The 71,918-nt window shown below is 47.5% G+C and overlaps 1 long non-coding RNA gene across 1 annotated transcript; it reads right to left on the bottom strand.

Moving 5' to 3' along the window:
• Positions 1-22,524: 22,524 nt before the first annotated feature.
• On the bottom strand, positions 22,525-56,277 carry LOC133767806 (uncharacterized). The gene is made up of 3 exons (XR_009866912.1): positions 56,229-56,277; positions 37,232-37,292; positions 22,525-22,803 (listed from the first exon to the last, which is right to left on the bottom strand). It is a non-coding gene; the product is annotated as an uncharacterized LOC133767806 (long non-coding RNA).
• Between the last annotated feature and the right edge of the window lie 15,641 nt (positions 56,278-71,918).

Here is a 71,918-nt window from a genome sequence, read left to right as displayed (position 1 = left end):
TAAAACCCTTTCTAACCTCTTCACCAAAACTGTCATAATCAATATTCAAATCCACACTGCCTGTGACTGTGAACCTTCCCATCCGCCCCACCCCCCATCATCCAGCTGCATGGCCATCCACAAGGGCTCTGGTTCTTTCCAGAGGATTCCACGAGCACCCCAGCACAGGGCCTAGGTTAACAGCTCCCATCAAGGGCATTAGGCCCAATGCTTTGGAGCATCCACACTTCCAGCCTCTGATCTCGTGGTTCCTACACAAGGATCTTCAATCACTAGGAACACACCACTTTGCAAAGAATCTCTATGTTCACTACAGAGTTCAGAAAAACACATTTGCTGGCTTCTTGAAGCTCCCATCTCTTGGCAAAGTTGCAATGCTTTTGTCTAGTGGACCCAGAAAGCAGAACAGCTCAGCGATGACTTGGGTAGTCAGCAGAACTGTGTTGGAGTCCTTAGCACTTTATTAATTAACCTTAGACACATCCACATCCCTTAATTTATCTGCTCCTTTGCTTCCTCATCTGTGAGATGGGAATAACATCTTTGTTTATCATCTCGTGCTGGGGATTAAGGGAGGTGTTGGGTGTAGTTATCCCCAGTGTCCAGTTCACAGCATGGGCTTAATGAGGCTGGACATTCGCCCCGCCTGGCTGGGTGTCCCACGCTTCCTCCCACCTCGCTGCAGGCTGCACAAGTGGTGACCCCTCCCTAGTGCAACCCAGTTTCCTCGAAGTGTGCTCCTCTCGATTGGCAGCGTGTGTATTTGAACCTCACCCTGTGGATGGGATCTCCACAGGTAACGCACTCAGATCTGTACAGGGGAGATGCATGGTTACTCACGCAGTTGATAATCTTGCCAAGTTTTAGAGAGCCACACAGAACCTTCAACTTACAAAGCTCTTGCAAAGAAAGAAGCTGTCAGGTGCTTCCATCAGTGCCAGGAGCTTTGCTAAATCATTGCGTCTCAGGCCTGCATTCACTGTTCCCACTGGAATCCAGAACAGGGACTGGAACTCTGTTTCAGGATTTCCCTCTGAAAATCCTCTGCAGACTCCTCCATACTTAGAATAGAAACTCACGCTTAGAAATTGTGTCACCTGCTCAGCAGCAGGGATTCCTGGGGAAACCTACAAATGCCTCACCTTTCCAAGGTCACTATTCATTAAGTGTGCACAGTCGTCCGCTGGTGGTCAAGCCCATTGTACATACTTGCCTCTCTCCTTCCAGGCTGTGAGTTGCACAAGGAATCTCGCTCTCCCTTGCAGCTCACCATGCCCAGATGACCAGCAAATATTTCCCAAATCTAGGTGCACCTGTGATGCACTCACTCCCTTTTCCTGGTGGGAAAAGTCCAAGGTGATGGACATTGAGTCAAAATCCTTGGGCTGTTTAGCCCTCAGCAGCCTACACAATTTTCTCTGATAGCTGTGATCTTTGGCTCTGGTTGGTGGCTTTCAGGGTTTTTTAAAATAGCTTTATTGAGATATATTTCACTTCACATAAAATTGGCCCATTTACACTGTACAAAGTTCCTTCCAAAAGTTTATGGACAGGCCGGCGCTGCAGCTCACTTGTCTAATCCTCTGCCTGCGGCCCCGGCACCCCAGGTTCTAGTCCCGGTTGGGGCACCGAGTTCTGTCCCCGTTGCTCCTCTTCCAGTCCAGCTCTCTGCTGTGGCCCAGGAAGGCAGTGGAGGATGGCCCAAGTGCTTGGGCCCTGCACCCACATTGGGAGACCAGGAAGAAGCACTTGGTTCCTGGCTTCAGATCTGCGCATCACGCCGGCTGTAGCAGCCATTTAGGGGGTGAACCAACGGAAAGGAAGACCTTTCTCTCTGTCTCTCTCTCTCTCTCTCTCTCACTGTCTAGCTCTGCCTGTCAAAAAAAATTTTTTTTTAATTTTTAAAAAGTTTATGGACAGAAGAATGGAAAGGTTAAGTTTACGTCAGGTGTGTGGTACAGTGGGTTCAGCCGTTGCTTCCACAACCAGCACTGGTTTGAGTCCTGGTTGCTTCTCTTCCAAATCAGCTTCCTGCTAATTTCATATTTTTTTCTTTACAAAAAGGTCAGCTTATTTTGACACCAAAAAATCTGAAATCCATGCATACAGAGGGGCTTCAAAAAATTTACAGAAAATGTGGATGGTGAAAACACAATGTATGAATTTCAACACCTTTTGCACCTAAATAAACTTCTCTTTAAAGCTCATTTTCTATTAACTTTTTAAAAACTATTTTATTTATGGGCCGGCACCGTGGTTCACTTGGTTAATCCTCTGCCTGCGGTACCAGCATCCCATATGGGCACCGGGTTCTAGTCCTGGCTGCTCCTCTTCCAGTCCAGCTCTCTGCTGTGGCCCGGGAAGGCAGTGGAGGATGGCCCAAGTGCTTGGGCCCCTGCACCCGCATGGGAGACCAGGAAGAAGCACCTGGCTCCTGGCTTCGGATAGGCGTAGCTCCAGCCATAGCGGCCATTTGGGGGGTGAACCAACGGAAGGAAGACCTTTCTCTCTGTCTCGTTCTCTCTCACTGTCTAACTCTATCTGTCAAATAAATAAATTTTTAAAAATTATTTACTTATTTATTTATTATTTATTTGAAAGTCAGACTTACAGAGAGAGGAGGAGGGAGATCTTCCATCTACTGGTTTATTCCCTCAAATGGCTGCAACAGCTAGGCCAGGTGGAAGCCAGGAGCCAAGAACTTCATTCTGCTCTCTCTACCACGTGGGTGGCAGGGGCCCAAGCTTTGGGCAGTCTTCTGCTGTCTTCCCAGGCACAGGAGCAGGGAGCTGGATAGGAAACCTGATAGGGGATGCCAGCATTGCAAGTCAAGACTAACCCTGCTGCACCACAACCCTGCCCCCACCCCACCAAATATCTCCTCAGGCTATTTAGGGATTGTAGCATTTTCACTGACTTGTGCAGCCATCACCTCCATCTAATTCTAGAACATTCGTATTACCCCTGAAAGAAACTCTGTACCCGTTAACAGCCACTGATATTCTCACCACCACCACCCCCCATCCCAAGCCCCTGGTCACCGCTCGATTTGTGTGCTTTGGACACTGTGTATGAATGTCAGGTTTGCAGGAGTCACCCAGTTGCAGTATCAGTCAGAGCTTTGGTCCACTGCACTGCTGTGTAAGATTCCCCAGTATGGAGATGCCACAGCTCGTTACCTCATTCATCGGCGGAAGGTTTCTCCTTTTCCAGGCAACCATGCTGGGGGCCATGTGGATGGAGTCTGAGGCTCACAGAAAGGGTGATTTTTCTCCGCGAGCACATCAAACACACAGAGGAACATCACAGGCTAGGCAGGGTCTTCGCACATGCGTCACACCATAGCCTTGTCCTGGCGTGCAGGTCCCGGTCATGTAGTGGCAATTTCTTCTCCTCTTCATCATAGTCTTCAGATTCCTGAAGCATCAATATTCAATGTCCTATGGGCACAGTTTGCCTTCTGATAGTGCTGATCAATCCTAAACATTTTGGTAATTTGACAGGTAGATTCACAGACAGAGAGAGGAAGAGACAGAGAGAGAGGTCTTCCATCCACTGGTTCATTTCCAAATGGTTGCAACAGCCGGAGCTGAGCTGATCTGAAGCCAGGAGCCAGGAGCTTCCTCCAGGTCTCCAACACAGGTGCTGGGGCCTAAGCACTTGGGCCATCTTCTACTGCTTTCCCAGGCCACAGGAGAGAGCTGGATCGGAAGAGGAGCAGCCAGGACTAGAACCTGCACCCAAATGGGATGCCGGTGCTGCAGGTGGAGGACCAACCTACCGTGCCACAGCCCAGCCCCTTGGCAATGTCTTTGAGGGCCTTTATTCAGTGGTGAAAGCCTCTATTTTTCTGGCATTTTCCATCACTGCAGATCAAAAGCAGTGTTGTGTGCGCCACAATGGATTCATCCTTATGTGACCCCAAGACACTGAAGAAAAATCTCAATAGATTTATGTTCTCAAATATATCCAACTTCTCCCCAGAAACACATGCAATTTCCATGCAGTCTCCTTCCAGCGTGGGAAACAAGGCAATCTCCTTGAAAACACCATTTGGGACAGGTGTTTCCCACCGCAGTTAAGACCCCAGAGGAGACACCCATAACCTCTATCAGCGTGCCTCAGATCAGGTCCCGGCTTTACCCCTGACTCCAGCTTCCTGCTAATGGGCATCCCATTAGTCCAGGGACTTGGGTCTCCCTGCCGGCCATGTGGGAGACCTGGAATGAATGTTCCCAGCTTCAGCCCGGCGCAGTCCTGGGCATTACAGGCATTTGGGGAGTGAATCAGCAGAGAGGGCAGCTCATCCTCTTTTTTTCTTACAGTCTCTCAAATAACTAAAAATAAAATAAAATTAAATTAAAATAAAATAAAGCAAACATGTTTTTGGAAAACCTGGTCATGGTTTTGATAATATTAGTTCTGACCTTATCTGTATTGGGTTTGAACCCATTAGGTTAAAAACCCACGCATAACCTTGACTGAAGAAATGTGAGGTTTGCTGGTGAACTTTGTCATTCAAATACAGACTGTATTCAGACTCAAAGTTCCCCGGGCCTCTTCTGCTGAAGCTTTGCCTTAGTCTATGTGGCTCTAGACGTATCTTTATTTATTTGAAGCATAATTATCTTGGTAGTCTGCAAAGTACAACCATATAGGAGGAGTCTTCAGAATATTCCTGGAAACTGGTTATTATGAAAAATCAGTGCACAAATTTCCAAATCTTTTTATAACAGAATAAACTTACCTTTTCAATTCCATTTTCCCACAAACTATTTATTTATTTATTTATGAGGCAGAGTTACAGAGAGCAGGAGAGACAAAAAGATCTTCCATCTGCTGGTTCACTCCGCAGTTGGCCTCAATGGCCAGAGCTGGGATGATCTGAAGCCAGGAACCAGGAGCTTCCTCCAGGTCTCCCACGTGGGTACAGGGGCCCCAAGACTTGGGCCATCTTCCACTGCTTTCTCAGGCCATAGCAGAGAGCTGGATTGGAAGAGGTACAACCAGGACTCCAACCGGCGCCCTTATGGGATACCAGTGCTGCAGGCAGTCTTAGCCCACTACACCACAGCACCGACCCCACCACCAACTTTTTGAAGTATCCTTGTTTACACACACACACACACACAATGGGAATTCTGCAGTTGTGACCACACGGATGAGCCTGAGTGAAATCACCTTGGCACAGAAAGACAAACGCCGTGTGATGGCACTTACACTTGCAATGTAAGAAAGTTCACTTTACTTAGTGGAGGGTTAAGCTTCTGATTATGAAATAAACTGAAAGGATGTCCTTGTAAATGTTAAAAGCAAGAATAAGAAAGGAAGAAGGAGGGATGGAGAGTAGGGTGAAAGGGTCCCTGTGCCCCGAAATCTGCATATATGAAATACATGGAACTTGTTCACCTTATATAAGCTTGAAAAAAAAAGTTCTCTGATTTTTCTAATTATAACTATTTACAAGAGCCAAATATTTCCACCTTTTACTTTATGCACATTATTTCTTCTGTTCTGCAGCAGGAACCATTTTTAAAATAATTCGACTTTTTTTAGAATAGCATATATATAACATCCCCCATCACCCTGATGTATATTTGTGCCATCCACTTTGTTTCATTAAAGTCATCTTATTGGGTCCTTTTCTGGGGGTGAGAAGTGGAGGTGACGGATCAGCAGAGAAGCCTGCAAGAGTCTCGGAATACTTTTCTACACCTGTAGAAGTCTCTGTTATGTTCTCTCAACACAGTGATGAATATTGACTTAGCTTGGGAAAAAACTAATTTAAAAATGTTGTGGGAAATGCAGACGTGCTTGATTTCAACAGCTGAAGGCATTATTCTCCTGTCATATAAACTACCTATGGAGTGTGGAAGTTCTTTGAATCAATTATGGTTTCTAGAAACCAAACAAAAGATGATCTGACTCTTGTCCCCAAAATGCTAAAACGAAGGGCTGGTGAAGGAATATTCCACATCACGGTGCAAAATCTGGCTTTGTAAGGTTTTTATGCTTTTAAAAAAATTATTTTTTTAGATCACTAAACTACAGCTAGGGGCAAGTACTGTGTCACAGAGGGTTAAGCTGCCACCTGCAATGCCAGAATTCCATATGGGAGCGCTGGTTCGAGTCCCCACTGTTCCACTTCCCATCCAGCTCCCTGCTAATGCACCTGGGAAAGCAGCAGAGGATGACCCAAGTTCCTGGGCCCTTGTAATCCACGTGGAGACTCGGATGGAGTTTCTGGCTCCTAGCTGCAGCCTGACCCAGACCCAATCACTTTGTTCACTGGAGACAGATAGAAGATCTCTTTTTCTCTGTCACTCTGCCTTTCAGACACATAAAAAAAATCTTTAAAAAAAAAAACCTACTAGCTAAAAATAGTATTTTAATTAGTGGTGATTATCTAAAATTCACAAGATAGGGTTTTTTTTTTTTTCCTCTTCTTTTAAATCACCCCTCCCTCCTGCATCCATCCAGAATTTCCTTTTGGAGGTTTGACAAACAGAACGCTAGGCTCCCCAGGCCTTTCAGCAACCTCCATAGGGTTTGTGCCTGAGTTCCACTGGAGTAAATCCTACTTCGACGGCTGTAGATTTCAGCGGGGCCTTTTGCAATGACTGGGCCAAGGTCAGTTTTATATTCTACTGAAATCATAAAGTGACACTTGAGATAAACAGAATGTTTACTCTCTCCATGTGAGCCCAGGCTGATATGTAAATGTATCCTTATTCTTCCATCAAATTTGCATTCACTCTCTTAACCAAACACGACAGGGCTCCAAATCAAACAGTTTTAGCGATGGTCAACTCTTTACGACCAATGGCCATATCAGAGCCAGAGAAACAGCGATTTAGATTAAAATGAAAAGCACAGTAGGCCACAGGCCCGCTCTCTAGGTTAGTGGTAATTGGATGAACTTTCCATAAAGATGTGTTTTGATGCTTCACTGCTTAACCGTAATTACCACGGTCTTCCGGCTTTGTGTGTGCCGGCCATGCCCCCTTTATCTGCTACAGACACACCGTACTCACCTATCAACATTAGTTCTTTTCCCGGTCAAAGAACCCAAGGACCTCTAAACAGATTCTTGACGTTGAAAAGGGAACAAAGAAGAGCACTCTTGCCAGGATCCAACTGAGAAGTCGAAGATACAGGACCACGGGGTGGGGGTGGAGGGACGGTGCGGACGGGTGTGTCACAGCTCTGCGCTTTGTAGGCTAACTTCCTCCCTCTGAGGGGATGCTGTTTCCAAGGTGTGTCTCAGCAGTGGGTGGCTCCCTGGGGCGAGGGTGTGTGTCACTCACCCACTCTCTGGACCAGTTGCCTTCTCCTTAGCTAAGAAGCCCAGGGTATCTAAATAGCCCCAGGATCCGTGAAAAGCCACTACAGAGAAGGAGGCTTAAGTCTCTCTGATGCAGTTAAAACAAGGGAGCCTCCCCAAGGGTAAAAATTAGTACCTGTGTTTGCTTTCCATTCTTTAGAACAAAGGGAGCTCTTTCTGTGTTAGGAGCTTGCAGAGCACAGAGGGGATTAAGCCAGAGGGGACCACACAACTTCTTCCTCTGGGAGCTGATGCCTGGGTTAAAGCCCAGGGCTGGGATTGGGGGTTGGGGACTGGGTGGGGGTGGGGAAGCAGAAGAGTTAGAGCCCACTGGGGGGTTATTATTATTATTATTATTTATTATTTCCTCCAGAAACTTGGGCCCTTTGGGCTTTGCTCCGGGTGCGTGGGGGTGGAGAGAGAAGATGGGGGCTGGGGTGGAACATGGAGCTGATGCTGGCCGCACGGCCTCTGCTTGCCTTAGGTTTGGTGCGGGTGCCAAAGGCAACATTAGCAAGAAGACAAGGAGAGAGGCATTCTTTCGGGGACTCGCGGATTCTGCTCCCCGGAAGGAATAAAACAGGAAGCCGGTGCGCGCTCGGCCTTGCTAGGTTACTGGCGCTCTCGCATTTGGAATGTCAGAGCACAGCCGCGAACTGGCCTGATGCGGCAGCCCCAGACCTCGCACCGCGGACACAAAACCGGGCGGAGGAGGAAAAAGCAGAGAACGCCGCAGAGGCAGCGGCGAGGCGCGCGGCGCGGGGCAGAGAGCCGAGGACACAGTTTCCTTTTCAGTGTGACTGTCAAATGGCGCTCTAATTGTGGCCAGGCTGCGGGAGAGCAGATAGCTTTTCTGAAGCCGCCTGTCTTTCTGCCATTCACAGGGCCAGAGGACGCCACACACACAGTCTGTTTGTTCAACATAAGCAAACAGATTGTAAACTGGCTGATAATTTTTGTACCGACAATGTCATTTACAGCTGTCAGCCTTCCGTCTGCCTTGTTTGCTTTATTCAAATATGAACCAAGTGGACCTCCCTTCTAGCGCTTTCTTCTGCATTAAAATCACATCCATTGCCTTCCAAGCTGTCTTATCTAAAATTCATTGGAGGCCAATCAGTTGGTTGAATGCTTTCTTGTTTCCATGGAGGCAAGAAGTCCACCGTACACTTTGGGGGGGATTAGGAAGTTTCAGGCTCACAGCATCCAAGCGCACGTCTTTCGAGTTGGCTTCTTGGGGGATCGCCCAGGAAATAAACGTAAAGATAACTGTTTCGTTGCATCTTGGGAAGCGATGCTTTGAAAAGCGTCATCGTGCCGCTGTGCACCTCCGTTGCGTCCAGGCTCAGCCTTAGTTGTGCTGGTTGTGAGGTCCCTGGAATGGGCCACCTGCCTGCGCCGCGGGGGTGGGCGGGCACCGTCCTGGGGTCACCGCAGCTCCTCCGCGGGCGCGGGCTGGCACTGCTGAGCCACGTGGGTTTCGATCCTGCGCCCTGGCCAGGGTGTCGCCTGCAACTCTTGATGCTTCCGCTATTGTTAACAGAGTTTGCAGTCTTTTCTGTTCAATAATTCACATCAGACTGGCTGGCTGGCAGCGGGAAGACATCTATAGATACTGCCATCTGCTTCAGGCATGGGCATCCTAAAAGCACTAAGGTTGCTAAGGTTGAGGCCCCGCGTCCTGAAGCAATGGGTTAAACCACTGTCTGCGGCGTCAGCATCCCACATTAGCACCAGTTCGAGTCCCAGCTGCTCCATTTCTGATCCAGCTCCATGCTGAGGCACTGAGGAAAGCAACACAAGATGGCCCAAGTGCTTGGGCACCCATGTGGGAGACCTGGATGGAGTTCCAGGCTCCTGGCTTCAGCCTGTTTCAGCCCTGGTCATTGTAGCCACTTGGCAAGTGAACCAATGGATAAAAGATCTCTCTGTCTCTCCCTCTCTCGCTGTAACTCTGCCTTTCAAATAAATAAATAACCTTGAAAAAAAAAAAAAAAAAAAAAACAAGGCAACGGACCCCTTGCCTATCTTGCTGCGCCTGGTGCTAACAATCTTCTCTTGCAGAATATTCTCGATTCCAGGGTGCACTCAGCTCTCAGAGATTCAGCCTCCTATTTTCAGGTCAACATCAACCCAGAGGCTTCTGTTCCCAAAAGGAAAACCTGACCCCTGTCTTGGGCAACAACTGCTGCTTTGGAAAACCTGTGTTTCCCACCTCTCGGTGCAGCAAAAAATATCCTAAATGCTGTCTGCTATGCATTGTGCAATTCATTGCGTCAACTGGAACCTTTAATTCAGAGCATCATTGCCTGATGTGCTCTGACTTGAATTAGGAAAGTGGCAATTTATTTAAACTCATTCTCTCAATCCTTAACATAGGTGTAATGTGAATTGACCCAAGAAGTGAATATTGGGAAGAAGCTAAATGTAACAATGAATTAATCCTTGGAATACTTACCAGGTTCCATTCCCAGCTCAAAGGTTCCATTTTTCCTTCAGATTTATTGCAACCAGCCTCAAGTATTTATTTGGCACCAATTCATAGCTTAGGAAACATGGTTAGTAGAAGCACCCAGTGAATAACGCTCAGGAAGTCATTTGAGATGAGAAAAGCGGGAGATAGTGGACAGAATCTGGTATGAAATACAGCACGGGGCCGGTGCTGTGGCATAGCAGGTAAAACTGCCACCTGTAGTGCTGCCATCCCATATGGGCACCGGTTCAAGTCCCAGGCGCTCCACTTCTGATCCAGCTCTCTGCTATGACCTGGGAAAGCAGTGGAAGATGGCGCAAGTCCTTGGGCCCCTGCACCCGCATGGGAGACCTGGAAGAAGCTCCTGGCTCCTGGCTTCGGCTTGGCGCAGCTCCGGCCTTTGCGGCCATCTGGGGAGTGAACCAGAGAAAGGAAGACCTCCCTCTCTCTCTCTGCCGCTCCTTCTCACTCTATGTATCTCTGACTTTCAAATAAATAAATAAATAAAATCTTTAACAACAACAACAAAAAAAGAAATACAGCACAATTAACGTTTCAGAAAACAGGGTTCTCATGAGAGAGGCTGCCCAATGCAGCAATGTGCATTCTGTGTATTTAGTGATCCTATGAAGTATAAAAAACATTAAGGAAGCTGGAGATTTTAAGTGATAACCAACCACCGTGCTATTAGGGAACAGACTTAGCCATTGACTGTTACATGGCCTAATCTGTTGTAAGGATGCTGATCTGGTCCCTGTCTGTTTGTAAGTGTAGAATCTTGTTAGCAGTCTCCAGTCCCGTGGTTACCACGTGCCCTGCCGTCTTCTTTGACGTCCATTGCAACTGAGTCCTTGATTCTTTGTGGTTTCAAAGAAGCCCTTCCTGTTGAGAGAAAACTAGTCTTTGTTTATCTTTAAGAAGTTAATTCGGGGCCAGCGCTGTGGCATAGCAGATAAAGCTGCTGCCTGCAGTGCCGGCATCCCCTGTGGACACCTATTCAAGTAGCGGCAGCTCCACTTCCCATCCAGCTCTCTGCTATGGCCTGGAAAAGCAGTAGAAGATGGCCCAAGTGCTTGGACCCCTGCACCAGCTTGGGAGACCTGAAAGAAGGTCCTGGCTCCTGGCTTCGGACTGGCGCAGCTCCGGCAATTGCAGCCAATTGGGGACTGAATCAGTAGATGGAAGACCTCTCTCTCTCTCTCTCTCTCTCTCTGCCTCTCCTACTCTCTCTCTCTCTCTGTGTAACTCTTTCAAATAAATAAATAAATCTTTAAAAAAAAAGTTAATTCTACTCCGATGTGTTTGTGTGTGTGTGTTTGTGTAGGGGTGAGATGTAGTTATTTAGCTTTGAACATCCAGTTATTTTAAGTATAATTCCCATTAATTTCATTTTTACTACTGTTAAAATCAGTCCAGTCAATTTACTAAGTTATTGGCATGATTAAGAGGCTATGCAGTTGGCCAATGACTAAGGAAAGCTTCCATCCAAAGCCCGTTTTCTAAGCAGATCTGAATACTGAAATTTTGACACCAAAGTTCAGTGAGAGGCTACACCCCATGCAAACGGAACTCAGACTATGTAAAGTCTTTGTTTATTCTGCTTGCATCTTCTGCAGAAATATTTGTGTTTGATTATGGGCTTGCTCCCCTAGTCCCTACTGGGGATGCTCTTAAACACGTGTAGTCCTCATGCTTACCTTTCAAAATTCTGGATTCTAAAACACATTTGGGCGCCCATAGTTTTGACCAACGTAGTGCATCCCTGTCTAAGGTGTGTTCCTTGGCGACTCTGTGGGGAGTAGGTTAACATTCATGCAAACAATTAAAAAAGGCAACTGCCAGAACTCTGCAGTGACCAAGGCAAGGAGAGAAATTGGAATCAGAAAATACAGAAGGTGCTGTATTTAGACACAAGAATACAGGCAGGAGTTGAAGCAATAAGTTGTAAGCATAGGGCCAGGCCAGTGGGTGTTTAGCAACTGCCAGGTGGGGAAAAGACAAAGAGGATGATCAAATAAATGGGATCAAATAGGAACTAACCTGCATCTGAATGAGAGACACAGCACCGGACAGGCATTGCCATTCTCCTGTAAGTTTGAAGTGACACTGAAACAATTTTTCAAAGGCCAACAAAACCCTAAAGGGAGGGGCACATTCATCGAAAGAAACAAGGCTCTTGTTCAATCTCTCCTCTCTCCCTTTGCTGCCAGGTGACTGAAGCCCAAATGAAGGAGGCGGAAGTGCAACAGGAAGGGGAAACTGGAGAAGATGGAGGAAGAGAAGAGGGAGGGAAATAGCATCTGAAAATCTTGCTTTAATGTTATCTAAGTTTTTTTTATAAAGATTTATTTATTTGTTTGGAAGTCAGAGTTACACAGAGAGAGAATGAGAGACAGAGAGAGAGAGAGAGAAAGAGAGAGGTCTTCCACCCGCTGATTCACTCCCCAATTGGCTGCAATGGGAGGAGCTGTGCCAATCCGAAGCCAGGAGCCAAGAGCTTCCTCCAGGTATCCCACATGGGCCATCTTCTACTGCTTTCCCAGGACATAGCAGAGAGCTGGAAGAGGAGCAGCTGGGACTCAAATCAATGCCATTATGGGATGCCGGCACTGCAGGCGGCAGCTTTACCCGCTACGCCACAGAACTGGCCCGATTATCTAAGTTTTTGAGAGTAGACTACTACACCTTCCCCGACTGTGGGGCCCTGAGCATTTCTCATGCTGTCTCTACTCAGTTTCTTTACCTGTAATAGGGTCATTGTAGAACACACTTCCTGGGGTTGCCTTGAAGTGTAAGCCCACAGAAGATTCCAGAATACAGTTGGCATGGGGTAGGGGCAGTCTGATCAGTCCTCAGCAGACATTCGCCATGTTGATTATGGTGAGGTTCACGGCTGTGATGAGTGCTTAGTGCCCCTACTTCTGTGCCATACATTTCCCGGGCAGGTGCTTCTTTTCACTATAATGACTGTGTCAGGTAAGCTACAGGTGCTGTTCCCACTTCACAGACAGGGAAACTAAGGCTTAGAGCGATTGCCATGGGGCAAATATGTAAGGGCTTGGCTAGAATGAGAACCCGGCTAGGATTACAGTGATGAAGGAACAGGGTCTGAGGGGAGCTCCTGCCATGATAACCGCAGGGGAGACTGCAGTGGAGAACAGTGGGTAAAGCAACACATCAAGTTTGGTGGTACACTGTAGGTGGGCGAGCTGCTCAGCCCCTCCCTTCATCTCCCGCTCCCAGCATCCCCCATGGGACCTTTGCTCACATCCAGAGGTGTTCTGGTAACTTTCCAACAACTGCACTCTGGGAAAAAAAAGTATTTGTGTGTCTATATATTTTCTATAGATACCTAGAGGAAAGAGCTCCTTGACATTGGTCTTGGCAATGATTATTTTTTTGGATATGACTACCAAAGCACAGAAAACAAACAGAAAAATAAATAAGCAGAACTACATCAAACAAGAGCCCCATGCACGGCAGAGAAAACAATCCACAAACTGACGAGGAATTTATAGAACGGGAGAAAATATTTGCAAACCATATAACTGATAAGGGGTTAACATCCAAAGTATTTAAGGAACTTACACAACTCAACAGCCCAAGAACAAAGAACTTGATTCTGAAAATGAGCAAAGGACCAAATAGACATTTTCCCAAAGATGACTTATACATGACAAACAGGTAAATGAAAAGGTGCTCACCATTGCCCATCGCCACGGAAATCAAAGTCCGAATCCCAATGGGATATCAACGTGCACCTTGTAGGATGTTGCCATGCAAAAGGTGAGAACTAATGAGTGCTGGTAAGAGTGGGAAGAAGAGAGAACCTGTGTCGGGGCCAGTGCTGCAGTGTAGCAGGTAAAGCCTCTGCCTGCAGTGCTGGCATCCCATATGGGCGCCGGTTTGAATCCCAGCTGCTCTACTTCCTATCCAGCTCTCTGCTACGGCCTGGGAAAGCAGTAGAAGATGGCCCAAGTCCTTGGGCCCCAGCACCTGCGTGGAAGACCTGGAAGAAGCTCCTGCTCCTAGGTTTGGATCGGCACAGCTCCAGCCATTGCTGCCAATTGGGGAGTGAACCAGCAGATGGAAGACATCTCCTCTCTTTCTCTCTCTCTCTCTGCCTCTCCTCCCTCTGTGTAACTCTTTCAAATAAATAAATAACTCTTTTTTTTTTTTAAAGAGGGAATCTGTGGACACTGAAGATGGAGAAATAAATTGGTACAGCCATTGTAGAAAACCATATGGAGTTTCCTCAAAAACTTAAGCAAGGAATCACCATATAATCCAGCAATCCCATTTTGGGAATTTACCCAAAGGAAATTAGATCATAATCCCATCGAGAGCCACGTCCCTGGGTTCATTGCAAAATCACTGGCAATAAGCAAGATACAGAAAGAATCTAAGTGTCCATTGTGACAAATGAATAGACAAAGAAAACATGATCTAGATGGTATTTGTGTATTTATATTTTTCATATAATGTGATACATATATAATAAATATATGCACAGATCTGGATATACACACACAAAAGAGTACTTCAAAAACTTCATGGAGGGTGGATGTTTTCCTTTGTGATGAAGATACTGGTGATGGTGCTTGCAACCCACATCAGAGTACCTGCTTTGGACTCCTGGCTTTGGCCCCTGAGTCCAGATTCCTGTTAATGTGGGCCCAAGGGGGGAAACAGGTTTAGGTAGCTAGCCACCCATGTAGGAGATACGGATTTAGTTCCTAGCTCTTGACTTCGACTTGGCCTAGTCTGTGTTTATCAGCATTTGGGAACTGAACCAGTGGATGGGAGAGTTTCTTTCTCCCTCTCTTCTCTCTCTCTCTCTTCCTGTCAAATAAATAAATGAAAATTTTTTATAAAGTTAGTAGAAAATGGAATTAAAAAGATACGCTTATTTTAATACCAAAAAAATTTGAAATCCATGAATACCAGAGCCATTTAAAAAGTTTACTGAAAGTGTATACTATGAAAAATCCAAGCATGGATTTCAAAAAATTTTGTGGGCAAGAGCTGTGGCATAGCAGATAAAGCCTCTGCCTGCAGTGCCAGCATCCCTTATGGACACCAGTACGAGTCCTAGCTGCTCCACTTCTGATCCACTTCCCTGCTCATGGCCTGGGAAAGCAGTAGAAGATGGCCCAAGTGCTTGGGGCCTACACCCACATGGGAGACCCGGAAGAAGCTCCTGGATCTTGAATCCTGGCTTCGGATTGACTCAGCTCTGGCCATTAAGTCCATTTGGGGAGTGAACCAGCTGGTGGAAGATCTTTCTCTCTGTGTCTCCCTCTGTCTGTAACTCTACCTCTCAAATAAATAAATAAAATCTGGAAAAAAATTGCACCAGAATATTTTTTTCTTTAATTTCATTTCTCTACACTCTTTTTGAAGTGGTATATATGCTATGTGTGTGTGTGTGTATATATATATATATATATATATATATATATATAAAACAATTGTTCAACCATCAAAAAGAAAAATATTCTGCCATTTGTGACAACATAGATGTGTCTAAAGAACATTAGTACTAAATGAAATAAACAAAATGCAGAAAGACAAATACTGAGCATCTGGCTCAGCAGTTAAAACTCCACCAGGGGCCAGCGCTGTGGCATAGCAGGTAAAGCTACCACCTGCAGTACCGGCATCTCATATTGGCGCTGATTCGAATCTTGCATGCTCCTCTTCTAATCCAGCTCTCTGCTATGGCCCGGAAAAGCAGTAGAGGATGACCCAAATGCTTGGGTCCCTGCACCTGCGTGGGAGACCCAGAAGAAGCTCCTGGCTTCAGATCGGCACAGTCTGGCTGTTGCGGCCATTTTGGGAATGAACCAGTGGACGGAAGACTCTCTCTGTCTGTCTGCCTCTGCCTCTCTTTAACTCTGCCTTTCAAAAAAATTAAATAAATCTGCACCCCATATGGAAGTGCCTGAGTTCAAGTCCAGACTCTGCTTCCAATTCCAGCTCCCTGCTAGTGCACAGCCCGGGAAGCACCAGATGACCGCTCAAGTACTCAGCTCCCTGCTCCTCACATAGCAGACCTGGATGGAGTTCCGGTTTCAGCTGTTGAAAGCATTTGTAATGTCAAGAAGAACATAGGAAATTGTGCCCCCACCCTGCCTTTTAATAAAATAAAATAATTTTTAAACAGAAAGACAAGTTCTAAATGATCAAACTTATATGCAGAATCTGAAAAAACTTGATCTTCCAAAAACACATTATTTCCGACTGGGTAGGACATGAGAAAAATGAGGGGATGATTGTCGAAGAGTATGAACTTTCAATGGTAATTGAATCAACTTGGAGGATCTAGTGTATAATATGGTGACTGCAGTTGCTAATAATGTCTTTTTTTTTTTTGGACAGGCAGAGTTAGACAGTGAGAGAGAGAGAGACAGAGAGAAAGATCTTCCTTCTATTGGTTCACACCCCTAATGGCCGCTATGGCCAGCGCTGTGCCGATCTGAAGCAAGGAGCCAGGTGCTTCCTCCTGGTCTCCCACACAGGTGCAGGGTCCAAGCACTTGGGCCATCCTCCACTGCCTTCCCGGGCCACAACAGAGAGCTGGATTGGAAGAGGAGCAACTGGGACAGAATCCGGTGCCCCAACTGGGACTAGAACCTGGGGTGCCGGCGCCACAGGTGGAGGATTAGCCAAGTGAGCTGCGGCACCGGCCAATAATGTCTTGTTTACTCAAAATATAGTAAAAGAGTAGATTTTAAATGCCCTCACTATAAACACTTAATAAATATAAACCCCCAAATGGTTAACTATGGGCAGTCATGGGTGTGGCCAATAATTTGACTGCAGTAATTAATATACAATGTATACATTTATCAAATCATGATATCCTAAAATCCTTCGTATATAAAATTTTTATTTGTCCATTTTTCCCCCCAAAATACTACTTGTTCTAAATACCATATAACAAACCGATTCTAGAAGAATGCTTTTGCTGAATTTTGGGATTGAGAACTAATCAATGGTTGTGATTCTACTGTGCTTTTTCCAGGATCGTGTGCAAATCAATTCCCAATTACTATGAGCTCCAGCAAAGAATCCGCTTGCTTCATTGCCCAACAGAGTCGTTGCTTCATTGCCCAACAGAGTCGTAACTTCATTTGTCATCAACAGCTTCTGTTCTGAATGGGAGCTGGCTTCTTGTTCACTAATTTTAATGCACCCGTGCTTTGGCTTAAGCTGTATCACATAAGGTCACGTGTAGAAGCTTTCATTTTTGGCATTACATCAGCGCTTTAAAAGTTTCTGAGTGGGGAGCATTGCAGATCGAGGATGATCACTTAGGGGTGTTCAAACTGTAGGTAGTTGTGAAGTCACGTGGAGAATTTCACAGTGTTCTTAATCCAGATCACGGCTCTAACAGTCACCTTTCCCCCTGTCCTGTCCTTACACTGCTGCCTTCAATCTTTGTCCACACTCCCTCTTCAACGTGTCAATCATACAGATTCTACTAAATGCACTATGGAATCTCTTAGTTAAACAGTGCTGCCGAGAAGTCCACCCGGGGAACATCTTGGGGAATTTTTTTTTATTGAAATGCTTCTTTTTTTCTCATTAGAGAGCAATTGGGAAGAGTCATGGTGAGCCACGGGAACTTTTGCTGAAGTCTACTCATAGCTAAGCACGCCCTCGTCGGAGCACAGCGCATGACCAGGGATGAAAAGTCCTGAGCTGCAGGATGACAAGATGTCCACACACAGCCCCATCAATCCTTACAGGCCTCTCCGCTATTCACTGCAGTGGGCTGGCCATAGGTGGAGTGGGGGTGGGGGTGGGGGTGGGGGAACGAGGGATCCCTTACGCTAGGCAGGAAAAAGCTCCACTGGTTTTACTCTGAAGCCCCTGGGAAACAGCCCACCCATCCTTGCCCTTAGCACTTTGTGCTCTTCTCCTTCCTTGAAATCAACGAGACAATGACTTGGTCATGGCAACTGTTGCCAGGCCTATTTGTGCCCATCCAGTGTTCTGAGTCTGGCTGACCGGGGAGGAACACTGGGGGAGGGAGACGTCAGGTGTCCCAGTCTGATGCAGTAGTTTGATCTGCCGGACCCTAATGTCTACCTTGAACTGGAGTGCACGCAACACGCCCTTGACTGTCCCATTGTGTTTAGATCCAAGGGCTGAACTCTTGAAGACCACCTGTTAGATAATCCCCCTCTTCACAAAGAGATTTCTGTTCTGTAAAAATTGTATCTAGGCCCGGCAGTGTGGCGCAGTAGGTTAATCCTCTGCCTGCAGTGCCAGCATCCCATATGGGTGCCAGTTCGAATCCTAGCTGCTCCACTTCTGATCAGGCTCTCTGCTATGGCCTGGGAAAGCAGTAGAAGATGGCTCAAATCCTTGGGCCCCTGCACCCACATGGGAGACCCAGAAGAAGCACCTGGCTCCTGGTTCGGATTGGTGCAGCTCCAGCCATTGCGGCCATCTGGGGAGTGAACCAACAGAAAGAAGACCTTTCTCTCTGTCTCTCCCTCTGTCTGTAACTCTACCTCTCAAATAAATAAATAAAATTTTAAAAAAATTGTATCAAAGTTTAACAGACAGAAAAGTGAATATATCATGAAGATACTAGCCAGTGGCTTCTTACGAACCAAGAACATTCAGTAGCCAACGCTCAGATGGAAAGACAGAACACTGTCAGCTCCTGGGATCACTTCACTGTCCTCAGGGGTCTCCTCCAAGCATCAGCACAGATTAGTTCTTGAACTCTAGGTAAGTGGAATCACATTGCATTTACTCTGTGGTACATGGCTCCTTCTACTCAACTTTATAAGGTCCAACTATATTTATATCCATGTATTCATTATATATATGGACCTGCCTCTTTTTCACTCCTGAATACTATTCCTTTGTGTGAACACACCACTATCAACCCATGCTTTTACTTTCAAAATATCTGGTAGAGGAGTTCTGACCTCACACCAACACATGCAGACTTCCAACACTATTTTTTAAAGGTTTATTCAATTTGTTTGAAAGGCAGACTTACAAAGAAAGAAAGAGAATGATAAAGAGAGATCTTCCATCCCCTGCTTCACACCCATATGGCCGCAATGGCTAAGGCTGGACCAGGCTGAAACCTGGAGCCAGGAGGTTCTTCCAGGTCTCCCACATGGGTGCAGGGGCCAAGCACTTGGGCCATCTTCTGCTGTTATCCCAGGCCATAGCAGAGAGCTGGATTGGAAGAGGGGCAGCTGGGACTTGAACTGGTGCCCATGCACCAGGATGGCACCACTGCAGCCAGAGGCTTTACCCACCATGCCACAGCGTCAGTCCCAGGGCTACACCTCTCCTACACAGCAGGGAGCCGGATCAGAAGTGGAGCAGCCAGGACTCGAACCAGCGCTTTTATGGGCTGCCAGCATCACAGGCAGTGGGTTTAATCCATTAATGCCACAACACTGGCCCCTCCAACACTACTTTCGAATCCTCTTTTTATTGTTTTTGCCTTCTCCTAAATCCAACTACTCTCATAAATTTCCAATGATTTCATGGATTCACCTTCCTGCCATCAGATTCACCTTACAAACATCACTGAGAACAGCCTTCTGCCTTCAAATGCGTTCCTGCTATAACCTCACCAGGGCACACAGGGTCCTCCATCACTTGGTCCTTTCTCAACTCTGCTCTGCTCTGAGAGCTCATGACTTCCTGGACATCAGGAGCTCTATCAGCCTTTCCCGGCCTCTGGGCACCTGGGTAAGGGTTCCCTCAGCAGGCAGTCACTTTTCCTCCATATACAACTGTCAGAAGCTGCTCATCCACCCTCTTGAGTTTTGTTTTGTTTGTTTGTTTGTTTTTTTAAGATTTTATTTATTTGAGAGAGGGGGGGGTTTCCATCTGATGGTTCATTCCCCAAGTGGCTGCAATGGACGGAGCTGTGCTGATCTGAAGCCAGAAGCCAGGAGCTTCTTCCAAGTCTCCCAGGCAGGTGCAGGGGTCCAAGCACTTGGGCCATCTTCTACTGCTTTGCCAGGCCATAGCAGAGAGCTGGATGGGAAGTGGAGCAGCCGGGACTCGAACCGGCACCCATATGGGATGCCGGCACTGCAGGTAGAGGCTTAACCTGCTACACCACAGTGCTGTCCCCCTCACTCATGCTTGAAGACCCAGTTCATTTGATGCCCAGCTCTGATCCCAAGGTTGTCAATGTCCACTCTGTGAGGATCAGACGCTCCCAGTTGACCGTGAGCTACTGAGACCTGTGGCTTTTGTTCAAGTCTCTTCTCAATGCCAGTAGCCTGGGTGCCCTGGACCCCAGCTGCCTGCTCCTTTCCCCGTTCCCTGGTTATTCGAGAGGCTGTCTTCCACAGCAAGCATGGAGCTCCTTTCAAGAGCTGTAGAGGGGCCGGTGCTGTGGCATAGCTGTAAAGCCGCTGCCTGCAGAATGGGAAAGCGAGTGTGTTTGGAGGTGCAAAGGAAAATATCCAACCTAGATTCTCTTTTTTTTCTTGATAGGGCTAACTGCACGCACCTGCGCGTGAACATAATGTAGAACATTCCAGCCCAGTGGGGTTTTCGTCTACTCTTTTGTGAGTTATGTCCACCCTTAGCCATTTACCATCATGGCCCTGCTGGCTGCGGTCTGAGTTGCTTGGGCTCTCTCAAGGCAGTAGAGGCCAAGAAGAAGGTGAAAGAGCAAGAGATTTGGGGCTGGGATTGTGGTGTGATGGGGAAAGGCATGGCCCCAAAACTGGGTGTCTCCTAACAAAGATTCCACAGGACAGGATTAGTTCGAACAGAAGGAGTGGGGCTGGTGCTGTGGTGTAATGGGTAAAGCCATCTGCAGTGCTGGCATCTCATTTGGGCACCAGTTCAAGTCCCAGCTGCTCCACTTCCAGTTCAGCTCTCTACTATGGCCTGGGAAAGCAGTAGAAGATGGCCCAAGTCCTTGGGCCCCTGCACCCACATGGGAGACCTGTAAGAAACTTCTGGCTCCAGGCAGGCTTCGGATCAGCTCAGCTCCAACCATTACGACCAATTGAGGAGTAAATCAACAGATAGAAGACCTCTCTCTCTCTTTCTCTCTCTCTACCTCTCCTTCTTTCTCTGTGTAACTCTGACTTTGAAATAAATAAATAAATCTTTAAAAAAAAAAAAAAACAGAGGGAGTCTTCCACATTCTGTAACTCCAAAAACTAAAAAGGAAAGTGTCTTCATTTCTTACCTTAGGAAATTTTCTGAGATGTTCTCACTTCTTCAATGCCAATCCCGAGTTTCAAGCTAGGCAAACGAGGAGTCAGGAAGACGAAGGGCCCATGTCTGTGTGACTGATGATAACTCACAGCACCGTGATGAATGGGTCTCTAAACCAAACACATCAATACCTGATGGGTGTGAGAAGGACGGTGCTTGTTACCTTCTGCGAGGTTAAATCCCTTTTCTCGCAGACATCACGTAACAACAGCCCGCATAGTTACAGTCTGATCCCAAGACAAAGAAATAAAGGTCAATGACGGAAGCCAATTCTTTACCATCAAATTAAGACGCGATCAATTTGTCTATTCTTCCCTGGCCATATTTTGCTTCTTCTGCAAAACCAAGACTATAATGAAAGAAAAAAAAAAAGACTAAGCTTTTCAAAAATTTCCTACTGCAATTCTTGGCTTGCTTCTGTCTGTTACTGTGGATAGTCTCTGTAACTGTTTTCAATGTAATAAGACATTGCAGCATTTAAAAAAAATACACACAACAGCATGGTTAGTGTGCTTATCTATCAGTTAGCTTAGCAGAAAGCCATGGTTCTCTATACTGGATTGTAAGCAACGGGGTATTTAAAGTCACTCTCTGAGAGATGAAATGTTCCCTCCTACCCCAACACACACGGTGGATACAGGATCACGAGAGCTCCTATTATAACTCCAACTGTCATCAAGAATGTTTCTTGCTCTTGACTGCTGGTAGTTTCTTGTGCTTTCTTATGGCCTAAAATATGCTCACAATAAAATGGTTATCTGTGGCTCCTGAGACTTGAGCAGCTAACATAATAGTAGCACATTTAAAGGACCAAGAGTACATGTTGTAGGGCCCTTGAGGGAAGTTCTTCAATCTTATCTTTGTAACCTAAGCAGGGGCATGCAGTCAAAACTCAATATATGACCTGTGGGTGAGTGAATGAGTCCATGAAATTACGTGACCCAGAGAGATCCAGTGACTTTTCCAAGGCTACTGAGAACAGAAACCAACATAACTCCATGAGCCTCTGTTAAACAGTATTTAAATTAGTTATTCCTTCCTGTCCATAGATTACTGCTGAGACTGAACCAAAGCAGCTTAACTGCTTGTTTCAGGAATACCTTTTTCTGAAAAATCATACCATAAACCAATAAGAAATTAAATTATGAAGATTAATAGTGTCCTCCTAAGACAGGTATCAAGAGCCTTGCCTGGTTCTGCCCATAGATCCTAAGCTATGATGTCATAAACTCTGTGTAATCCAAACTAGATTCCCCACTCAGTAAGAACCACCTTAAAAATCACCCATCCTAGGTCCTGGGGTGCTGTTGACACTCCACGCTTAATCTTCACCATCAGCTACTATCGAATGTCATCCAAGAAATGTGCTCCCTCACTATATCAGGTCTTAGATACATAGTTTCACTTGATAAATAGATATTTTCAGCGATCTTCCGGGAAGTCAACAACCAATACAGCACAGCCAATGTGTGGTTATTTTATTTTCTTTTCTCAAGCATGATGACACATTTCTTAGAATGTACAGAAATCCCCTAAGCACAGAAGTATGACGTCACTGGTTAGCTTGCAGACATCAAAGCAGGAATTAAAGAAGTTGTTGGCTTTGTGGAAGGAACAAAATAACTGGCCTAGGCGTCATTTTAAAAACCTTCCCAGTGCTAGGATTTGAGTTTCGGCGAATCTATGGAAGTGCTCATCCGATTCTGTTTTCAGCAAAGGTCTTCATTGTTTGCCACTGTGCTGAATACAGACGAAGTCCAGCACCGTCTCGAGTCTGAAAGAGAGCGTAGCTGTTAGCGCTTGGCAAAAAATCTGGGAAGGCGCCATGGCCCATCAAATGCCGAGTTTAATTTCTCAGCTATGCACAAAAAATGCACAGCTCTGGACTTGCAGTAAAGTATCTGTCAGGAGAGTCCTTTTAGCCCAAATGACTCTGAGAAACGGCTGTCACTTCCAGACGTTTTCGACTGCCTGGGACAACAGCTACCACATGTCATACAATGCACCACACACAATGTAAACATACCATTCACGCCCACAACTCAGATATTTACGGCATTTTCCAGTGTTGCCATGTCAACCCAGCCAGTCACCGGGCCATTCAATCATGCTCTCAGCAGGCCAAGACAGTAACACTGCACACAAATTCCAGTGGCTGACATGCAACATTACATTTATCATTTCAAGACTGTGTTTTTATCCAGCTGCCTTTTCCTTTAGGCTTTTCTTTGCGTTTGAGCGAGTCCTTCAGGGTCCAAGGAGAATACAAATGAGCTATTTAGAATGCAATAGAAATCCCGACCAACTTCAGATCACTTTTATTTTTATAGAACTTATTTTTTTTAGGGTGAGAGTTTGGAGGTCACACATCATGAGAAGAAGGGGTGGATTCTAACTGACAGTTGATTGATAGAAGTTAGTCAACTTTTAACTTCCTAATAGGAAGTTTTCTGGCCTCTGCATGAAATTGTTTTCAAAAAAAAAAATCCCCTAGATTTTGAGTGGGTTCTTTTTAATTTCTTCTAAATCTAGCCTGGGAGCCTGTTCTTGATTTTTTTTTTCCCCAGGGCCATGGAGAAAGTCTCAAGCTATGAGACACTAATTCTGTAATGGGGAACAATATGATGAAGTTTAGACTTTGTGAGAACATAGGATCACATTCATTCCAGAAGAGATTATTTATTGAAAGTATGACTTGATATAATACAAATAATGCAGCATTATAGTACTTTTCACATACATTCACATCTTGGAAAAGAAATCGGTATTCGGTCGCATTAAGTGCTTGGGATGTCAGAAAATCAGGTTAAGTGTGATATATTTGAAGGTAAACAGTGATAGCATGCTCCGACCAAGAACCATTGCACAGAAACAGAACCAGGAGGATCCAAATGTGCTCTTCTGGTTTCAATCTGCCTCCTCTCCTATGTATTTTCTTCCTGTTAGCCACCTCCAGGCACATTCAGTTCATATGATTATTTTAAAGATTGGCTTATTTTTTGGAAAGGCAGAATGAGAGAGAGAGAGAGAATCCCATAGGATGGTTCACTCACCAAACAGCTGCAAACAGCCAGGGGTAGCTGCTGAAGCAGAGCACGGAGCTCCATCTGGGTCTCCCACCTGTGTGGCAGGGACCCAAGCACTTCGGTCACCTGCTGCTGCTTTCCCAAGTGCATTGGCAGGGAGCTGGATCACAATAAAAGAGCAGCCGGGACTCGAACAGGCACTAAGATGTGAGATGCCAGCGTCCCAGGAGGCAGCTGAACCCACTGCGCCATGATGCTGGCCCCTAGTTTGTAGGATTCTGGGTAGTTAAGAGCATTTTGGCTGCTCCTGTGTACAGGGTTGTGTGAAGAACGATGCTCAGACAGTACAGTGAGTGAGAGTTTTCACAAAGAACAAGCCTGGCCATGCGTCTTCTCTAAGGGTCATCAAAACAGCTCTCTACTCCCCACCACTCCCTCTAGGATCTACAGTTATTTTTTTAAAGATTTATTTTTTTATTTTAAAAACAGAGTTACAGAGAGGCAGAGGCAGAGAGAGAGAGGTCTTCAATCTGCTGGTTTACTCCTCAGATGGCTACAACAGCCAGAGCTGTGCTGATCTGAAGCCAGGAGCCAGGAGCTTCTTCTGGGTCTCCCATGTGGGTGCAGGGACCCAAGGACTTGGGCCATCATCTACTGCTTTCCCAGGCCATAGCAGAGAGCTGGATCGGAAGTAGAGCTTCTGGGTCTTGAACCGGTGCCCATATGGGATGCCGGCACTGCAGGTAGAGGCTTAACCTGCTACACCACAGCGCTGGCCCCTGGATCTGAGGTTAACAGATGGGATTCTCTGGTTGATCTATGCATTTCCTCCTCACACATTCTATGGATCCACTCATATTTACAAAATAGGGCTATGATTTCAGAGTTTTGGAAAACCTCTCATACCATAATCTCTGGGATCAAATTATGAACTTGGGATCTAAGGACCTGTTGAGAAAGTAGAATGCCTCCAGAGGACTGGATTCAGCTGGCCACAAATGTGCACATACCCTCACACACAGGCACTATGGATGAGAGACACTTTTCCAGATAATTCTTAGTATTTGTTGATGAAAAGAGGGAAACCACTAAAGCCACTCACATTTCCAGTTTGGGTCATTTGTCAATGGTGGCTAAAAAAAAAAAACAAACAAGAAAGAGGGGCCAGTGCTGTTGCATGGTAGGTAAAGCCATTGCCCACAGTGCCAGCATCCCATATGGGCTCTGGTTTGAGTCCCGGCTGCTCCACTTCTGATCCAACTCCCTGCTAATGGGCCTGGGAAAGCAGTGGAAGATGATCCAGGTTCTTGGACCCCTGTACCCATGTGGGAGATTGGGAAGAAGCTCCTGGTTCCTGGCTTTGGATCAGCCCAGCTCCAGTCACTGCAGCCATTTGGAGAGTGAACCATAGATGGAAGATCTCTCTCTCTCTCTCTCTCTCTCTCTCTCTCTCTCTGCCTCTGCTTCTCAAATAAATAAATAAATAAATCTTGAAAAAAAAAAACAGAGAAGAAGGATAACACAGGGTTGAGATGGTGTGGACATCAGACATGAGTGAAGTTCAAGATGTAAGTCAAAATATTTGACCTGGAGACACATGACAATTCTGGTGGGAAGTCTCACATTTTCCTGACATCAGTCCTATGAACTGGAATTTAGCTCAACATTTAGTTTGCTGAACACACATACACACACAGATGCACATATAAATAAAGCCCACAGTTCAACATAGGCAACCTACCAAAGATGAAAGTTAATTAAGGGAAACAAGACCCGATATAGGCATGTTTATCTGTGTGTCTGTGTATGTGCGTGTCTTGTGAACAAAATGTCATTTTTAAGTGAATCTTTCTCAAAAAGGCTGTTCTTTTTCTTTTTTTTTTTTTATTTTGTGATCAGTAAAATTCAGTTGCAGATTTTCCAATCATTTTTTATTTGTTCTAATGCTTGCCCAGTGCCTAGGGATTATATCTGGGAATCTGTGGGTTTCCTCCAGAATGCACCATGTGCCTCTAAGTCAAATAGTTTGACTTATTTTTTAAAGACTTATTTTATATTTGAAAGACAGAATGACATAGCAGAGAGGGAGACACAGAGAGATCTTCCATCTGCTGATTCACTCTCCAAATGTCCACAACGGCTGGGTCTGGCCAGGCCAAAGCCAGGAGTCTGGAACTCCATCCAGGTTTCCCACATGGGTGGCAGGGGCCTAAGCACTTGGACTGTCTTATGTTCCTTTTGCAGGTGCAATAGCAGGGAGTTGGATTGGAAGTGGAGCAGCCGGTACTCGAACCTTCGCTCATTCGGAATGACATCTCAGATGGTGCCTTAACCCACTGTGCCACAACAACAGCCCTTGACCTACATTCTTGAGCTTTATCCATGTCTGGTGTTCACACTATCTCAACCCGGTCTTCCCCTTGTCAATTTTTGCACCACCACTGACAAATAGTGGAAATCTTTGATGATCTCTCTCCCTTATCAACAATACTAACAATCACGTTGGAAAGTATATCAGAAGTGTTCCCTTCTCTCTGTCCCTGGTGCTTGTCTGTGCCCTCCCTCAGGCTTGGGAGAGAATCTCTTCCTCATTCCCCACCCTTCCGGCCTCACACACCCTCCTTGTCTTTCTGAAGGGCACAGCTAATCTTTCCAATGCCTGCTCCTGCATGTACTATCAGAGGCCTCTTTCCTCACCTCCTCCAGGAAGACCTCCCCAGCTGTTGAGCATGGGGCAGGAGGAAGTCCTCCAAACCCCTCTCAGCCCCCAACCTCCATTCTTGCTCAACGCCGCATGACTGTCTGCTGCTTTCACGTATTTGCACTTCTACCTCGTGTCTCTCCCTTGCTGGGACGGGACCTTCTGAGGCTTTAAGTCTTAGCTCAACAATCACATCTTCAGAGGCCTCCGTATTGACGTCAGGACAAGCTGATCTGTATCTCCTGGGCTGCTGCCGCACACCTTATGGGTGCGGTACACGCTTACCTATGTCTCTCTTTCCTCAGGGAAAGGTATGCTCCCCGAGCGGGGGCCGCCTATGGAACTGAGTCTACTGATTAGCCTGTGTTTTCCTGCTTCCCAGCAGATGGTAGGTGTCCCCAATATATGTATTGATGGAGTAAATGAACGAATCTCCACATCTCCTTAAAATAAGTGTCAACCCTTTAGTCACTCTGCAGTGTACCTTAAAGCAACCGACAGGGTAGCTTTAGTGAATTACTTTTCACACGTCTTAACGTGTCTATGACATATGTTATGAATTTCCTGAGGACAGGGCCAGCCTGGAATAAATTAGGATGCAGGGGAAGCTCTGTTCCACTCAATCCCTAAGACTCTCTTGCAATTCACATCCCTGGGCTCACCGTTGCCCAGGTCCTCTGCAGACACCCAGGTAGCCACACATGCCTGCACATGGATGCATGCACGTGGAGACACACATACCTGGACACACACCTGTGTGCTGGACATTTATGTATGTGTGTGTGCATATGCTTGTGCACTTATGCCACTACGTATGCATGCCTGCTTGCACACCTATGTGAGAGGTGCCTTACATACATGCATTAATGGAGCACTTCATGTCTGCTAAGCTAACTGCCTCACATACAATATTAAATTGGAGGGGCCGGCACTATGGCATAGTGGGCAAAGCCACTGCCTATAGTGCTGGAATCCTGTATGGGCGCTGGTTTAAGTCCCACCTTCTTCACTTCCGATCCAGCTCTCTGTTATGGCCTGGGAAAGCAGTGGAAGACATCCCAAGTACTTGGGCCCCTGTACCCATGTGGAAGACAGGGAAGAAACTCCTGGCTCCTGGCTTTGGATCAGCTCAGCTCCAGAAATTATATTCATTTGGGGAGTGAGCCTATGGATAGAAGATCTCTCTCTCTCTCTTTCTCTCCCTCTCTCTCTCCCTCCCTCCCTCTCTCTCTCTCTCCCTCTCTTTGTCTGTAACTCTACCTCTCAAATAAATGAAATAAAATCTTTAAAAAAAATAATGAAAAATCTTGGCCACAGTCAAACAGCAAAAAGGGGTGGTGCTGGATTTTTGCTGATATCCCAACTCTGCAACTCATTCTCTCCCCATTCCTGTTTCTGCACACCCCCACCCTTCATAGCGTCTGTCTGCTGTGTTCCTGGTAACCCACACAAATTACCCTCTTTGAGGTTTATGTCTGAAGCAACAGGTCTACCCTTTGGGGAGAAGTAACTAGCAAAATGATGACAAGCCAGCCAAACAGAAGCTGTCTTTTGGAACAGGGTTCACAAGACATTCTAAAGGGAGAAAGCAAATTTGCATCATTATCAGGGTTATGCTGCAACCGCCAGGTCTGTGTTAGGACAAAGCCAGGAGCCAGGAACTCCATCCAGGTCTCTGACATGGGTAGAAAGGGCTCAAGTGCTTGGATCGCTTTCCACTGCCTTCCCACGTGCAATGGCAGGAAGGTAGATCAGAAGCGGAGCAGCCAGGACTGGAACCAGTGCTCTGACGTAGGATGCCAGCATCACAGGCAGTGGTTTAACCCACTGGGCCACCAGGCCAGTGCACCAAAGTGAACTTATCTTTGAATCTTGTTATTCCATGGTTGCAGTGAAGCCCTCTATTGTTTGCACACCAGCTATTTTTTCCTTATCAGTACTCCCACATCCAGCCCCAAATTATTTTTTCTAAAAAAAAAAAAAAATTGGCCTAATTTCCCACCAAATTCAAGAAAAGCCTTTTCTCATGATATAGATCAAATGTGACTTCCTTCTGTGAAGACCACCGACTGTTCCCACCGCAGCAGATCAGAGACACAACGCAAGGAGGCTGCTTCACTAACGCAGCAGGGCGGTCCCCAACTCGCTGAGGTCACAACTTTGTACCTTAATGAGGGGCACAGCAACCCTGCAGCCACGGGGAAGGAGGAAAACTCTAGAATCCACGTCTCCACTTACAAAAGGAACAAATGCTGGTGAGCTAAGCGATGCAAAAGCAGAACCTGGGAGAAGCTGAAGAAGACGGAAGGGGACCCTGGGTCTGAAACGTTCATGAGTTAATCACTGAGGAGCTGAGCCGCTCCAGTTTTTGTGAATGGCCCCAGAACCCTCCCTCAGGGCCAGGGCAGCCCCGCCTCTCCAGCCCACCTCCTAATACCATCTCCAATGATAGCAGAGAGGGCTGGGGAGCCTGTAGGTTATGGAGGTGAAAAACAGAAGAAATCAGGACTCTTGCCCACAGGAGAAGAGGTGCTCACAGCAAGCCCTCTGTTCCCAGCATTTCGGGTTTTTGTTCTGTATCCCGACCTGCTACCTGTGTGCAGAGAAACCATTTCGGTCGTTGTCTTTGTCCTGAAGTCACAAGATGGGGAGTGACAGGGAGCCCTGGGTTCCAGCTCCATCGGGGAGAGATCAGATTTGGGACTGCACTACACACATCTCCTCCTCTCAGTTATGGGGTGAACTAGATGACAGAATAGCACCCACGCCCACCCCATCGGCTGTAAAAGTTTCACTCTCTGCTGCCCCTCCCCCACCCCCTTGGTTGTACCATGAGTAAAGAACTGAAACTCTTGTTGACTTGAACCCAGAACCGTAAGAGATAAATGTCTTTTCTTTATAAATGACTGAGTCTCAGGTAACCAGTTATACTGGGGTGGAGAGCGTCCCACCTGTGGGCCATGGACAAGTCCTGCAAACCATTTGGTCTGCCCTCCCCACCAAGGCTGCTGCAGGCAAGACCCAACATTGTCAATGAGTCTACAGCAGGCTAATTTGTAAGCTGACCATTTTGAGTGGCCCAGAGATGATGTGATAAACATCCATGGGGCAGGCACTGTGGCGTAGTGGGTAAAGCCGCTGCCTGCAGCGCCTGCATCCCATACAGGTGCCAGTTCAAGTCCTGGCTGTTCCTCTTCCGATCCAGCTCTCTGCTATGGCCTGGAAAAGCCCTAGAAGATGGCCCAAGTCCTTGGGCCCCTGGACCCATGTGGGAGACCCTGAGGAGGCTCCTGGCTCCTGGCTTCTGATCAGTGCACTTCTGGCCATTGCGGCCAATTGGGAAGTGAACTAGTGGATGGAAGACCTCTTTCTCTTTCTGCCCCTCCTTCTCTCTCTGTGTAGCTCTGACTTTCAAATAAATAAATAAATCTTAAAAAAAAAAAAAATCCACACGGCCCTTGGCAGAAAAAAGCTTCCCCACCCCTAAGACTAGCAACGGAAAATGAACTCAGTTTTCCCTCCAGTAGGGTGTTCATTAAGGAGAGGTTTGGGGGCCCACACATGCAGGAAGGATCCACAGTGCTTGTTCCTGGGCCAGCTGAAATGGGATGCTCTGGTCCTGAGTGGAGCTGAGATGCTGGGCCTTTGTGCCCACGCACCTGTCACTCATTGGATGCCCCATGTAAAGGGGTGTGAACTGGGCTCTCAGACAGCTCTTGGGACCTGACCCATCCTTGCAAGAGCTGCCAGTGCAGCCTGTGCAGCTAATGACATCCTCAAAAGCCCTCTTTTAAAAAAAAAAATGATTTATTTTTTTTTTATTTGAAAGACAGAGTTACAGAGAGGCAGAGGCAGAGAGAGAGAAAGGTCTTCCATCTGCTAGTTCACTTCCCAGATGGCCGCAGTGGCCAGAGCTGCGCCGATCTAAAGCTAGGAGCCAGGAGCTTTTTCATATCTCCCACATGGGTGCAGGGGCCCAAGCACTTGGGCCATCTTCTACTGCTTTCCCAGGCCATAGCGGAGAGCTGAACTGGAAGTGGAGCAACTGGGTCTTGAACTGATGCCCAGACAGGATGCCAGCACTGCAGGTGCCGCCTTTACCCGCTGTACCACAGCGCTGGCCCCCCCTCAAAAGCCCTCTTCAAAGAGGGTGTGGGCGATGATACATCACAGAGGAGTTGTTGCTGTTGAATCATATTCTGATTCAATAGCTCTGGGGTCAGGCCTGGGTGATTCACAGTCCCATCCAGGTCCCTTTGCACTGGCCTGGAGTTCTGAGCCCCTCCTCCAGAGCAATCAGGTTGCCCGGATTCTGTTTCTGAAGACCTGGCCTTGAGACAAGTAGCAGAAAGGATGGCCGTCAGCAGATCGGGATGCCTCAAAAGTGGCAAAAGAGAGCCCCTGGGTTGCTTGGGAGTCCCCAAGTTCATCAGCAGGTAGTCTGAGCCAGGACACGGCCACTCCCACAGCAAAGTGAGCAGGCGGGGCCCCGGTTCTCGCCTCCTGCTTTTGGCAGGCTCCAGCCGGCCTCGTCCCGGGAGCACCCGCTCTATTGGCTCAGTGCCCTACCCAAGAAAACAGCCACACTATAAACGCAGAACTGGAGTGGGGAGGAAGCTGGGAGGGAGCCAGTGGGAGGAGGGGGGTGGGGATGGCGGTGCCCTGGGGGGCGGGGGGAGGCGGTTCAGGCCCTTGCCCTGTCCATCTTGCAAAATTGACTTTTCTGTAAATGAGAACACAGCTCTGCTTCTACTCCTCCTGTGTGCTTTGGCAGTTCCAGCCGTGGCTGTAAAATTTATCCAAGGAAAACTGGCATTTATCTTGGGTTCACCCACACCCGGCAAAACTGATAAACAGATTGGGGGGGCGGAGGGGGACGGCCAGGCCATGGCTAATTTGGTTAGCTCTTTACAAAATTCTAATGTCACCCTTTTTTTTTCTGCTGGGATGAGGATAGTCCACACCATCTCTAGAATCTGCTTTCTCATTTTTGTGGGGGCGTTAGCCCTCGTGATCTGCGATGGGGGAACTCAGTGGAAAGGGCTTGCTGATATTATTGGCAGTAAATAAAATAAAATAATAAAATAGAAGCATCCCGGCTGAGTTTGTGTATGCACACACAGGACATGGATCTGTAATGGTTGTGGGAAGAAAAGCGAGAGAAGAAAGAAAGAAATCCACAAGATCTGATGGAGTAACTTGCAAAGGGAGATCAGAATTCAGACCAGATGTCCCAGCGGAGTGTCTCCCGAGTTTTCTTTCTTTTGTGTCCCAGCTAAAGGCACTGCGAGGATCAGAGAGCTCATCCCAGCTCTATTTACTTAGGGAACAATCGGCGATGTATGAATAATAATGCCTCCCTCTGACCATGACTAATTGAATTGCAGCAGGCAGAGGGGTGGGGGGAAGAGGTTAGGGTTTGCTGATCCCCTGCATCCCTGCAGTTCGGGCGGCAACGGATGCTGCCCAGCCAGCGTCACTGAGCACCTGAAAGCCGGCGAATGAACCTACAGTTCACATTTCTGGTACCCAGGGCCTCCCAAGCGGCAAGAGTCAAGAACCAGGTTGGTTCTGCAAGGCGAGAGGGAAGACAGACGGTTCCTCCCACCCCCTCATCTGGATTTAAGTGAGTGTTGTCCAAGGAAGAGGTTGGGGGCCCAGGACAGCAGGTTAAGCGGCCACCTGCAACGCTGGCGTCCCGTGTGGGTGCTGGTTCAAGTCCTGGCTGCTCCACTTCCAATCCAACTCCCTGCTAATAGATCTGGGAAGCAGCAGAGGAGTGATGGCCCAAGTACTTGGGCTCCTGTCACTGGTGGGAGAGGAGATCCAGCTAGAGTTCTTGGCTCCTGGCTGGCTTCTGCCTGACCCAGTCCTGGTTGTTGCAACCATTTGGGGAGTGAACCAGACATGGAAGATCTCTCTCTCTCTCTCTCTCTCATTCTGGCTTTCAAATAAATAAATAAATGCATAAATAAATAGATAGATAAATCTATAAACAGGGGGACAGCAGCATTGTGATACAGTGGGTTAAGCCTCTGTCTGCGACACCAGCATCTCATACGGGCATGGATTTGTGCTCCAGCTTTTTCACTTTCGATTCAGCTCCCTGCTAATCCACCTGGGAAAGCAGTGGAAAATGGCCCAAGTCCTTGGGCCCCTGCACCCATATAGGAGACCCAGATGGAGCTCCTGACTCCTGGCTATGGCCGGCCCAAGTCCGGCCATTGCAGCCAGGGAGTGAACCAGTGGTTGGAAGACCTCTCTCTCTCTGTCTCTCCTTCTCTCTGTCTCTAACTCTACCTCTCAATTAAATAAATAAATCTTTAGAATAAAAAACAAATAAGTAAAAAAAATAAATAAATAAAAAGAAGGGGATACTGTGGGAATCCTGGGTTTTGAAGCAAAAAACAAACAAACAAACAAAAAAAACCCGGGTAAAACAGCCAAAGCTGTATCCTATGAGAGATTGTTTAGAAACCAACAGGGGAGGTGGAGGGAGAGAGGAGAGCTGTACGGAGCAGTTGGAACCAGAGTGGGTGACCACATCCCAGATCTGACAATGGAGCACACGAAGATCTGAACACGTGGCTGTGCCAGCTCTCTGCGCTGTGTTTACACAGCAGAACCACGCAGCTGGGACCCCGGGCTCAGGGGGACTTTGTTCTCCCAGCATGAAACTGATCCTGGGTGAATGGAGATCAATGAGGCCACGCTGTTCCCCCCGCCTCCCTCCCTGTCTGTGGTGGGCTGGACGCAGTGCACATGGGCCAGCAAACAGACAGGACCATTGCTTCCACCTCGGTTGGATCTGGTGTGGCGCGAGCCCTGCTGGCCCCTTTTCCTGTGAGCCCTGCCTGCCACCTTTGTCTATTTTTGGTCACAGAGGCTGGTTGCAAGTCCAGGAGGATTTTTCCAGGCAGATGCTGGCTTGAGAGGAGTTTGTGTCGCCTGCCCTGCCACTTGGCTGGTGTCCCAAACTTCAATGTACCCAATCCCTCAACATGGGTTCTTACTAATTTGCTCATCAGCTTACTATGTTTTAAAAATCACTCACAGAGGCCAGCATTGTGGTGCAGCAGGTTAAGCCACCACTTGTGATGCTAGCATTCTGTGTTGGAGCTCTGGTTCAAGTCCCAGCTGTGCCACTTTCCATCTGGTTTTCTGCCAATGCACTTGGGAGAGCAGTGAAAGATGGCCCTAGTGCTTGGGCCCCTGCCCCCAACATGGGAGACCCAGTGGAACTCCAGGCCCCTGGCTTTGGTCTGGCCCAGCCCAAGCCGTGTAGCCATTTGGGGACTAGAACAGCAGATGGACGATCTCTTCCTCTCTGTGTGTCTCCCTCTTTCTCTGTCAATCTGCCTTGCAAATAAAATAACAAAATGAAACAATAAAAATTATCTCTAGGTGTCAGTACCAGTAGTCATGTTACTACATGCACGTTTCTGAGTTCTGTTTTCCCATGTAAGAGTGAGATAAAATTTGTTAAATATCTTCACGGAGAGGCATGAGTGTTTAGCCTAGCAGTTAAGACATCAGCATCTCCTATCAGAGTGTGTGCATTTGACTCCTGGCTCCGGCTCCTCACTCCAGCTTCCTGTTAATACAGAGCTGGGCGGGGTGGGAGGGCAGGGGGAGACAGCAGATGATGGTTCAAGCCGCTGGGTTCCAGCCTGTGCACATGGGAGACCCAGTCTGAGTTCCCAGCTTCGCCCTTGAACTGGCCTCGTCACAGCTGTTGCAGGCATTTGGGAGGTGAATCAGTATCTCCTTCTGTCTCTAATTATTTCTCTCTGCCTCTACATAAATAAATACAGAACATTTAAAAAAGAATGAGTTGTTCTTTGCCCATTCTGAGCTTTATAGAGTCACTGGAGCATCTTCTCATTTTAAATAAGCTTTTATAAAAAAATTACCTAAAATGTCTATTTTATCTGTCATCTTTCTGCTTATCATCTACCATTGCAATTTATCTACCTATCAATTATCTTTCAATCTATCATTTCGCTGCCTATTTATTTATCTATCATCTTCATTGATCTACATGCCTATCCATCATTTATCTATGTGTCTTTCTATTTATCAGTTATTATTACTATCTACTTTATCTATGCATGTATTTCTCTATCTCTACCTCTCTATGTTGGTGAATAAATAAAACTGAGAGAGAAAGGGGCCACCATAAAGAAGCAGTCCCTCCCCCAGCAGGAGTGGGGTGCAAGGTGTTAACCGGGCTGCTGCAAGTCCCCTGATTTTCTGCACAAAAGTGGTCTCTCCGCTATATCCTGCTTCCTAACCCCACTTGACCAAATGGGTGAGAAGATATTCGAGGAAAATAGCAGTTTCCTGGTGGTTATACTGGCCGTGAAATATTTTCAATCCCTCAAATCCAGGCTGTTATAGCATTTTAGTCCCTGGTTTTCAATCCCCAGCCCAAACTACTAAACAAACAGTGTGACCACCCTGGCGTAGGCCACACTCCTGGGGTTAAGATATTCCACCTAAAATCCTTTTGCTCTTTCTTAGCTGATATTCATGGCCACCATTCTTGTGCTTTGAATACCAAACAAAGGCAGACAGGGCTGGCTTAGCGGCTGCACAGGCAAGCAGGAAGAGATGGGTGAGCAGAAGCATTTGTATTTCTCAAATAATAAATATTCCAAACCCTCACCCGGGAGCCCGGTTCTTCCCTCTGTAATGAAGCAGCCGCATTTATTAATAAAAGGAAGCAAAAACCAATCTCGTTTCTAGAAAGACTGCAGAAGGCAGCCTGTCTGGGTTCAGACCCTAGTAACTGCTCGGTTTGGTCGGGATGCCAGGAGGCAGGGTTGCGTTGGGATGGAGATCCAATGGTGCCACACATGGCATCTGGACAGCACCCGTGCACCACATCTCCCACTGCACTGAAATAAACCCCAAGGGGGTAGAAAATGAGCAGGGGAACGTGTGCTACAGGGAAGAAGGATGGGGTCTCCCAAGGGAGCCCATGGGAGTCAAAGGGACACCTCTGGGGTGACCGTTTAGCACCATGGTTAAGAGGCTTGAGACATTCGCTTCTAGTATCAGAGGGCCTGGGTTCAAGTCCCCCCTCTGCTCCTGATTCCAGATTCCTGCTGATGCACGTGCTAGGAGGCAGCAGGTGTTGGCTCAGTAGCTGGACCCCTGCTGCCCGTGTGGACCTCTCTCTCTCTCTCTCTCTCTCTTTTAAGATTTTATTTTTATTTATTTGAGAGGTAGATTTACAGACAGTGAGAGGGAAAGATAGAGAGAGAGGTCTGCCATCCACTGGTTCACTCCCCAGAGGGCCACAACGGCTGGAGCTGTGCCGATCCAGAGCCAGGAGCTTTTTCCAGGTCTCCCACGTGTGTGCAGGGACCCAAGGACCTGGGCCATTTTCTACTACTGTCCCAGACCATAGCAGAGAGCTGGATTGGAAGAGGAACAGCCAGGACTCGAACTGGCACCCATATGGGATGCCGGCGCTGCAGGTGGCAGCTTTACCCGCTATACCACAGCACCGGCCCCCACGTCTTGTTATTTAACCAAGCATAAAAACTCATAGAACAATGCTACATGTTGGTCAATGGATGCAATGAGAAGACCAGAGACTGGCAGGAACCTAACCCTGTACTTCCCTGACAACAAGGGTTCAGTGTTCACAGCAACTTTATACAACATCATCAGGGCAGGAGTTTATCACAGTGGTTAAGATGCCACTCGGGATGCGTGCAGCCTACATCAGAGTGCTGGGCTTTCAGTGCTGGCTCCACTTTCAAGTTCAACTTCCTGCTCACATGCACCCCGAGATGGAGTAAGATGATGGCTCAAGTGATTGGGTCCTTGTCGTCCACATGGGGGACCTGGGTGGAGTTCCCAGCTCCTGGCTGCAGCCTGGCCCAGCTCCAGCTGTTGTGGGTGTTTAGAAAGTAAACCAGTGAGTGGAGGATCTCTGTCTATCTGTGTCTGTATCTTTGCCTTTCAAATGAAAGAGGAAAGAGAAGGAAAGAAGGGAGGGAGGGAGGGAAAAAAAGGGGGAGGGAGGGAGGACCAAAGGCAGGCCAGAGGAGGCTGCTGAGAGCACCAGATGGACCAATGCCAGAGGCCATGTTGCATCATATAGGGAGAGCTGGAAGTGGGAGGCATCTACGCAAACCCACTACCAGTGGAGCAAAGCCCATGTCCTGGCTCTTAAGCATAGCACCAGGCCTGAGGTTGTCCCGAGCATTAAGGAGAAGGTATCTGGGGCCCCGGGCTGACTCTCCTGGGACACTGTCATATCTGCCCCGAGGGGCGTCCCCTGCAAACATGGGGACACCTAAGAAAAGGGTGAGCTGGGAGCACCCTCAGGGAGTGATTGTGACCACTGCAGAGTGAGAGGAAGAAAGGTTCTGACTGCCTAGGAGGGCTCCCTGTGGGCGGTGTTTGCAGCCTAACTTGGCAGCTGGCACATCACATGCGAGCAAGGTGACTCTACTCACTTGGTGACCTCCACTTGGAGAACTCAGGCATTGCTCTGGCCACACCAGCCCTTGGGGCAACCTGTTTGAAAGCAGTAAAATCAAATTAGCATGCAAATGAGCATCCCCTTCCGAAGTTCCAAGTGCTCTCCAGCTGGTTCAGTGGGAGGAGTTTGGAGTTGCACTGTGCATGAACCAGGGCAAGTGCACACTACTCACATCCTAATGCAGTATCAATCTACTCCTCTCCCACAATGGACATTCATGCAAGGCACTTCCAAAAGTCCACGGCAAAGGGAATTAAAAGATAAACTTATTTGGCTGCAACCACATTCCGGAATCATATACATGAGGAGGTCTTTAAAATGCCCATGGAAAATGCATGCTTTGAAAAAACCATGGGTGTCAACATTTTATGCATCCAAATACGCTTATCGTTTAATTCCAGCTCTCCACCAACATTTTGGAGTACCTCCCTCCTACGTCAATTTGGATACAAATTATGTAAATTTACATAGAATTGCTATTATTCATATGCTGCATTAAAACTCAAATAACTTAATACTAATTAAATGAAAATAGCTGCGACTAAGTGGAAATTCAAATTTTATCTCCTGTTTCTGGTGAAAGGTTCCAACAGCCATCTCCTTGCTTAAACTGTTAACTGCCCTCACTGGCTGAATCTCAATGCTTTCTCCAGCCTCCAGGGCCTCTGAGGGAAGCCCAGTCTCTCTCTAGACAGATCCCTCTGCTGTATCCCCAACTAATCAGACCCAGTGGGGGAGTGGTGACAGCCTATGTGGGATGCCTCCAGGCACAAATCACCTTAGCCTCTGCATGGGGACCCCTCTGCTTCCCACGGTCCCTGGCCTCAGGTCTCACCCTGTCCCACCCTGCCCCAGAGCCTGGTGGTTGTGGGTAGCAAACAATCTTGGGCATCTTGCTTGACTGAGGACCACCCTAAAGGATCCTCCCAGTATTTGCCTGTATTTATATGGTTCGGTTATTTTTTTTCTCCTCTCAATATCTTGCAAAATAGCCATTTCAATCCCCTGGGGATGAGGAGGAGCTGAGTTTTCATGGTTTCTTTCTCACCCATAGGATAAGTCTTGTATGATAAATTCCTGACCGTTTCCTTCAGAAAGCCAGCAGCTCTTTCTGTGGGGGGATACAGCCAACAAGAGTTTATGGCCCTTGGTCGGATGATTGAATCACCCATCCACTTCCAGAAAGTACATTTGTCTTAATGAATTTCTTTGAATCCTTCTTATGTGATTTCTCTAGAAATTCACCAGCTTGTCTGACCTGAACTTGGAAGGCAAATGTGAACTATGCTCCACAAAGGCACTTGAAAAGGTTCATAGAGGGGCTGGTGCTGCGGTGGAGTAGGTTAAGCCTCGGCCTGCGGCACCAGCATTCCATATGGGCACCAGTTTGAGTCCCAGCTGCTCCACTTCTGATCCAGCTCTCTGCTATGGCCTGGGAAAGCAGTGGAAGATGGTCCAAATGCTTGGGCCCCTGCACCCACGTGGGAGACCCAGAAGAAGCTCCTGGCTTCAGCCTGACCCAGTCCTGGCCATTGTGGACATTTGGGGAGTGGACCAGCAGATGGAAGATCTCTCTTTTCCTCCCTCTCTCTGTAACTTGGCCTCTCAAATAAATAAATAAATCTTAGAAAAAAAGAAAAAGAAAATATTCATAGAAAATGGAATCAAAAGATAGGTTTATTTGGATGTAAAAATTTTGAAATTCATGAGTAATTTTTTTCTAACATGCATTTTTCTGTATGTACTTTGTAATATTCTGGATTCCAAACAATTTGGGGCCAAATTAAACATCTTTATTTTTTCATCTTTTGCGATAAATTTTATAATAGCTTAACATTGTGTGTGAGCATTTTTAACACATTTCTACACTTGCTTTTCTGTTTTAAAAAGAAATCTGTGGCCGGCGCCGTGGCTCAATAGGCTAATCCTCTGCCTGCAGCGCCGGCACACCGGGTTCTAGTCCCGGTCAGAGCGCCGGATTCTGTCCTGGTTGCCCCTCTTCCAGGCCAGCTCTTTGTTATGGCCCGGGAGTGCAGTGGAGGATGGCCCAAGTGCTTGGGCCCTGCACTCACATGGGAGACCAGGAGAAGCACCTGGCTCCTGGCTTCGGATCAGCGCTATGCGCAGGCCGCAGCTCGCCAGCCGCAGCGGCCACTGTGGGGTGAACCAAGGGCAAAGGAAGACCTTTCTTTCTGTCTCTCTCTTTCTCACTGTCCACTTTGCCTGCAAAAAAAAAAAAAAAAAAAAAAAAAAAAAATCTGTATTTGAAGGACAGAGTTACAGAGAGAGAGAGGTCTTCCATCTGTTGGTTCACTACCCAAATGGCTGCAAAGGCCAGAGCTGGTCCAGGCTGAAGCCAGGAGCCAGGAGCTTCTTCTGGGTCTCCCAAGTGGGTGTAAGGGCCTGAGGACTTAGACCATCTCCTGCTGCTTTCCCAGTTGCATTAGCAGGGAGCTGGATCGGAAGTGTTGCCACCAGATCTTGAACCGGTGCCCATACAGGACGTCAGCGTCGCAGACAGGGGCTTAACCTGCTGTGCCACAATGCCAGCCCTTTACATTTCACTAGATTTCAATATCAGCTATCTTTCTACAGGATGAGTTTTCCATAATAACATAAAAGAATGTTTATCATACAAATAAGTAACACCTGATGGATTATTAATGATGAATAGATAATGCTTCACATCGTGATGAGGGTAATTGGCAATTTAAACTGGAGGCCTGGCAATTTTATCTTGGTGCCTTAGATCAAGTGACATGAGTGTCAATAGAATATTAAATATTGGCACCGTGCCATAACTGATAAGGTATCTTAAATGTTTTGCAATTAAAGATCCTTGCCTATGAGTTCATTAGTCACAGAATCTATTTAGGAGCCCAGAGTATTTTAGGATGTCATTAGATAGGCCGGCGCCGCAGCTCAATAGGCTAATCATCCGCCTGCGGTGCTGGCACACCGGGTTCTAGTCTCGGTCGGGGTGCCGGATTCTGTCCTGGTTGCCCCTCTTCCAGGCCAGCTCTCTGCTGTGGCCCGGGAGTGCAGTGGAGGATGGCCCAAGTGCTTGGGCCCTGCACCCCATGGGAGACCAGGAGAAGCACCTGGCTCCTGTCTTTGGATCGGTGCAGTGCACCAGCCGTAGCGCAACAGCCACGGCAGCCATTGGAGGGTGAACCAATGGCAAAGGAAGACCCTTTCTCTCTGTCTCTCTCTGTCTCTCTCTCTCACTATCCACTCAGCCTGTAAAAAAAAAAAAATGTCATTAGATAAAAAAGATTATTTGATTTATTGTACTAATTCCTTAACTTAGAAAGTAAAGGGGTTGGCATTGCTGACACAACAGATTAATCTGTCACCCACCGGTTTGAGTCCCGGCTGCTCCACTTCCCATCCAGCTCACTGCTAATGCACCTGGGAAGGCAGCAGAAGATGACCTGAGTGCTTGGGCCCCTGCACCCACATGAGAGACCCGGATGGAGTTCCTAACTCCTGGCTTCAGGCTGGCCCAGCCCCCACTGTTGCAGCCAATGGGGTTATGAACCAGTAGAGGGAAGAAGAACTCTTTTCCTCTCTGTCACTATGCCTTCCAAATACATAAAATGAATCTTTAAAAAATTTTTAAAAGAAATAAAAAATTGCTTTAGTTCTATCCTCAGCATTGTTGCCGTGTACTGACCTAACTGTGCCATGACATCTGTTTACTGGAAAACTTTCATAACAAATGTGTGATTATCCTAAGAGTCAATAATGTTTGAATAAAAGGATTTTTTTTTTCAAAAAAAATCAAAATAAAAAGGTGTCAGTGGTGTGTAGTGGTGTCCCCCTGATGGGAAGCCTTTGTTTGGGTCACAGCTTGAGCACACAGTGCCTGGTTGGGGTCAGCCCCAGCATCACTCAGAGGCACCAATCGCAGTAGGAAAATGTGGCAATGTTTGCAAGACCCTGTGGTAAGCATGCAGTAAAGGTCACTTTCTTTATTCGACTTTTCCTTTGAGAAGAGAAATCCCCTCTACACGTGGGTGCAGTCAGCTCTTCATTGGCTAGATTCGATTCTCATTCATTCTGTCATTCACTAAATTATAACCCACTCCTTTAATGGATGAGTGACTAAACAAAATGTGGTTTGTTTGTACAGTGAAATGTTAGCCTTAAAAGGGAAAGGAATTCTTTTTTAAAACAAAAAAATTTATTATTCATTTGACAGGCAGAGAAAGAGAGGGACAGGGACAGAGACAGAGACAGAGACATCTTCCAATTGCTGGCTCATCCCTTAAATGGTTGCAATGGCCAGGGCTGGACCAGACCAAAACCAAGAGCCAGGAACTCCATCCAGGTCCCCTACATGGATGCATGGGCCCAAGCACTTGGGCCATCTTCTGCTGCTTTCCCAGGCCACAGCAGAGAGCTGGATCCGAAGTGGAGCAGCCAGGACTCGAACTGGCACCCATATAGGATGCCGGCCACTGCAGGCCACGGCTTTACCCTCTGCACCACAATGCTGGCTCTGAAAAGGAAAGAAATTCTAACACATGCCATAACATGGGTGAACCTCAAGGACATTATGCAAAATAGATGAATAAAGCCAAAAACCACATATTGTGTGACCCCAGTGACATAACATAGTCAAGTTCGTAGAGAGAAAGTAGAACGGTGGTTGCCAGGAGTTTGTGGGGAGCAGTGGCAGGGAACAGGAGTTCTTGTTTAGTGAGTTTCAGTTCTGGAAGATGAAAATGCGCTGGAGACTGGTTGCACAAGTAACGAGGATCTATTTATTTCCTTGAAGATGGTTAAGGTGGTGAAATGTTTTGTGTATTTTATCGCAACTAACAGTTCAAATTAGAAAGTGACCAGAAAAGCACAGAATTTGTCCAAGATGTTACTGAGAAAATGGGAGGGAGGTGGGTTTTTAGCCTAATGATCAAGATGCCTGTTAAGACATCAGCACCCATCCTGGAGTAGCTGGGTTCACCTGGCAGCCTTGACTACAGATTTCAGCTTCCTGATAACACAGACCCTGGATGACAACAGATGATGTTTCAAGTACTTGGTGCCTGCCACCTATGTGGGAGACCTGGATTAAGCACCCAGCTTCATCCCTGCCTTCTCTCTCTCTCTCTCTCTCTCTCTCTCTCTCTTTCTCTCTCTCTCTCTCACACACACACACACACCTTCATTGTATGCATTTGGGCAGTGAATCAGGCAATGAGATCTCTCTCTCTCTCTCTCTCTCTCTCTCTTTCTCTCCCCCCCCACTCCCTCACTCTCCTCTTTTTGTCTCTCTGCCTCTCAAATGAATGAATAAATAAATACTTTTGGAAAAGCAATCAGGAAGGGCAATAAGAGCCCACTTGGAAGCAGGGATTGAAGATAAATACAACACTCTCCTGTGTTGAAAATTTAAAAAAGGAAAAAGGAAATTCACAAGGATTTACTGCATAGCTGCTATGCGCTGGAGCCCCAGGACCCGGACTGCTGTCAGAGGCAGACCTGGGGACCCAGCCCTGACAATGGAAGAGCAGTGGTGACTCCCACCAGCTACAGCATCCAGAGAAGGCTGTGAAAAGCAGCAGTGTTACAGGCTACGGCTGGCCGTTGTGACTGCTGGAAATCAATAAACCCTTTTCTACTCTGCCTTAAGCTCCCCCAAGTATCCCCTGTGCGCCCAGCACCATTGTCTTCATGGCACAGTTGACTCAAGGTCAAGGTTGAGAGGGAGCTAAGAGAGCCTCAGGTCATCCAGTGCAGCTTGTTTGCTTTGCAGGCAAAGCCTGGGAGTAAGGGGGTCATTCAATCACCAGCAGTCCCATAGGCACAGCAATCGGTAACAAAGGGTGAGGTTCCTGGCGCCAGGGTTGGAGGGTCCTGCCACTCCCTCCTAGACCTTTTTGGGGACCCACAGTTCCCCCATAGATCTGGCACTCCACTCTCTTTCTGGCTGGAAAAGCTGACTTTAAAAAGAGAATTTTGTGGGTCTGGGTGCTGTGGCACAGTAGGTTAAGCCTCCATCTGTGGTTCCAGCATCTTGTATGGGCGCTGGTTCAAGTCCTGGCTGCTCCACTTCCAATCCAGCTCCCTGTTGATGAGCCTGAGAAAGCAGTGGTGCAAGCTCTTGGGCCTCTGCTCCCATGTGGAAGACCTGGAAGAAGCTCCTGGCTCCTGGCTTTGGATTGGCCCAGCCCCAGCCGTTGCAGCCATTTGGGGAGTGAACCAAAGGATGAAAGATTATCTCTTCTTCTCATTCTCCCTCTGTAACTCTGCCTTTCAAACAGATAAATAAATATTAAAAAGAGAGAGAATTTTCCTCTTCTTTTTTGAATTTCTATTTATTTTGTTTTATTTGTTTAAAGACGGAGACAGACAGAGATCTTCCATCTGCTGGTTCACTCCCAGATACTCACAATGGCTGGGACTGCACCAAGTTGAAGCAAAGAGCCTGTAACTCCATCTGGATCTCCCATGTGGATGGATGGCAGAGACTCAAATACTTGGGCAGCCACCTGCTACCTTCTAGGGTGCCCACTAGCTAGCTGCTAGAATTGGAAGCTGAGCTGAGACTTGAACCCAGGCACTCAGATATGCAACATAGTATCTTAACCACTGAGCCAGACACCCTCTCCCAAAAGACAGCTTTAAAAAAAAAAAAATCATAGGGGCCCACACCATGGCTCACTTGGTTAACCTTCCACCTGTGGCGCCGGCATCCCATATGGGCACTGGGTTCTAGTCCTGGTTGCTCCTCTTCCAGTCCAGCTCTCTGCTGTGGCCCGGGAGTGCAGTGAAGGATGGCCCAAGTGCTTGGGCCCTGCACCTGCATGGGAGACCACGAGGAAGTGCCTGGCTCCTGGCTTCAGATCAGCATAGCTCCAGCGGTAGCGGCCATTTGTGGGGTGAACCAACAGAAGGAAGACCTTTCTCTCTTTCTCTCCCACTGTCTAACTCTGTCAAATAAATAATAATAAAAAAAAAACATAAAGTTGATTGAACAGCTTGGGTGGCCGATCTAAGCTGAATGACTGAAATGGAAGCCTCTGTTTCTCGCAGGTTGGGCATTAACATTTCATAATGACAAAGCTATGAGCGATGGTCTCTCGGGGGACTGCAGCACTCCTGGAGTTGATATTTACTGAATAGCCACTGTATGCTGGAGCCCGAAGACCCAGCCTGCTGTCAGGAAGCCGAGGCAGACCCGGGGGACCCAGCACTAAATATGGAAGGGCAGTGGTGACTCCCACCAACCACAGTACCAAGACAGTGCTCTGAAAACCAGCAGCGTTACTCAGGGTTAACCACGCCTAGAGGTCTCCAAAGGATACAAATTAGCCTGAACGATAAAGACACAGGTGCAGTTACTGCAACTCCCTGAGAATCCTCATTTTTCACGTTGGCCTGATTTTATGAGTGGCTCATTTTGTTACCTGAGATCTTTTCCTGAGCTCTGTAGCCCTCTCAAAATTGATGGCATAGCAGCCCAGAGTTCCCAGGGTGGAAGACCCACTTGGAGGAGCCCTCAACCCAATGACAGAAGGAGGTAGCAGGTCCACACCCTGATCTCTCTCCCTCTTGGACCTCACAGTGGTCTGTTCTTGGTAGCACTCCCCGTACTGGTTGCTTCCCTTCTACACTCACCTCCAGGTGTGTTCTCAAGCTCTCTCTCCTGAATGAACTCCTAGCCTGCACTTCTCAACTCGGGACAGCTCTGGAGACACAGTGTGCCTTCCCGAATCAGTTCCATGCCGCTCCTGTTTCAAGCAACCAGGAATGGTAGATGAGTGCAGACACGGAGGAAGGGGGAGCATGGTTCAACGCCCCAGCTTTCCAGCTGCTTCCGTGCAAATAGCCAACCAGAGTGCTTGCCTCTCCTTAGTGGAACTGGTATACGCAACCCACGTAGGGATGCAGAAAGCCCTGCCACCCAGAATGCATGACAATTTCAGGTCTGTGTACACTCCATAACTGAGCTCCGGGTAAAATCTCCACAGGGAAATCAGCGTCTGCTTCTCTATTTATTTGTTTGTTTGGGGGAGTCAGGTGGGCTGGCTGTGTTGATCAGCTCACAGGGGCTTGCATATATATGGTAGATAAGGACTCAGGACACTTCAGGGCTCTGCTTAGAATGCCTTCTCTTTCTATGCGTTCCTCCTTCTTAATATTTCCATGACTGGGAGGGAATTAGAGAGGCGAGACAAAGAGAGAGAAGAGGGGATCAGTGTGCTCTTTACATTTTCAGCAGATATTTTGGCTTTTGAAGGGAATTTAAGTGTCACAGAAGAACAATATGGTTTCTTTTTCTTAAAAGAGGAGGAAGCACACCTGCCCTTTATTTCAAATAACAGGAACGGGATGAATCGTAGGGAGGAGCTATAGCATTGGATGGTACACTCAGCATAGTGACAAGCTCCCAGGATGTCAGACTGTTAAGCAGTCCCCAAGATGGGCCATTCATGTCACCAGGCTGACACCTGCTACTCTCCTATGCCAGAGTGGAGAATAAGATAGTAGTGAGAGTGTCAAATGCTGATTTTTTTAAAAAAATATTTCAAAATCAGAGTTAGGGGGAGAGAGAGAGAGAGAAGAAGAGAAACGTAGAAATGGGGAGGGGGGAGATCTTCCACCTGCTGGCTCACTCCCTCTGGATGGCTGCAACGGCCATGGCTGAGTGAGGACAAAGCCAGGAGCCGGGAGCTTCATCCTGGTCTCCCATGTGGATAGCAGGAGCCCAAACACTCAGGCCATCCTCTGCTGCTTTTCCCAGGCCATTAGCAGGTAGGGAGCTGTATCAGAAGTGGAGCAGGCTGCAGGTTTTGCTTGCACAAATACTTGCTAAATATCCTCCTCTGAACCAGCTAATGCATTAACAGGAATAAAACAAAAATGACAAGGACCTTCTATTTTTACTCAAGAAAACCACAACCTGGCAAGAAGAATAAAGGAAATACATGTGCAAAGAAAATGGTGAAAATAACATGGATGCCTAGCAGTAAACGTAAAGACAAACAAATATGAATTTTGAAGGAAGTTAATATAGAGTCAAAAGGTGGAATCTACCAGGAGACATCAGGCAGAATGTTCTAGAAGAGTCTGTGCTGCGACAGGCATTGAAGGATGAGCAGGACTTGGTTGTACACAGGAGGTGGAGAGCATTTCAGGGGCAGGGAGCGGCAGTGGGCGTAGCAACTCCGTTCCAATGATCGACAAGCTGCATGCTCCAGCACCCAAGTTCTGCCCCAACTCTGAAAATAAGAACGGTTTTATTGAAAGCCACTGGAGCCGGCACTGTGGCATAGAAAGTTAAGTATCCGCCTGCCATGCCAGCATCCCATATCAGTGCCAGTTCAAGTCCTGGCTGCTCCACTTCTGATACAGCTCCCTGTTAATGTGCCTGGGAAAAGCAGAAGATAACCCAAATACCTGAGCTACTCACTCATGTGGGCTACCCAGAAGAAGCTCCTGGCTCCTGGCTTTGGCCTGGCCATTTGGAGGGTGAACCTGCGGATGAAAGATCTTTCTCTGTCTTTCTCTCTCTCTCTTTCTCTCTGTATCAAGGCCTTTCAAATAAATAAATAAATCTTCTAAAAAAAAAAAGATAAAATCCACAACCTGAAATGTGGAGAATTCTGCAAGATGCAAGACCTTTGGGGTTCTATCCATTGCAAAGGCAGGAGGGGGTGTCACAAAACAGGGCATCTAGGGCTCCAAATTCTGGGACAGCTGGCAGAGGGGTTTGAGGAAATAACAGACTTACCCAAACTATGGCTGCCCAGGAGCAGGAGCTTAGCCTAACAGCTAAGACACTTGCATCCTGCATTGGAACCCCTAGGGTTGACTCCAAGCCCAGCTCCTGGCTCCAGCTTCCTGCTGACGCATGTGGTAGGAACAAGCAGAGATAGCTCAAGTACTTGGGTTCCTGCTATCCCTATAGGAGACCTGGATTGAGTTTCCAGTTGCTGGCCAGTGTAGGCTTTTGGAAAGCTCTGTCTGCCTCTACTCTGTCCCTTTCCCTCTCAAATAAGTGAGTGAGTGATTTTTTTTGTAAATGGTCACCCAGAGGTGGAACCTGTAAGGTAAAAACCCCAGCTCAAGACATTGGCAAGGCACGGGGAGCTGCTGATGCACTGGATGTGTTCAGAGCCCTCAACCTGAGGGGTGTCCTAGTTCACAGTCCAGCCAGCAGGGTGTCCCACCTGCCCCACATGGGCCCTGGAAATGGAAGGAGCAGAGGCACTTACAAAATATGAATTAGTTAGGAATTTCAAATCTGAGAACATCTAAAGGTATGCAATACAGTAGAAGAGAAACCCCCATAAAGACTCCCATGGGCATGGGTTAACCCTACAACATTTGGGAAGCCCCTAAAAACATCTCCATGGTCTACAAGGCTAGAATTAAGGGAAGAGACTTAGAGGGTTTGGCACTGGGATTAGTCATGGGATGGTCTAGGCAGAGATTGACCAGATTGTGTCAAGGAGATGGGTCGCAAAATACAAGTGATGTTTTCTTGGGGGCCCAGGTATCCCAGTGGTGTTACAGATAAAACTAATAGCCTGTGGTCTTGCCCAAACAAGCTGGAGTTAAATGATTTGAGAGCTTGTGTTGTACAACATGGCCTGGCAAGGTTTATCCCTTTGAAAGCGATGGTGGCTTGGGTCTTATTTCTCACAAGAGAGGACACCTACCTCAGCAGACAGAATCTATAATTCAAAAGTGGCCCATTTTCACAAGGCAGAAATCCTCAGCCGGTGAGATCACTCCTACAAACCAAAAATGGGCTGATAAGGAAAAGACGCAAAGGGAGCTCCTCGAAGTGAAGAGTCAGTTCTATTACACGGAGCATGGACTGAAAGAAAGAACAGAAGGAGGGAGCTGGAAGCAACAATGAGGGAGAAAGATGGATTAACAGATGGCATAACTGAAAGCTTACAGGTGGAAAACACTCCAAAGGATGAAAATTCCTTTCCAGATAGGACACAAAGAATAGAAAAACGGACATCGTAGAAGGCACCAGTTAGGCAGAGAGGCAGCCCAAGAAGTTTCTCAGCGTTGTAAAACAAGTCACGGAGTCTCCGAGTCTCGGGAATGAAAACGGAGAAACACCTGCCCTGCAATTGAAACCGGGAAACACAAAAAGTGAATGGGAGTTCCCAAAGTCTCCTAGCAAGGAAGATAGACTTCCCACAGAGGGAGCCAGGAACTGAAGACAGCCTGGTAACCGCACTGAATTCTGGGATTCTGTGCCTACCTGGCTCGGCAGTGCCGGATTTGGACAGGGAACAAAAGACGCACAGAGTAAAAGGGAAAGCAAAGCGGAATGCAGGAAGTGGGAAGGGGAAACGTCTGGCTACTATTTAAAAATCAAACTGACAATGACTGGAGCTGAAGTCTTACAGCAGCTTTGGCGATAGAGACGTATTGGAAACAAGATGCTGAGCCACATCTGATTTTTTATTTTCTAGGAGTTACTTTTTAAAGAGAGAGAGAGGTATCGGTGCTGTGGCATAGCGGGTTAAACTACCACCTGCCATGCTGGCATCCCTTATGGACCCGGATTTGAGTCCTGGCTGCTCTACTTTTGATCCAGCTCCCTGCTAACGTGTCTGGGAAAGCAGTGGAAAATGGCCCAAGTGCTTGGGTCCCAGCACCCACATGAGAGACCAGGAAGAATCTCCTGGCTCCTGGCTTCATCTTGGCTTAGCCCAGGCCATTGCAGCCATTTGGGGATTAACCAGCAGATAGAAGACCTCTCTTTCTCTCTTTCTCTCTTTCTGTCTCATCTCCTCTGTCTCTGTAACTCTGACTTTCAAAGAAACAAATAAGTCTTGAAAAATAATGAGAATAAAGAGAGAAAAGTGAAATAAACTTTAACAATGTATTCCACTTTAGCCAAGCTACGGTGTGAGTGTGGTTTAAAGGTCCTCCGAGGACTCACCGTAATTACAGGCCTGGTTCTCAGTGGGGACGGATTAGGAGGTGCTGTGGCTCAGGAAGAGAGGATCCTGTGGGAGACCCTTGGGTCAGTTGGGGCGTGCCCTTAGGAGGGACTGTAGGACTGCCTCTCTCTGCTCCCTGGCTCACCACGCAATGCTTTCTCCTGCATGCTCAGCCTCTCACCTGTCCCTGTGAGGTCCTCACCAGAACTAAGCCAATGCAGGTGCCTTGCAATCGGTGCTAAGTAAACTTCACAAGCAGCTGGTGCCAGGTATTTTACAACAGTGATGCAAAGTTGGCTGGTACAAGCAGTTTATCTAAAACATTAGGTTACAGCAGTTAATCAGTGTTACCAGGGTGGGTGAGCCGGTTAACATTCTTTTTCCCCTAAGTCTCTGAAACACGCACACGTTTCCCACTCATAGCACCTGTCCGTCCTGGCCAAAGTCCGTGTGCTCAGCCAGCACCTGTGGCCAGGGTTCTCTGCATTTCGAGATGACCGCAACATGGCGGGAGGCGTGGAAGGAGAATATGGGAAATAAAATCTGCTGCGGTGTATTCAGAAGACAAAACCAATTTTTGACACTGATAAAGATAAAATTGTAGGGGTTGGTGCTGTGATGTAGCAGGTAAAGCTGCCGCCTGCAGTGTCGGTATCCCATACCGGCACTTGTTCAAGTCCCGGCTGTTCCACTTCTGATCCAGCTCTCTGCTATGGTCTGGAAAAGCAGTAGAAGATGGTCCCAGTGCTTGGGCCTCTGCACTCATGTGGGAGATCTGAAAAAGCTCCTGGCTCCTGGCTTCAGATCGGCACAGCTCCAGCCGTTGTGGCCAATTGGGGAGTGAACCAGCAGATGGAAGACCTCTCTCTCTCTCTCTCTCCCTCTCTTTCTCTCTCTGTGTAACTCTTTCAAATAAATAAATAAATCTTAAAAAGTTAAAATAAAATTGTAGTCCTTTTAAACACAGTGTCATTATAAGATTAATCATGAAAAAATAGAAATAAAATATGTAGTTTCTAAAACACTGCCAAAAATAAATGGAGAATTTGACACATTGAATAAAAGCCTACATGCATTCAGTTTTTTGTGTTTTGTTTTTTGTTTTTTGTTTTTTGTTTTTGACAGGCAGAGTTAGACAGTGAGAGAGAGACAGAGAGAAAGGTCTTCCTTTGCCGTTGGTTCACTCCCCTAATGGTCACTACGACTGGTGCACTGCGCCGATCCGAAGCCAGGAGCCAGGTGCTTCCTCCTGGTCTCCCATGCGGGTGCAGGGCCCAAGCACTTGGGCCATCCTCCACTGCCTTCCCAGGCCACAACAGAGAGCTGGACTGGAAGAGGAGCAACCAGGACAGAATCTGGCACCCCAACTGGGACCAGAACCCGGTGCGCCAGCGCCGCAGGCAGAGGACCAGCCTTGTGAGCCGCGGCGCCAGCCACCTACATGCATTCAGAAAGCAAGTACCATAAAGAAAAATTAATGATGAGATGGCACAAGAGTGTTCAAATAAAGCAGTAGCCACAACCAACATGAAAATGTGAGACTTACCTCTTACAATTCAGGAGATATTTATCTTAAATTTTTTAAATGGCTATATCCTGTTTATAATACATACATACACATCAGAAAAGATACTGAAAATAATTTTTGAAAATTTGTAAAACAAATACTGACAAAAAGCAGCTGTATCTAATGCCAAATAGAATTGAAACAAAACAAATCTTAAAATAGTAAATAATATTTTATGTCAATGGAAGGAAGATTGTACCAACGTGTATTATTCATGAAACCACATGGGTTCAAATAATATAAAACAAAAACTATGAAGAATACAAAGAAACATGGAATAAGTGTAAGCACACAGACTTTCTTGGTCTCCAACACCAAATACAAAGACTGGTGATCAGGTGAAAAGACTGTTACATATATGTTTCTTTATTTTTATTTTTTTATAAGAATACATCCCACATTGTATTGCATACTTCGTATTATATCATACTATTGATTATATCATGCTGTTGCATAAGTACCTAATATCCACTTGTGATTCTCTTGTGAATCCTAATATTGATATGTGTGTTCAAGAGAAGAACTTGTTTTGAGATATAGGAGACCTTCATGGCTTTTGCATTTTATGTAGTTTTTCTAAAGATTTATTTATTTGAAAGTCAGAATTACACAGAAAGAGAAGGAGGGGGGGTCTTCCATCCACTGGTTCACTTCCCAGTTGGCCACAACAGCTGTTTCTGCGCCTATCTGAAGCCAGGAGCCAAGGGCTTCTTCCAGGTCTCCCACACGGGTACAGAGACACAAGGACTTAGGCCATCCTCCACTGCTTTCCCAGGCCACAGCAGAAAGCTAGATCAGAAATGGAGCAGACAGGACTCCAACCAGCACCCATATGGGATGCCGGCACTGCAGGCAGCAGCTTTACCTGCTATGCCACAGCACTGGCCTCAGCATTTTATGTATTTTAAGAAAACAGCCACTTAAATTTCAGTACATCAACATTTTAAACTTTTTAATGATACATACTCCCCAAAATATAGCAAGGACACATGACACACTGGTCAAAAATATCTTAAAACATAAAACAAATTAATTATCTACAACATAAGTAAGTACAAAATAGGAAGAGAAAGGAAAACAACTAACAGAAAAGTAAGCACAAATACCAACAGGATATTAACAGATGGGAATATAATTGTCAAAGTAATTAAAAGGGTTCAAATCAGTAATAATCAGGACTCAAATCAAAATATTGAGATACTGTATCTGCCTCATTGTATTAGAAAATTTTAATATCTTGACAATATTCATTCATGCATTTAGTCAACAAATATTGTTGTGCTCCAAACCTATGTCAGGCCTAATTCTAATAGTTGCAAACAAAATAGTTTCCTATTCTGGATAAACTTGCCTTACTGGTCAGGTAGTAGCCAATAAATAAATGAGCAAATTTAAGAACATTTCCACAAATACACAAAGAGTATTTCTTATTAGACTGGGCTGGGCTTAGATCAGCTATACGGGAATCAAGAGCATAGTCTAGGATGTTGTTGGCTGCGTGAGTGTCTGGAGGTAGCATGGTGTTGGGATGGCACTGGGTGGGTACAACTTTCCCGAGTGAAGACTTGGAGGGAGCTCCAGAGACCAGAAGGGTCTGCCATTTCAGAGGAAGAAGAAGCCCATGTTTCGGGGGCCTTGTGAACGAGGCAGTGTATTTCACATCACATCACATCAGAGTTTCTATACTACAGACAGTCCGTGCCTTCGATGGGCTGACTTATGATTTTTCAACTTTGCATGGGTATGAAACAGTACACACTTAGTAGCCACCGTACTTTGAGTTTTGACATTAGAGCTTTGATCAGTGCCCTCTCGCCCAAACATAGGCAGGTGCAAGTGTTGTGAGAACATCCGGGGTAGGTCACACTAAACTCTACGTGTGGTAGGTTCTGTGTATCAAGTTCATTTTCAACTTAGAGATCTTGTCAATTTATGACAGGTTTATTGGGACTTACCCCATCATCAGTAGAGAAGCACCTGTACAGCCTTTGGTCAAAAGAAGTCAGTTGGAATTCCACAGTAGGATAGGACAAGATGAAGCAAGGATCCAGAGAAACATACATGAAATCTCTTTACAGTAATACAAAAATACATTTTTTAAAAGACATCATGGGAGGCCCAGAGGAGGCTCCTGGCTCCTGGCTTCGGATTGGCACAGCTCCGGCCATTGTGGCCATTGGAGAGTGAACCAGCAGATAGAAGACCTCTCTCTCTCTCTCTGCCTCTCCTCCCTCTGTGTAACTCTTTCAACTAAATAAATAAATATTTTTAAAAAATAAAAGAGCGATTATTTATTGGAAAGACAGAGTAACAGAAAGAAAGTGAGCTCCTCAACTTCTGTTTGGAAAACTACTTCACTGCTATTGACTGTAATTGGTGGATGAATGAAACTCAGGTTTGCTGTGCATTCTCTGTAGCAATTACACATTGCAGGTTGCTTAGAAATATTTCAAACAGTCATGCTTACACAATGTGGAGTGCTGACTTCAGAAATTATTAATTCAACCAAACAAAATAAGCAAACTTTTGATTGAGAGCTGAAGTGATTTCATAATATGTCTAAATACTGGCCACAGTTCTTCAACTTTGGGGAGTTTCAATAGCAAGATAAGAAAACATCCACAAGGGGTCATTCTGTCCGTTACGCACTGTGGCTTGTGTAATAGTAGGGACGGGTATGGACGTAGTGAGCGGTAGCTACCCTGCCTGGCAACACCCCTTCTCTCCCACATCTCAGCTGGAGGAATTCCAGATCTGCCACCTGTCACAAACAAATGTTCTTTCCTTCTCTCTACTCAAAGAGCATTTATTACACCAGGGGTCTTCCAAAGGTTCCTGGAAAATGCATGGTAGGAAAAAACCACGCGTGGATCTCCACTTCTTTTACACCATCATAGAGCTGTCATTTAATTCCATTTTCCATACACTTTTTGGCATTTTAAATTTGTACTCCTTGATTTTAAAGATTGAGACAGAGAGACAAAACAGAGAGAAAGGAGACAGACAGAGCTCCCACCTGACAGACAGAGCTCCAAGTGCTGCCTGCTACGGATGGGGCTGGGCCAGGCTGAAGCCAGTTACTAGGAGCTCAATCTATGTCTCCCACCTAAATGATGAGGGTCCAACCTCTCAAGTTATCACCACTGACTCCCAGCATGCACTTTGGCTGGAAACTGAAATTGAGTGTAGAACACCAACGTTTGGAAGCCCCTTCCTTCACTCTCTGTCTTCAAACTATTTTGTATTCTGTCTACACTAAAAAAATCAGATATTGCAATTCTTAGTGACATAGACCAAATAACCCAGAGTTATGCACAGTCCCAAAGAGGAAGTCTACCAGATGCCCAGAGTTATATACTGTCTTATGCACAGTCCCAAAGTGGAATTCTACCAGATGCCAAAACACTGCTGGCACGGCTTGCTTTAAGGCCAACAAGATGTTTAGAGGATAGCAGATTGCTTTTGGAACTTAGATTTCTCTTCCCATATCCCCTAAGAGATGATCCGCATAGTCGTGGATCTCCATGTTTTGTTCAGTAACCAGTAACACCAGAACTGGATGGACTGCTCATTTCTTTGCTGTAGGAGTCCCCAGTTCCATAAATAAGTCACTGTCAGGGCCAGCGCTGTGGCATAGTGGATAAAGCTGCTGTCTGCCATGGTGGCATCCCATATGGGCGCAGGTTCAATTCCCAGATACTCCACTTCCAATTCAGTTTTCTGCTGATGGCCTGGGAAAGCAGTAGAAGATGGCCCAAGTGCTTGGGCCCCTGCATCCATGTGGGAGACCTGGAAGAAGCTCCTGGCTCCTGGCTTCAGATCAGTGCAGCGCTGGTGGCCATCTGGGAGTGAACCAGCAGATAGAAGACCTCTCTCTCTCTCTCTCTCTCTGCCTCTGCCTCTCTGCAACTCTGCCTTTCAAATAAAATAAACAAAAAATAGTAATAAGTTGTTATCCCTCAGATGCTCTTGTGTTTGAAATAGTGGTTTATAGCATTCCCCATATTTGCCTTCCTGTGATCCATACAGATTTTTTTTTTTTTTTTTTTGGCTAACACCTGAAACTCACTTTCACCATAATGGGGAGACCTAGGTAACGGACAGCCATGTCTTCTGTAAGCGTGGCTGACTCAGACACAGGGTTGTGAGTTTTACTCAGTCTGCTTTTTGTAAAATGTCAGAATGAATCATTGCTCAGTTGATCCATCAATAGGGAGACACAAATTCCTAACAAGGGCGTCACTAGAGATCCAACCAAGGCAGGTAACTGGATGTGTTTGGGGGTCAGACAAACAGTCACACTCCCTTGAGCAACTCAGAGAACGTGGCTGACTCCCAGTGGCCATCACCTGCACCCCGTTGCTTAACGACCGTGGGTGCTGGAGTCTCTTCTGCCCATAGCAGCTCCAGGCATTAATTCCTCCCAGGAGCAGCCCATGACTACTCGCTGAGAGCGTTAACCAGTAAACCAGTAAGCACCCCTAAGCTTCTTAACCTGGGTTGAGATAGCTCTGAGATACCCAGTCCACGCTGGCTCCCGGAAGTTCCAGCAGGATTACGCTGCAGTTTCTTTCCCACAGTGGTAATTGCTCTGATGACTCAGCTTTTATCGGTTGCCTCTCTGTCCCATGTCCTCCCCTCCCCCCCAGCCAGTATTTCCTAGGACCACCCCTAAACCCACCAGTCACACCCAGATCCTCCGTTTTGATCTGCGTCTTGGAGAACCCACATAAGCGAATGTGACGGAACTCCATATCTCTCTTTAGACTGGCTGAGTAGGGTCAGTAGCTGGGGCAAGCAGGGGCGTTCCGGGAAGGCCAGAGGCCCTGCCCAAGGCTCGTTCACCAACTCACTTTCTGAGTTCCAGTTGGATGAGTGTGACCCACTTCTGCCTCCCCGCCAGCCCGGCACAGAGCGTGGGGGTAAACATGACATTTTCCTCCTGCTCAGCAAGACAGGAAGTTCATTAAATTTGGTATAAATCTTTGCCTTTAAAGTGCCAGTTGGTGATTTATTTTCTCCTTCTGTTTAGTTTTTTTTTTTTTTTACAGCGTAGGTGCCAACCTCTAGAATCCAATCCAAAACCCCAAGCGAAGTCCTGTTGATAAATCAACAAAAGCCTTGTTTACACAATGCAAGCCAAATGCAAATCCCTTCTCCTTGAGAGCCAGGCTAATGATCATTTCTCAAAGTTATAAAAGGCGCCATGTCAAAGCAGCTCGCTAATTCTCACCTTGGCTTCTAAAAAACATCCTTCAAAGGAAATCCACAGATAAATAAAGCTCTGAAGGAACACCATGGGCGGCAAACACATCTACAGGGAAGGGAAATTGCTTGGGGATGCAGTTAGCAGGCACAGCCCCAGCCTAGCCGAGCCCTGCCTTTGGACAGTATAGCAACTAAGGGGTTTGAACGTGGGTCTTACAGAGGATCCTAAGAGAAATCCCAAACAACATAGCTAAGACGTCATTAAGCTCTACCTGTTGTTAGCGGAGACTTGGGCCCGTGACAGATCCACCTGGCTCTCTGCTTCCTCATCTCAGGATTGTTGAAAGGATTAGTGCACCCGTTTGCTTGTTTCTTCACCCCAGAGGTATTTATTTAGCACCTGCTCTGTGCCAGAATTGGAGCAGGTTTGGGGCTGTTCGGTTGAAACAAGCGGTAATGGCCAACGCAAAGGTCAAGGGTGAAGAAGCAGCAGAAACCGAGAGATGGAGAGGAAACAGAGGCTCCCGGAGGCCAAACCACGCCAGGTCTCAGAGGAGTCTGGTCTCGGTGCCAGAAGCCATTGGAAACCACCATAGGGGATAAAGCAAAGGAATGAGCAGTATGAGGATAAGTTAGGAGGCAGAGGGGAAAGAATCAGATGAGAGACAACCCCTATGAGGCCCCAAGACTGGTGTCCGGCACAGCCCAGGCACCAACATGTGGAAGTTCTTCATCCTTGTCTTGGGCCCCCACTCATCAGAAGCCCGGAGTTACCGTCCTACCGGGAACTATCTCCTCCAAGGTAGAATCTCCTAGTAACTGCTAAGCTGTCATCGGCCCTGTGATCCAATTATCTGCATGAGGGCAAAGATCATTGATTCTTTGGGAGGAGGAAATTGGGAATTAAGTTTTATGAGCTAACGTCGCAGAGGCTTCTGTTTGACAAGAATCATCATAAAATTGTGACACGGTACTGAGACACAGGGGAGGTTATGGAATTCTAGAAGTTAGAGTGCAGTGATCAAAAACAGGGCAAGATCTCGAGCAAGGGTGAAAGAACTAAGCTTTCATAACACAGGAATGTGTCCTTAGAACCTTCTCAGCAAGCTGGTGAAACTCATTTTGGGTAAACACGGTAAGTATTTGAAATAGTTAATTAGGTATAGGTTCTATTCACAAAAATGTACAATTAGATAAGACGTAAGAGTGATAGATTATAAGACTTTATCTTGGGAGATGTTGGAATATATAGAGTTTAAATACATAAAGATTTAGGGGCTGGCACTATGTTGTAACCTGCAGTGCTGGCATCCTATGTGGGCGCCAGTTCGAGTCCCGGCTGTTCCCCTTCCCATTCAGCTCTCTGCTATGGCCTGGGAAAGCAGTGGAAGATGGCCCTTGGCCCCTGAACCCATGTGGGAGACTGGGAAGAATCTCCTGGCTCCTAGCTCCTTGCTCCTGGCTCCTGGCTTCAGATCTGTGCAACTCTGGCAGTTGTGGCCATCTGGGGAGTGATTCAGCAGATGGAAGACCCCCCCCCCCCAGCTTCTCCCTCTCTGTAACTCTGCCTTTCAAATAAATAAATTTTTTTTAAAAAAGAATTTATCAAGAAGATACGATCTTAAAACTGGACATTTGAGAGAATCAAAACCCAGAATTGGCTAAGAAATTACAAAACTTTAAAATTGGAAACAGAAGATCTGACAGATTAAGTCATAAGGCTATCTACTTAGCAATTAAAAACTATCCGCCCCAAAAACATGAGAATTTTCAGAAGGCTGACGACAAGCAAACGCTGTCCTGTTTTCCAGAGAATTGCGAGGCTGTGCTCTGAAAATGATAAAAAAGGGAGTCTGTGATTGGCCCCTAGACGGGTTCAAGAACAAAATTTCTAAAGTGATGACTGAGCTCTTAGTGCAGAGGGAGCATCAGGAGCCAAAATCAGTTTGCTACGAACAAATCCCTGCGTGTGGCTGTTGATGTCATTTTTCATTGTGCTACCAGAGCGAGGACAGGGCCACACGATAGGGCGACAGGTGTATTTCTGTTAAGCGTGGACAAGCACCAACCCACAGGGATCATGCTATCTAGGAAAGCCTCATGGCCAAAGTGAACTCAGAGGGGCCGGCACTGTGGCAGAGCAGGTTAAAGCCCTGGCCTGAAGCGCCAGCATCCCATATGACCGCCTGTTCTAGTCCCGGCTGCTCCTCTTCCAATCCAGCTCTCTGCTAGGGCCTGGGATAGCAATAAAAGATGGCCCAAGTCCTTGGGCCCATGCACCCATGAGGGAGAGCTGGAAGAAGCTCCTGGCTCCTGGCTTCGGATCGGCACAGCTCCAGCCATTGTGGCCAATTGGAAAGTGAATCAAGAGACAGAAGACCTCTCTCTCTGTCTCTCCCTCTCTCTGTAACTCTTTCTTTCAAATTAATAAAATAAATCTTTAAAAAAAAAGTGAACCCAGTGTGAATGCTTCAGTGTGTGCTCAGTCTGCCTTGGATTCAGATCTTCACCCTGGGTTTCCTTTGTGCATGGGAGAAGAAAGCCGTGGCCAACATCCTTCCTAAAAATCAAATAATACACAGTAAAGACTTGCTAGAAAAATGCCATTTCATGCATTATCCTTATCAAGAGTTGAGGCTACACTTTTCTAGCAGGTGCACAATGTATTATGACTAGTGCTAGATCAAGTAAAGCCACAGTGACCTGGATAAAAAGCAGTTGTGCTTGGAGCTGGCTAAGAGGTCATGGTTCTGTGCTCCTGGGGGGATGAGGCCAGGAGGGGGCTGTTAAAAGGCCGTGGTGAGCATTGAGGAAAGGGTCCTTCCCTCCGGAGGAGTTCTCCCTCACCTGGGGAACTCACAAGCGTGGCTTTCACCTGCACGTCCTCACCCAGAGCGCTCCATTCCAACATGGCCCTGGAGAAACTCTCCGTGGAGGAGTCCTTACCTCATCTGTACCATATGTACACTTGGTCAGACTGTGTAAACTTTGACATGTGGGTGTCAATCTTTCTCATATTTGCAGATGGCTTTATCAGAGCGTGATTAGTTTCCAGAACAAATTTGAGCAAAAGAAAACATTACCTACAGTATGTAAGCCAACAGCCCAGCTAGTTTTTAGATTTGTCTATTTACATGGGCACTAGATGTTTTGCTAAGGCTCTCTAAAACTGATGGTAATTGAACAGTGCCAGTGTGTTAGTGGAAGCTGATGAGTTGTAAAGGTTTTATAAACAACCAGGGTGGATTTGGCCACAGCCTTTCTAGTAATGTTTGTTAATCTCCCTGAGCAAGTGTGCACCTAACACAATGTAAATACTCCAGAATTTGCAGGTGACAATAGTGTAACTTTTACTGTTTGTAAAAATCATTCTTTGATATCATCAGTAAGTTTACTGAATGTCCCATGGCCAAATATAATAAAACCTTAAGTAAGCGCTTACAGAGAAATAAGGGAAAACATGTGTTTTATTTTTCCTCTACTGCATGTTTGTTAAAGGATCATGGCAGACTGATAAATACAGTCAGCGCTGTGTCTGTGTGTGTGTGGATTTCTGTCTGGCCCCATCTCCAGCTAGTGTTATTCCAGGTGGAGGAGGAAAAGTATGTTTAAAATTATTAGATGGCTTTGTTTACCTATTTCACCGAGGGACGCTTGATTTTGGATTTCCAGGGAAAATCTGTGTTGATCCCAAACTGCCAGCAAACTCTATGTTTCTTTAAGATCTATTCCGGGTGGAGTTGGGCGTGTGGGTGCAGGCGGTCCCAGCTGGGGTCTGGTACAGGAATCCCTGAGCGCACACCTGTGTGTGGGCGTGGCTCTGTGTCCAAGGATGTCAGTCGGTGTCTAACCGGCTTGCCACGAGGCCTCAGTTCCCTCGGTCACCACTAGAGGGCCTCTCGCTGGCCAAGGGTTTGCTGGGCCTAGGGCGAAGCGCGCTTCTAAATACCACAGAAAAATAAATGCCTGGAAGTTTTCCTCGTTCTTTCTTGTCGTTTCGGCGAAGACGCTCCAGGACCACGCACCCCTGCCTTGCTGATCTCTGTGAAAACTTTAGCAATATGCAAGGCCACAGCCCCCGAGGTTAACAAGCAGCCCCTTTGGCTGCAGTATTGATGGCAGAGAAAATGAAATGGCGGTGACATTTTAAAGAGGAATTTGTGCGCCACAGATATGAGCGTGGCTGGCAGCACATAAAATCAATACAAATAACCCAAACCTTAATACCTTGATCCGGGAAAGAGGCCCTGTTGATCAGACACTGGGGGTGGGGGCGGGGAGAGCTCTGGGCAGGCTATTGACCTGCTCTGGGGAGGCGCTAAGCCAACCACAATCAGGAGTCTTCTTTAATTCTCCTTTTTTTTTTTTTTTTTTTTTTAAGGCAAGATTTTTTCTAGGAAGCATTTTCTGGGGAAATGCAAACTGTAGTCAAAAGAAGCTCTGTCGAAAACCCTGTTTCCTGCCATCTTGGCCGGGCTGTGTTGTCACTGCAGAAAGAAAGGTGCTACCTTTTGCTTTCCACCTGTTACCAATGGTCCCTGCCTTGGAATCCGTTCAACGGCTCCGAAGACGTCCACGGCCTTCCATGTGGGAGCTTCTCATGGCTCCCTCGGGGAGATAGAAGTCGTCTTCTCTGGTTTGCGGAGGCGAATTCCTCCGTGCGCCGCTAGTTTGTGCAGCTAGCCAACAAAGTCAATGGGGAGCTAAGACCCGGTGTCACAAGAGGTGGAATTCTATTGATTGCAATATTAAGTTTCTGCTTTTGCCTAATTGCAACGGAGCGGCATGAAAAGAACTCTGTAGTCAATTTCATTTGCAAGAGGTATTTCTGAAGACTGTCTTTGCTAAAATATTCCTCCTGATACGTTATGGCAAAGACCGTCTTCATTTTTAAAAACGTGAAACCCATTAGGCAGAGGTGATTTTTTTTTTTTATAAGGTGTAGGTAATGGATAATGAAGTAGGAGGGAGAAACATAAGATGTTTCAAGCACATCTCTTCAGCTGTTTTATTTAAAGATTTATTCATTTATTAAAAGAGAGGCAGAGAGAGCGAGAGGTCTTTCATCCTCTGGTCCACTCCTCAAATGACCATAACAGCCAAAGCTGTGCTGATCTGAGGCCAGGATCCAGGAGCTTCTTCCAGGTCTCCCACATGGGTGCAGGGGCCCAAGGACTTGAGCCATCTTCCACTGCTTTCCCAGGCCATAGCAGAGAGCTGGATTGGAAGTGGAGCAGCCTGGTCTCGAACTGGCACCCATATGGGATGGCGGCACTGCAGACAGAGGCTTTACCTGCTATGCCACAGAACTGGCCCCCAGCCATTTTTTGTGTGCATCCCTTATTATATTCTATTTGGAAGCAATGAGCAAACATAGGAAACGCTAGACACACTACACTGCAGATGGCTCCTGATGCTGCCGTAGAAAACAGAGCCTCCAGAACCGGAGCTGGGGCACAGCAGGTTAAGCCACTGCCTGTGAAACCAGCATTCCGCCTGGGTGCCGGTTCGAATCCTGACTGCTCTGCTTCCAGATGGCTTCAGGCTAATGGCCTAGGAAAGCTGCAGAAGATGGTCCAAGTGCTTGGGCCTCTGCCATCTATGTGGGAGACCTGGATGGGGTTTCAGGCTTCTGGCTTTGGCCTGGCCCAGCCCTAGCTGTTGTGGACATTTGGAGAGTGAACCAGCATATGGAAGCTCTCTCTCTCTCTCTCTCTCTCTCTCTCTCAGTAACTGTGACTTTCAAATAAACAAATAAATCTTGTACACCAACCCCCATTCCATGTGGAAGTGCTGGCTGTTCCACTTCCGATCCAGCTCCCTGCTAATCCAGCTCCCTGTAAAAGCAGCAGAAGGTGGCCCAAGTACTTGGGTCCCTGAGCCCATGAGTTCACCTGGATGGAATTCCCGCTCCTGGCTTTGGCCTGGGCCAGCCCCAGCATTTGTGGCCATCTGGGGACAAGAACCAGTGGATGGAAGATTCTCTCCAGTTCTGTCTTTCCCTCTCTCTCTATTGTTCTGCCTTTCAAATAAATAAAAATAAAAATCTTCATAAAAATTATGGAAAATACTATTAAGAGCTGAGTTTATTTTGGTGCCCTGAAACATGCAGCCACAGTTTTTTTCTGAGGCACATGTTTTCCATGAACATGTACTACATGTAGATCCCTCATATACATGGCTTTCAAAACTTTTTGTACCAAAATAAATTGACCTTTTAATTCCATTTTTCACAAGTAGGCAGAAGCATTCTCATCTAAATCATCTTGCAGATTGATTTAAAAGAAGTGAAATTTTGGGCCGGCGCTGCGGCTCACTAGGCTAATCCTCTGCCTTGCGGCGCTGGCACACCGGGTTCTAGTCCCGGTCAGGGCACCGATCCTGTCCCGGTTGCCCCTCTTCCAGGCCAGCTCTCTGCTGTGGCCAGGGAGTGCAGTGGAGGATGGCCCAAGTGCTTGGGCCCTACACCCCATGGGAGACCGGGAGAAGCACCTGGCTCCTGCCATCAGATCAGCGCGGTGTGCTGGCCGCAGCGTGCCTACCGTGGCGACCATTGGAGGGTGAACCAACGGCAAAAGGAAGACCTTTCTCTCTGTCTCTCTCTCACTGACCACTCTGCCTGTCAAAAAAAAAAAAAAGAAATTTTGGCTGACCAATCTTGAAATAGTAGGAGACGGCTGGCGCCACGGCTCACTAGGCTAATCCTCCGCCTGCTACGCTGGCACCCCGGGTTCTAGTCCCGGTCGGGGCGCCAGATTCTGTCCCGGTTGCTCCTCTCCCAGTCCAGCTCTCTGCTGTGGCCTGGGAAGGCAGTGGAGGATGGCCCAAGTGCTTGGGCCCTGCACCCGCATGGGAGACCAGGAGAAGCACCTGGCTCCTGGCTTCGGATCAGTGCGGTGCACTGGCCAGAGCGCTTCTGTCTGCAGTAAAAAATGGCCCAAGTGCTTGGGCCCCTGCAGCCATGAGGGAGATCCAGAGGAAGCTGAGCGGCCATTGGAGGGTGAACCAACGGCAAAGGAAGACCTTTCTCTCTGTCTCTCTCTCTCTCACTGTCCACTCTGCCTGTCAAAAAAAAAAAAAAAAGAGAGAGAGAGAGAGAAAAGAAATAGTAGGAGACAAAATCTCACACATGGTAAAAAAAAAAAATGAAAATGTTGAAATTTTTCTTCCCAATCCTAACATTCAATGCAAATGACCGATGTTTCTAGATCCGTGTGAGCAGGAATGCATTTCTTTCCCAATATCATTTTGTTTCAAAAAAGCATCCCCTCTGCCTTTTCATGGTGTAGTTTGAAGAACATTGGATGACAAAAAGCATTTGTCGTGTATTCTTTGTTCCCCATGAGCCGTGAAGTGACAAAGCCCAAACAATGCCTCTGGTCCCCACACTAGAGTAGGGCGTGGTCGTGGGGCCCAATGGACCTGCAGCTGGGCCAGGATTTGAAGTCCTCCCTGTCCGCATCTGTCCTGGATGAGACAGGTGGGAAAAGTCCAAGCACGGAGCCTCCCCGGGAGACCGAGCCCCTCCTCGGATCTGGAACCTTCCGAGTGCTGTGCAAACGCACGGGTGGACCCAGGGCCCTGAGGAGGTGAAAGTCTCTTAATGTGTGTACAGAGTAACTCTGTTTGTTTGTAGGTGCTTAGTAGAAGGGTGTGCGATGTTGACTTTTTGAGGCTAATATTGTTTGAATTTTCTGTCCTGACTCTAAGCCATCTTACAGAGGCTCTTTCCCACCCACCCCCCCGCACTGTTTGTACATTCATTACGTTTTAGAAAGTCTTGAGTAGTAAACAATGCAACAGATCGTCCTCCACATACCCCATTGTCAAGGAGAATGGCAGCCAGAATGCCAAGGGCGGTGTCAGACGCTGTTGCGTTGTAGCTTGCTGTGCTCCGGTCATAAATATTTGGAGCTGTGGGGCCATCATTTGCACACATCATGCAGTCCTACCAAACTTGCCTTAAAAGCCCCATTGGATGCTTGAAGAGAATCACAAGGGCCCAAGATCCGCTTATATAGGTGTGGCTTTCTGGCCGTGTAATTGACAAGAAGCACTCGTTTGGGGGTTAATCGGCAATCACAGGGCTGAATGGAAGAATCGGGACCTGTGTTCATGTGGGCTTGCGGCTGTCCATGGTTTTAATTGGAATAAAACTGCGCAAGACCAGATGGCTTGAGCTGCAGAGAGGGGTTTGCCATCATCCAGCCACCTCACTGCTGCCTGCTGTGTGCATGCGTGAAGAGATGTTTCTGGGGCCAGCGCTGTGGCGTAGAGGGTAAAGCCACCGCCTGCAGTGCCGGCATCCCTTATGGGCGCTGGTTCAAGTCCCAGCTGCTCCACTTTTGATCCAGCTCTCTGCTATGGCCTGGGATAGCAGTGGAAGATGGCTCAAGTCCTTGGGCCCCTGCACCTGCGTGGAAGACCTGGAAGAAGCTCCTGGCTCCTGGCTTCGGATCAGCACAGCTCTGGCTGTTGCAGCCAACTGGGGAGTGGACCAGCGGATGGAAGACCATCTGTGTTTCTTTTGCTTAGAATGGAGGTAGAAAAGGCAGGTGTGTGTATATCTGTGTGTGTGCACATACATGTATGTGTGTGTCTATGTGTACATGTGCCTGCAGCTATGTTCATATGTGTGTTGTGTGCACATATGTATATGTGCATGTGTGAGTGTATTGTGTACTTGTGAATGCATGTGTGTGTATGTGTGCATGTGTGTATATATACACATGCATGTGTGCACATGTGTGTGTGTGCATGTGTGTGTGTGCGTGTTAAGTCTCTAGCCAGACCACCCTGTCTTCCCTGTTGCCTCTACTCAGGCGACACTTGATGGAGGGTATGCTTGCCGCAGGTGTGGGTAGAGCATCAGCAGCCCTAGCTTGAGGTGCATCAGAGCAACAGGAAGGATGTATCCGTCCACGGATACATGTAGCATCCCATGGCAGTCCCCGGGAGGAAGACAGAGACCCACACCATCACCAGGGCCCCTCACCTTCCTAGAAATGACCTTGAGGTGGTGCCTGTGCCAGTTCAAGTGGCTGCATTGCACACCTGGAAATAGATATAAAATATAGATATGGAGGGGTCAGTGCTGTGGTGTAAGTAGGCTAAGCCTCCTGCGGCATTGGCATCCCATATGGGTGCTGGTTTGAGCCCCAGATGCTCCACTTCTGAACCAGCCCCCTGCTAATGGCGTGGGAAAGCAGTAGAAGATGACCCAAGTGCTTGGGCCCCTGCAGCCATGAGGGAGATCCAGAGGAAGCTCCTGGCTCCTGGCTTCAGATCAGCCCAGCTCCAACCCTTACAACCACTTGGGGATCGAACCAGCGATTGGAAGAATTTTCTCTCTGTCTCTTCCTCTCTGTCAGTGACTCTCTCAAATAAATAAACAAATACAATACTTAGAAATACATTTGTAGCAATAGAGCTATGGGTATAGGTATTTATTGTTGTAGTGAATCGCCCAAGGATTCTGTTCCCTTGACACCATGCTCCTGTTCAAGCTATTCTGTCTCTAGTTTTGCTTTTCCTGGTTCACCCACTCCTTACCCAGCCTAGAGCAGGTGGCGCCTGCCTCTGCTTCGTCCCTGTCGCTTCACACTGTCTGCTCTGGAAAGTGAAGCTCCATGCTGAGCCCAGAAAGCAGCAGAAGCCCTCCGCCGTCTGTCCCATCTGCATGGTCTCGCTGTGACTTGCCCTCAGCGCACGTGGCTTCCCCCGCAGGGAGCTTGCAGGTCACTCCAGCCCCGCTCCATCTGAGTCGGTCCTCCGGCGAGTCCTGGGACTGCTCTGAATGCCAGACTCTCCTGGCTGTGAAATCTTCCTCTCCGTGTGGTTCTGAGAGTGAAATCCCAAATGGCAAATGCAGAGTGCCCGATGCCGCTTCCTGCCTCTGGTCCCGTGGCTGGAGCTCTGTGGTATGTGGGAGCCACAGAAGAATGCACAGCACCTGAGCACCGTCTCTGTAGGGTGCTTCCGGCCACCAGGCCCAGGGCTGTGTGTTGGTCCCTATCCATGAACAACCTGACAATTGAGCAATGCTTCCTGCCCCACCGCACGCGTGCACACACACACACTTATATCTTGCTTAGTACCTGGTAGTGCTAGTAAGAGCTTAAAAACTATTGATCCTGGGTCTGGAATTGTGGCATAGAGGATTAAGCCACCACCTGCAACGCCAGCATCCCATATAGGCGCCAGTTCAAGTCCCAGCTGCTTCACTTTTGATCCAGCTCCCTGCTACTGCACCTGGGAAAGTAGCGGATGATGGCCCACATGCTTGGGCACATGCCACCCACATGGGAGATCTGGATAAAGCTCTAGCCTCCTGGCTTATGGCTTCAGCCTGGCCCAGGTCTGCCATTGTGGTCATCTGGGCAGTGAACCAGAGGATGGAAGATCTCTTTTGCTGTCTGTCTGTCTCTTCCTCTCTCTCTCTCTCTCTCTCTCTCTCTAATTTTGCCTTTTGAGTAAATAAATAAATCCTTTTTAATAAGTTATTGATCCCAATGATGACCAAATCCCATAGGGTATCACTTCTCCAAAGTCTTGGCATGAGTGGCAGAGGTAGCATGGTGCTCAAAGACCTCATGGTCCACAGCCCACAGCTGTTTCAGGGGCGAATAAAAGGAGTTATCACTTCCTTTGTTTTTAAAAGATTTTTTTTTATTTATTTGACAGAGTTACACACAGAGAGAAGGAGAAGCAGAGAGAGAGAGAGAGAGAGAGAGAGAGAGGTCTTCCATCCAATGATTTAGTCCCCAATTGGCCGCAACTGCTGGAGCTGTGCCGATCTGAGTCCAGGAGCCTGGATGTTCTTCCAGGTCTCCCACGTGGGTGCAGGGGCCCAAGGACTTGGGCCATCTTCTACTGCTTTCCAGGCCATAGCAGAGAGCTGGATTGGAAGTGGAGCAGCTGGGACTCCATATGGGATGCCGCCACTGCAGGCAGAGGCTTTACCCATTACACCATAGCACCAGCCCCTCCGATGTGTTTAGTAGCTGTCATGAGGCTGTTTGATTACATGGGTATAGTATATATGCAGTCACAGTTCTTGGCCTCAACGTTCTTTTTGTCTTTGAAGGTGCCCCATCCTAAACTACCCCAAAACTGAGCTATCCAATATGCAAATTCAGCCATGGAAGGGAGCTAACATTTTTTTTAAGATACTATTATTTGCTTATTTAAGACAGAGACAGATAGGGAGGCAGACAGAGCTCCTAGCCACTGGTTCACTCCCCAAACACCTGTAATGGTTGGGAGAGGGACCCAGTTGCTTGAGCCATCACTGCTGGTCCCAGGGTGTGCATTAGCAGAAAGCTGAAGTCAGGAGCCAGAGCCAGGAATTGAACCCAGGCCCTCAGATGTGGGATGCAATTATCTGAATCAGTGCCTTAACTACTAGGCTACATGCCCAGGCTGTGGTACCAACATTTTACACAATAACTTGTAATTTGACAGTGTTTTTCTTTAAAGATTTATTTAATTTTTTTGAAAGGCAGAGTTAGACAGAGAAAGAGACAGAGGCAGAGACAGAGAGATCCTCCATCTGCTGGTTCACTCCCCAAATGGCCACAATGACCAGGGCTGGGCCAGGCAGAAGCCAGGAACCTGGAGCTTCTTCCAGGTCTCCCATGTGGGTGCAGCGGCCCAAGCACTTGGGCCATCTTCCACTGCTTTCCCAGGTGCATTAGCAGGGAGCTGGACTGGAAGTGGAGCAGCCGGGACATGAACCAGCACCCATATGGGATGCCGGTGTTGCAGGCAGAGGCTTTACCCACTACACCACAACACTGGCTCCTATTTGACAGTGTTTTAACACACCACAGGTACTTCTCTGGCCCTGGGGAATTGGGGCTGGACACCTTTGTCCTGTTACACAAGGGACTTCTTGGACTTGCAAACTCCCAGGGCCAATGCTATCTAAAGTCTGTGCTCACAGCGGCTGAGGCCTGGGGAATGTTCTCTGCTGGGCTGCCCCGGGGCCATGCCTTCCTTCCACCCTTCTCCTTGGCCTGTCATTCCATGCCCTCCCCAGTCTTCCCATCTGCCCTTAACACAGGCCTGAGAGCATGAAGGTGCAGGGGCCCGAGCACTTGGGCCATCCTCCACTGCCTTCCCAGGCCATAGCAGAGAGCTGGATTGGAAGTGGGACAGCCGGGACTTGAACCAGTACCCATATGGGATGCTGGAACTACAGGCGGCAGCTTTACCCACTATGCTACAGCGCTGGCTCCCATTACTTGTTTTTTAATAAACTGAATTAGTGGCCACATTTGCAAATCACCTAACCCATCTAGTGGATGTCTCCTGCAGTGCCTGTCTACTCAGCCCCCAGCATTTCAACTCCCCGGTCCCAGGCGAGAGTCCACCTCCATGAGCCTGGGCACGCTCTGACCACACACAGTCAGCATTCCTCCCCCTGTGTGCTATCTGCCCTGTCCCCTGGCGTGGGAGGCCTTGCCATTACGTAACCATGGGTGAGGGACAATCCTTGGCTCACCTGGCTCCCTAGAGCCAGGGACACACTGCCCCTGCGAGATCCATGGTGAGCGTCATGGCGTGAAGTCCACGGAGTACCTGCCAGGCTCACTTATTTGCAGGTGGGAGGGAGGCCATGTGCCTGTGTGGGGAGGTTCTTCTCTCCCACAAGAGGGGAGAGGAGTTTTGCCAGGAGCAGGGTCTTGTGGGTGGGCCCAGCTGGAAGAATCCACTGTCCCAGTGCTGATCACTGATCCGCTGATGGCTGATTGGAAGCAAACCGGGCCTGCAGCTCTTTGCACATCTGTGGATCTCCAGTTCCCAGCCGGGATCTTTCGTTGTGGTTAAATGACACCCAAACCTGCTAAGTAAACGCGGGCACACACACACAAATTATCGGGTCTCGTTCACCCGGCATCAATCAACCCTGCCAGGGTGTTTCTCGTCTTGACAGTTTATGGTAGGGCGGGAGCCCTGAGTGCTCAGGGACAAAGGCCAGTGCAGAGAGAAGGGACAGAAGCAACGGACAGGGGAAACTTTCCAGGGCACGCTGAGGAAGAGCATTAAACGGAGGGAGACAGTTACCATCAGGAAAACAGATCCACAACCCGGCCGGAGTCGTTCTTGGCAGACTCTGCACATGGGCTCTCCTTTCTCCTTTTAATTCAGGGCAATACAAAGTTCCGCTTCACTGAGCACTGTCTGCAGCAACCATCGCCCTGGACAGTCATTCCTCCGTTCCTTCCTTCATTCAACACATCCTCAGTGCTGGGGACACACAGGTGAACAAGGCCAGGCTCCTGCCCCACGGAGGAGAGAGAACATAAACACCTGAACACGTAACAGAGATGATAAAATCCAGCAAGGGCAGGAGGGAGGGAGTCAGAGGTCCCCCTAGGCTAGAGGGTCAGAGAAGGTCTCTCTAAGGGGGGAGAGTCTGGAGCTGAGACCTAAAACAGGAGCTGCCATCGAATGACTGAGGGCAAGATGGGCTAGCCTGAGAACAGCAGGTGCAAGGGCCCTGTGATGTAATTGCATTGGGCAGAGTTCTGGTCTAGAGGTTGAACAGGGGTGGGGGGCTAGGGTCCTGACCTGCACAGAAAATTATGCCCATGAACATCCAGTAATTAGGAGCATCTAGAAGTCAATACCACCAATCTAAAGCCAGCATACTATTCTGCTTGAGATCAAGAGGTAGCCTTGCCAAGCTGAGTCCCTGTTGCTGCTCAAGGCTCATCATTTTTCTGTGGAATTAGCACAGACGCACACAGCCTGCAACAGGTGCAAATGTACTGATTAGGGGGATGTCTCACCTGAACCCAGTCACAGATTTTTTTTCCCAGGGCCTTAAGCGCACTGTCAGCAGGGAAATTGAGTGAAACAGCACCCTGGTCTCTATATCAGGATGCAACCAACTTTCTGAACCAATGACCTAACTGTCTTAACCCTGGGGTCTCTGGGCTGCTCCCTCTGCTAGGAGGGCTTTGTGGTACTCATCCAGGAGGCAGCATGGGTGTCCCAGGCCAGCAGGTAGACAGTCGCATGTGCCATCTTTCAAATACAGATCTCTGCCAGACAGGTGTTCAGAGCTGCCGCTGGCACCTCTGGGGCTGGCGTTGTGGTACAGCAAGTCCCATATAGGCCAGCATCCCAAATAGAAGCGCTGGTTCCTGTCCCAGCTGCTCCTCTTCCCTGCTACTGTGCCTGGGAAAGAAGCAGAAGCTGCTCCTGCCACCTTCACGGGAGACCCTGATGGAGTTCTAGGCTTCTGGCTTTGCCTGGCTCCGTCCCGGCTGTTGCAGCCATTTGGGGAGTGAGTGACCCAGCAGAAAGAAGGATTCTCTCTCTGTCTCTTCTTCTCTCTCAGTCCCCCTTTCAAAGAACTTAAACAGTCTTTTTTTAAAAAGTGCTACACCTCCCTGTCCTTGGCTGGATGACTCTGAGAGTCGTTCTAGCAGGGCTCAGCCCCCACCCTCCATGCTGGGACGTGAAGACCACCACCCCTTCCCTCACTGCTTCCCTCCCCTGCCCTGTCTCATCTCCCTGCCCCTCTCTGATGCTTCCCAGGAGAACGCCCCCAACAGACTTGCTGCCCCCATCCCCTTGTTGCACAGTGTGCTTCTAGGGACAATGAGCCCAAGATCCTACCTTTTTTAAAAGATTTTATTTATTTATTGAGAGGCAGAGTTCACTCCCCAAATGGCTGCAATGGCCAGAGGTGGCCTGATCCAAAGCCAGGAGCTTCTTCCAGGTCTCCCACAGTGGGGTGGAGGAGGGGAAGGAGCCCAAGCACTTGGGTCATCTTCCACTGCTTCCCCAGGCACATCAGCAGGGAGCAGGATCAGAGTGGAGCAGCCGGGACTCTAACCGGCACCCATATAGGATGCTGACGCAGCAGGTGAAGGTCTAGCCTACTATGCCACAGTGCCAGTCCCTGCTCTTCTTTCTTTAGTACTCAACTTAAAAGTTAGCTCCTCTTGGCACCTTCCTGTGGCTGCTTCCCCTCCGCTCACAAAATTTTTTTTCATGGACTCTTGCTTATTTATTTATTTTTTTAAAGACCAAGTGACTTGACAGACAGTGACAAGAGAGATAGAAAGATCTTCCTTCTGCTGATTCACTCCCCAAATAGCCACAATGTTTGGGGCAGGGCCGGGCCAAAGCCAGGAGCCAGGAATTCCATCCAGGTCTCCCATGTGGGTGCAGGAGCCCAAGCACTTGGACCATCTCTTGCTGCTTTCCCAGGTGCATTAGCAGGGAGCCAGATTGCAAGTGGAGCAGCCGACATCCTAAGGCACGGATGAATCCCCTGCACTACCACACCTGCCCTTTCATGGGTTCTTTTAATACATAGAAGGCCATTGATGTTGTTCATGGACAAATGAGGCATTTCTAGATGATAAGGAAATGCAAGGGGTGGGACAGGAGACCAACCAGCACTTGCTCCGCCACCCCTACCCAGGTCTCTCCAGCTCCCATCTGTCCCGGCCCTGTGATTCGATCAGGATCCTCTCTCTTGCTGGGCACAAATCAGTTGGTGCTCTCCGGGAACTACTGTGCTGAGAACTCAGCTCTTCTCAGAAGAGCACAGCAAAAACAATTTTTCAGGTGTAGCCCAGCATCCATTGCTCAACGTGAGCTGTTTTTCCTGGAAATATCTGTCAGGAAAAGGGGTGTTAATTAGGGGTAAAAGTCATTTCTCAAACCGCAGTGGACACGTGGAGCTGAGCACCCACTGGGTGGTGAACTCCAGCCTTTGTGTCAAGTCCTCTGTGTGTGCACTTGACCCTGGCAGTCAAAATATTTCTTTTTTAAAGGGACTTGTGCTGGCAAAGTGGGCCTCCCAAGTGTAAGGGATCTGAGCAAAGCAGCATTGAGTTCCATCCCTACAGTTCAAACAGAAGTACCTAAAATAGATCTGCAGTGGTCTGAACTTGAAGTGACTGTACCTGCAAACGATGTCAGATTCATTTCTTGGC

The sequence above is a fragment of the Lepus europaeus genome, chromosome 10 (genome assembly GCF_033115175.1).
Source record: "Lepus europaeus isolate LE1 chromosome 10, mLepTim1.pri, whole genome shotgun sequence".
Lineage (NCBI taxonomy): Eukaryota > Metazoa > Chordata > Mammalia > Lagomorpha > Leporidae > Lepus > Lepus europaeus.
Note: the sequence above shows the minus strand (reverse complement) of the source record. Positions and strands in the feature narration are given on the sequence as shown.